The following is a 60948-nucleotide window of genomic DNA, read 5'->3' as shown; positions in this document are numbered from 1 at the left end:
TTTGGATCTCACTGCTGTCCAGAATCAGGAGCAATGAGATTGTAGGGTACAATTCAGTGGTGAACTGGAAAAAAGAGGCATGTAAATTCATCCTCAGTATTCACAGTACAGTGAACAGCTCTCCCCATGCAATTCCATCCACTAGTTTTGTTCTCTATCTCTCTCTGGCCTGCTGGCCTACTTCTGCTGTCCCTCCTCCCTCACCGCCCTCACCCCCTGCCTAGGGCCACCACAGGCCTCTCTCACCCCCCCCCCCCCCCCCCCCCCCCCCCCCCCCAACACACCACACACACACACCACCACACCACACACACACACAACCTGCATCCACTCTCCCTCTCTCTGTCTGCTGTTATTACACCCTCTCTTTATCACTTTTTTCTTTTATTTCCAATTTCCACCCCTCATTCTTTCCATGTAATCATGTCCAAATCACACCCTGCCTTGCAGAATCAAAATCTGCCCATCATTACTCCTCTGATGGCCTAGTTCTCCTTCATCTATGTACTGTCCTCCTCTCTAGTCTCTGGCCATTTACTTAATTACTTTTCTCTGAACTAAATCTCTTGTTGGAGTTACTGCCTTACCTTCCATCCTATAGCCTCCCTGTTACAATCTCTCCCCTTAATCAGGTCTTTTTTTCCCCCTGAGGTTATTGAAGAGTCAACAAGAGGGGTTAGTTTTACAAGGATTCCCTTTCACTATAAGATACCACAGAATAATTGCCTCGTGTTTATTTTGGTTCAGTCTGCTTTGATCTTAGCCAGCCTCCATTTTGTGACAAGGCAGAGACTGAGCAGGGAAACAGAGACATCTAATGGACGCCTGTGATACGATGGCCGGGCTTACATAACACATGAGGCCGGCTTGACAGGAGTGCTGCAGACTAGAGGCCACATCCAAATGACTCTTGTAGTCACAGTGCTTTCTACAGAACAAAGACAATTAGTATTCATGACAGCTTTTGTATGCAGCAATGCCATGTGACTGTAGAACCGCCACTGACTACATGTAAAGATCAGTGGGCTCTCTGATAGCCATGTCTGCCCTTTGGACTCAGTGAAAGGCATGAGAAATACATTTATAGAAAAACTAGCAGGAGGCAGTGGAGCCTCATATGGTTATGTTTTTCTGTGCTGTGAGTCTGCTCTGTCCCTTTGTGAAAAACACCAGCCAAAATCAGCAGAACTCCAGAAGTCAGATTATGTAACAATTATGTAATATATGCCTCAGCCACAGAGAATGAACTCCAAGGAAAACAGATTGTATTTCTCTATATGCATTAAGCATAGCAGACTACATAGATACAATTTTTTCCCCTAGATCTAACAAGGTGCAAGGAATGAACAAATGTTGAATGACATTTGGGATGAGAACATATCTCAGTCTTTTTTTTTTTTAATGAGAAATTGAAAAAACCATCTGTGCTTGTGGTGAAGAACACTGAAGGATGAAATATTAGGCTGAACTGATATTACACAGTGAAAGACTGCATTGCGTCAAAACATGTGGGTACAGACTATGTCCCCTGTGTGCGTGCGTATGCAAGAAAGGTCGAGAGACCAAGAGACTGAGAGACATGAAAGAGAGGAGCAGGCGGAGGGAGGTCGAGACTGAGGGGTGTGTCCCCACTGACCTACATACAGCACCGTGTCAAACGCTATACTGAACACACATCTCATCCCCCTGCCTCACACACACACACACACACAGATACAGAGAGAGATACACAGAGATGTCCCACAGACACTCTCTCACACACACACACACTCACACAAACACACATGTGCACACAGTGTTCACAAAGATCTTAAACAAATTCACTATTATGTCATGGTGTAATGACACAAGAGATACAACTTTGATTTGCATAAACCTTCTTTTATTAAATCTAAATATCAAAACCCCATCTATACTTAAAAAGGCATCATTTCAGGTAACATAAATTGCATACATGGAAACAGCTTGACCAAAGATGCTTTGGAGTTGTCACCTCAAACCCTTTCATGGCTCCTCCAACATTGACCTGCGCATGGTGACCTGTCCAAAAGCCTCACGGAGCATTCCTTCACGGAGGAAAGTACAAAAGGAAACCAAGAGGTCAGCTAATCCAAAACAGCTTGCCTAAAATTCTTGTGTGCGCAGTGCAAACAACCTAAACGGACATGTTCATACCTGACTTTTTGGTTGAATACAGTAACCCTTGAGCTTACTGACTCTTCTACTAGAAAGGACTGGAAACTGTGTCAGTTCTAATTTATATATATTACAAACAAATAACATATCACTGGTGGAACATTTTGAAAACAGACATATTATAAAAAAAGAGAAAAAATCCATACATAAATTGCCACAAATCCATATATGTCCAATGTAATGGCTCATCAACAAATATCCACTTAAATATGACATTAAACCTTAACAAACCAGTCTCTTAAGAAACATACAAACAAACAAACTAGAAACAAAACACAGCCACAGCGCATGTATATTGAATATGATTGCTGCTGATCCACACATTGTCAGACACAGGGACAGCAGGTGTGCTGCTGACAGATTTAGAACTACTACAGTGTGACTGAGGTAAGAGGTAATCCTGTGTCAGTCAGACTATCCCGTGTTTACATCAGGAAGTAAAAGCACAGGAAAGACTTATGTTGTAATTCAATTACTTTATCTTATAATCATGTGAATCCAGCCATTTGGGCTTCCAGTGTTCCTTTTGTTACAAACTCTGTATTCACAATGCTTTCCAAAAAGTACTAATCTTCAATCTTGGCATTGAGATGTGTTCCTAAGACCAACAGTCTGCAATTTTTCCACATATGTGAATGGAATGAAAAAAAAAAAAAATCAGCTTAAACTCAGTACAACACCAAACTCATTGTACAGTTTTAAATGTTGTATGTTTCATGAAAGTTGTTTTTATGTGTGGAGGGTGGGTGTATAGATGTGTGTGTGTATGAGTGACAGAGTGAAGGAAAGAGCGCGAGAGAGAGAGAGAGAGAGAGCGAGAGATAGAGAGTGGAAGAGAGGGCTGGATAATTCCCTGTGGAGCAGCAGAGGGCAACACTGAGCTATTGCATCACTTCACTATGAACACTGGTAATTAAGTTTACAATTAATTTCCCCACAGAATTTGTGGAGCATTACATCATTTATACAGAATTCTGTGTACGATTACAGCAGTTCTAATACATATCAGCTTCACTCCAGTTAGAAACTCCAATGAAAGGGCAGAATTATCTGTTTCTTTCTTTTGCTCTTTTTCAGATTTTTATTCAACGACTTGGAATTAGAGTCACACAAGCAATTGGCCCTCCAATAATTTGTTGCACATAAATGAGAATTGAAAAAGACTCATTTCTTTAATTTGGTTTTTCATTTCTCAGTTGTTTGTGTTAGAACGGTAATGTTGAATCTGATTGTCAGTAAGCCTTTTATAATTCAGCTTCTCCAAACAGAAACACACAGGAGGTCATTTTCACAAACACACCAACACTGAGATCTGAAATTGAGTGGTCTTCAAATTTTCAAAAGCAGACCAAAATGACAGTTATTTTAACTTGCTTCAAACATATAACAGCTCCAGAGAGAGCTCCTAATAAACAGTGATGGAAAAACTCACAATAGCTTTCCATTATTCAAAGGCTCATTTGCAGACAACAGAGATGTCCACCTCTTTTTTCTGCCTTCAATGACAGGCACTGACACACTGACACACTTACTGAATGACCTCCTGAAAACCCAATTTCAGCAGCTCGGAGTCGTGGTCAGTTGTTATGTCTCCAGTAGCTTAGAATACACCTAAGCTTTCGGTGTTTCTCTCCCTCTCTCTCTTTACCAGTGACCTACTTACCTGCAGAAGAACAGTGATGTTTACTCAACATAATTCCAAGTGGTACAATTGGTCCTTCAGGTTCTATTCCGGTTTACCTTTCTGTCACCCATCTAGCCCATGGACCGTGACCTCTGTCAACATTATGATTCTTGTCTTCGTGGATCCGGAAGCGTTTGGTCAGAAAAAAAACCCTTTGTCTTGTAAGAGGAAGAAGGAAAGGTTTCATTGGAAAAACACAAGCATCGAGTCTCCGTTCCCACTTTCTGGATTCAACTTGATAGATGAATGAGGGCCTTGGCACTGGTTACGAGGTACTGAAACTAGAAATGGTGAGAAAACAGACAAAAAAAACCGTATCATTTTCCGCACCTATTTCAAGGTACAGAGAGATTTTGAAACCAGTCAAGGTGTCCTTAACTGAACCCAGCATTCACAATAAACCAAACAAAACCAAACCAAGCCAGCACTCTCAATTCAGAGCTTTTCAACACGGACATTTTTCGTATATCGCTTGCCATAGTCAGTGAACATCAAATGAGTATGTGAAAGTGTGATACTGCCTACTGAGCGTATGCATACATTTCTCAGACACCATGGTTTCAGTGACAAAGAATTATGTCTGGAGCAGTGTCTAGTGAAAGACACTGTGTTAGTGCTATTCAGCCATTTCAATCAGTACTGAAATTATTATCGTAATGATTATTATCAGTCATCATAATCATTACATAACAATGTCTCTTATTAGCCTTTGTATCAACCGTAATTTCATGTATCAACCATAGACATATTTATTATGGTGGTAATGGTATAGTGGAGATGGAATTGGGTTGAAGCAAATACATCCTCAAACCAAGTTAAACCCCAAGCATGACAATAAGCTGTGAGACTTTATGAAAAATATAAATAACATATCATTACTCTTCTGTTCAAATCTTGTTTTACATCTAGTTCGTAAAACTAATCTTGTATTAGTGAAGCAAAAACTCAATTGCAACTGACTGGTTGAGGCTTCCACTACGTTCTAAAAATTAGACTAGTGTCCGTCTTGAAAGGCTAAAGGCTGGAGGCCTTTATAAGTTGTAACTTGTTTTCAGGTGGCTGAATGTCGTTATATTTTGAAATGCATTGCTTGCATTTGGTAATGGTTTGCATTTGAAGGACTCTTACCAGTTAACATGCTAGGTCATTATTTTAAAGGGTTTGTTTCCATAGCTATGGGTCTGCGTAAAATAGAAGCGGTTTCTCTTGGTGTCAGGTTCATCACGTCATGAACAGCAAAACCCTTTCCGTTCACGCACTGTGACTCAAATTAAGCAGAACGCAGACAACTGCATCCTTTCCACCACATCCTGGGACCACAGATATGAACAAATGCTAAAAAGGTCATGGATATAAAAGTCGGTCATCTTTGGTGAACTCTCACCACAAAGAAACTTACTCAATTGGTTCTGTCAGACCTGCTCTCTCTAAGGAAAAGTCACAATACGTGATGATGTGATTGAATGCAGTGCAAGTGAGAGCCGAAAACATTTACTCTATAACACACACAACTCATAACCACAGACGACAGTATCGATAACGGAAGCATAGTTTCGATACGTGACAAAGTCTGAGGTGATATCTGCAGCGCAGTCTGAACTTGTGTTCAACAAGACACATTTCTACAACTGAGGCACCCATAAGTCTGGGACATTAACTCAGGTATGGTTTTTTTTTTTTCATTAATGTTTATCATACATGCTTGATACAGAAAAACTTGAGAACCAGAGGGACACTTAAAAAAACCCTTGCAAACTGACAAATACAGATGTGGAAAGAGAGCACAAAGGAGAAAACCAGTTTGAAATAGGCAAAAAAGATTGAAAGAAAGGGAACGAAAGAAAAACGACAATTTTACTCAGACTCAGTGATCTCAGTGATGGTTGGAAGTAAAAATATATAAGGCCTTTTGTTATTCAAGTACGTTAAAATATATAAGGCCTATTGTTAATCAACACACGTAATGTTTTATAAATAAAGGCGGTAATAATGCAATTGGTCCACGAAACTATAAATAACTGATAATTATATAAGTTGTCCTGATGAACAATGGAGTGTAGGGAAAACAGTGCATAGAGTGACTAATTTTTATCAATAATCTAAGTATTTGAGTTGGTACCTGTTCCTGTCCAGACCGAGACATACTTTCACAACCTGTTTGTTTGTCAAGTTTACAAACATGTCCTTATATTTCATTTGTGCATCGACTTTAGGAGTTCCAAATGAGAAATATCAATGTTTTACTGAAACTGCATTGGTTTAAACATGTTACACTATCGGCTGCCATGTGCTGCTATGGATTTTATAACATATTTTCAGTCACTCAAATACTTTCATCTTCAGGCTGATCGTCATCAGGAGATGTTATTCAATTGCAGTGAGGAGCCGTCTAACAGTGTAGGTCAACGTGAGATGCAGATATTCCACAAAATCGTCTACATACCTGTGTTTTGCCTGGGATTCATACTCAACCTTTCAGCGCTAGTTGTGTTCATACGTCGGGGGAGATGGACGAACATGCACATCTACATGATGAACCTCCTAGTCGCCGACAGCGCCCTTATTTTCTTCCTACCCTTTAGAATATTAGACGCATACTGTCCCCTGAAAGAAACGATTTTATGTACCTTTCTACTGTCAGTGCATTACGTCAATATGTATGCTAGTGTCTACACAGTTACCGCCATTAGTGTTCACCGCTTCGTGTCCGTGAAGTTCCCGTTCAAAACACGAGCCAACCGCTCGAACAAGAGTGTGGCTTGCATCGTGTGCATTTTTATTTGGATAGCAATTGTTTCTGTATGCTCAGCATTTAATGGTGAGCTCCAACCAGACGAGCTCCAAACCTGTTACGAAAGGAGACAGAAGCCCCTAAAAATAGAATTTTTCCTGATCTTGCAGGTTGTTGGCTTCCTCATTCCTCTCTCCATTATCGTAATTTGTTCGATCCAAACAATATGTGTTATTTTAGGGTCGAATGATGATATAACCGAAAAGGAGGCTAAGACTGAGAGGAAAAGGATTGTGGCCGTTATAACAGCCAATCTGGTGGTTTTTATTGTCTGCTTCACCCCAGTTCATGTTGCATTCCTACTCAAGTACATTCACTCTCAAGACGCAACAAGTTGTAACTTCGCTGACGACCACCCCTATTTACATATTTTTCACGAAGTCTCGGAATGGGTTGCAACAACAAGCTGCTGCCTGGACTTTTTTGGCTATTACTTTTTACTGAGAAGAGTTTTCAGAGTCCAAAACTAAACAGTTTATTGCTATTATTATGATTTTTATTTTTTGAAACTTAAACGTTTTAAACATTATCACCTTTGTCAAAAAAGTACATGAAATGTTATTGAAACATTACTAGATAGTCCACTGTTGATGCGCTCACAGGTCTGTTATGTTGAGACCTGTGAGATTATAAAGCACATATTGTGTTTATTGGACACTGTCGCTCTCCTTTGCACTAAATTCTATCAACTTAATACAAACAAATAACAAGAGAACCCCGAAACAAACATAATACAACCATTTTTTCCTTATATTCTAACAATGAAACTTGTGTTTAGCGTTCTTATAGACCTTTCTAGGCGTATAGCCATGGCCAAAAATTAATTTAATGTTATGCTGCCTCCATGTGGTTATGTCTTGAAATGCGCTGTATGTATGAGGTCGTGCGATGTCATCATTGACAACTGTGTGAAACAGGCTACTATATATTCAACAATATGCTCAGCCCTTTGCCATTGTAAGACAGAAAACTGTTTCAAGTGCTGTGAGCATCGCATCTGATCACTTACGTGATCAAATCTGACCAAAGCTCACATTAAGCAATAAGAGCATAATCATCAATCTTACTTCTTTTTTAAGTAAGTTTTTTGATTTGGTTGACCGCTGACTGCCTCTCGTTCATTTCACCTGTCTTCCGGAAACACAAATTTGAATGGGTTGTGCTGGCAAACGCATTAGGCTACACTTCAACATCTTAGACAACGTGTTAACTGGAAATGTCAAACGAGCTGACACTAGTGAACAAAGATGGAATGTGATAAGCCTATTAAATACACCCTACTGTAAACTATAGGCTATAGCCATGAACATCGTACCAATGTGGTCATCATCTCCATGGGGACACTTTCACTCAGTATATCCGCTGTAACGTCAAGGTATGTCGTGTGGTAACTATTCTGGACTGGACACAAGTGCACTAGGCACTGACATCACCATGATGTCCCAGTATTGATGAACCAGTGTTGTGCAGAGCTTCACTGTGGTCCCTCGTTTCCAATTGTGTTGCAACTGAGTTATCAACTTTATAGAGTAACAGTGAACAAGGTTGTTTAATTACCTCATTTTGGATTAGCCTTAATTTTTAAACCATTCTATAGATTTATAAACAGATCATCTAATCTAATAAATCATGATTAATTGCTTAAGTGAAACATTTGCCAATCATTTATGAATACTATGATTTCTGGAAATGATAGGCTATGTAATTATTTGTACATTTGTCAGGTCAGAGTTTACAAATAATTTCTACATTATTTAAATAACTATTATAATCCATCATTGAATTTACCATGATTGACCTAACCATTAATAAGTTTTCTTTTAAATGACCACTAAATTATCATTGATATTATTTAAGGATAATAAGCTTCTATTCATATATCAGTCTCAGTTGTGCCTATGAGAACAAAATATCAGAAAGCAAATAATGAAATGATTATATTCGCCAAATAAATCACAGTCATAGAGAAAATAACACAGAGTGTTATTGCTTTAACTCCATCTTTGTAGATTTGTATTGGCATAGTTTGGTTTCCATTAAACCAAAAGTGTGGTCTTCTCTCTCTCTTCCCAAGGACAAGGTTCCATAAAAGTCATCTTTTCAGAAATAGTTGTATGTTTAGAATTGGGTGTATCTATCTGCATATAAATGGGTGTGTAGCTGTCTGAGAAAACAAGCATGACAATTGTTCACAAATCTAGGACCAGATTAACAAAGGTCTCAAAGACTCCACTGAACAGATCCGTATTGGTTTGGTGATCAAAATCTCCACAGCAAGTGTAGAATCGCCAAGACAGTGGGACTTTAGTGCCCTCTACTGGGCTGAGGGAAACTGCCAGCCTTAACAAATTTGTGTTTGCAGTCATGCATAGAAATGTACATATACACAGACTCATTAAAACAAAAAATAAGTATGACAATGTTTTATTAGAATGATAAAGATTCCATGTTGATCAATGTGCCAAAATAAGTCTGTGAATTCAGACAATTTTGTGTTTAGTTGTGTGTGTGTGTGTGTGTGTATGTGTGTGTATGTGTGTGTGTGTGTGTGTGTGTCTGTCTGTCTGACTGTCTATCTGTCTGTCTATCTGTCTGTCTCTGTATATATGAGAATAAATTTTGTACATTTTAAACAAGAAAAAAATGCACTTATGAACACGTGTGATCATTTCTTAAAAACCCTCCCATATAGTACAAGTCTGACATTTTCTGTGCAGGAGAACTGTACATCAAAGTCTCTCAGTGTGACACAACACCTCCTCAGTCTCTCAGTGTGACACAACACATTTAAATTATGTCCAGTTACAGTGAGATAATTCTGGACAGTTATGGAAGGCCTTGACTTTTGTCCAATCAAGGCATAGTCTGAAAGTAAAACAACAGTGCACTGGATCCCATGTGTACTCTTCATTTTGAAAGGCGAGTTTGAAAGGCCAAATTCCTCACAACTTTCTTATACTTGTTCTTATTCTTATTCTTTTATATTTATTTATTTATTTATTTATTTATTTATTTATTTTTTTAGAAATAATATTCACAAACCATCAACTCAGTCATGGGGTTAACACTTGCCATTTGAATTACAGTCTTTGAGAACAAACTGGTGGCCTGAACTGACTGAGAACATGAAATTCAAACGAAAATTAAATAATTAATATTTGATAATGAGGCCCCACCCGGTGCAATGCCCATCCCCTCTTTTCAAGGAAAAAGAACCCACTTGTGCTTTTCATGTCATGACACCGTGAGATGCAATGTGATTAGAAAATGACTGTTTCTTGACTAAGACTCAGACATGGCAGTTCTGTCAAAAATAGACTGACGATAGATGACAACATTAACTCAGTTACAACATGAACACTCACAACACAGTGCGGTCATAGAAATTTAACATTCAGAAATATGAAAGGCAAAGTCCTGTAATGAGGCAGAAACGGCCTATTTCTGCTGAGATAAGTCAGTCTGAGGGTTTTTTTTTTTCTATAATGCTACTTATTGAAAATGTATGTGGATTCAATCAAAATGTATGTACAGTTAAGTCATTTGGCACAATGAGCGCATAAGAAATATCGTCATAATTAGGTGTCGGATATAACTGCAGTTATTGTCATTTGTTAGCTGTTTATGTGTAGTTCACATGAGTAGTTTTGTCTGTTATTGCTTTGGCAATACGATATCAGACGCAATTCTGTCATTAAGCAAACCATATATGGCCCATTTTACCATCATTACTTAATTGCCGATGCAATTTCCTGAATTTGATTGCACCCCTGACACTCCTGACCTCTGGGTGAAGGGTCACATCACTACATTTCCTGTCTCCTGGAATGTATTTCCTCCAGAGAACATCCAGTCGTCTACGGCAAGGACACTAGCCTTGTGTAATCAAGCACCACCTCTGGTCTGACTGGATTTACCACCCAATCATCGCTCACCCAGACATGATCTCCAGCTCTGTGTGTGTGTGCGTGTGTGTGTGTGTGTGCGCATGAGTGTCCATGTGACCGGCTATGGGATACTGTGGGATTCAATGTGTTTGCGCGGTGCTACGTGGACTGTGCGATTGTGTATATATATGAGTTTTTGAAGAGTAGTGTGTATTAGCGTGATATTGCATTGCACTGTACTGTGCATTGCCCTGCGATGGAATGGCAATCTGTCCAGGGTGTTTCCCCGCCTTTCATCCGGTGGATACCGGGATGGGCTCTGCCCCCCCCCCCCCCCCCCCACGACCCTAACTGGGATGAGCAGCTTGGCTAATGAGTGAGTGAGAGAGAGTGAGTGTACTGTGCATGTGTCTCTTGTTCTCTCAATGACTGTAGTGGGTGTCATCTGTTTTCCATAAGTCACAGCTTTATCCTATTCCATCAGTGAAATCAGTGAAAAATCCCACACACAGAGAGAGTGAATCTTCCCAGGTCACATGTGGGAGGGGAATTGTGTGTGGTCGCGTGCGTGCGTGTGCATATTTTTGTGGGATATAGATTACTCTTTCAGGTTGCCATACTTTGAGCAGGCAAAAACAGACAACATGGCTTCAATCAAAGGCCCATTCAACCTTATGTAATTTAGTATAATAGCACGTAACCATAATCAAAATACATATCACTTCACCTTCAGCAAAGGTGGGGTTTATCTCACAGCAGAGACAATCAACGTAGTACAAATAAAACATTAAAAGACTCATCCTTCATATCCTTAAATCATTAATGATGATGTCAGTGGAGAAAAAATACACATATGTCTGAACAGAATGAATGCATTTACATTTTGCAGCTGTTTTTCTCTTATTGGAGGACAGGGAAACAGCTAACTTATAGTATATCATTACTACAACATCTGTTAATTCAGTTAATGAGATCTTCCTCTAAAACATTTACTAAAACGACCAAAGCAAACAAACAACAACAAAAAAAAACATAATAAAGATAAATGTTTTTTTTCACATTGTACAAAAGTATGAGCAATTCTTTCTTTCCTCTGTTGTTGCATGCCCCATTGTTCCCCGATCTCTCTTTTTCTCATTCCAGTCTCTCTGTCCTCTCCTCCGCCATGGTTCAGTGTCTGTGTGTGTGTGTGTGTGTGTGGCTCGTCTGTGTCCCCAGCACAGAGATTTATATGTGTCTACATAAACTACATACAGAGTTTCCATATGTGTGAGCACAGATTCTCTCTATGCAGAGAGGTCTATGGCAATGTTCATGAGAGGTAGGTCAACACTGTCCTCAGCATTTAAAGTCCTATAGCTGAATAATACTTGTCTTTCCTTAAGTGTAACTTTGTAACTTTCTTTTTCCACGATGAGTGCATTTCACACTGAGAAAATGCAATTTAGAACTTTGTACAATTTAAAGCATATAAAACCCCAATTTACAATTTATCTGACAGATAAAAATGGGAGGAAGAAGAAGAAGAAGAAGAAGAAGAGGAAGGAGAAAGAAGAAAATGAAACAGGGCAGGTTAATTCTTAGTGAAGTCTCATTCTGGTAAAGGTTTCGGCAGACGGCAGCTGAAGTAAACCACTGGAGCCCCTCCCCAGGTCCCCGCACTGCACAACAACGCTGGGAAACTCTTCGTCATTCATAAGAAAAAAAAGGTTTGTTGAGTATAGGAGATGCATTGCCACCAACACACCATTAAATTCTCACAGAGTGAAAATTGTGCTGACAAGTCAGTATGGTTCTCCATTAAAAAACTCAGGCATTGGTGAGTTATGCGTCTATCGTTACACGGGGACAAGTTTGCAGGTATCTCATCCCTATACGGTTGTTAGTCCGAGAGAATCAATGCCCTCGCGGAGTCCCTGGCATCCCTAAAATCTCCAACTGAAATATGTTTATTACAATCTACTTACAAATCTGCTGAGCAGAGAGTGTTGTGGCACTGTTTTGAATATTACATACATCAACTGTCTGATAAGGAGTGGTAAGTGATACACGTTTCAAACAGGAGCCTCTCTCACCAAAAACTCCATTTTCTCCAACTCCTGTCATTGGAAAAAAAAAAAAAAATCGGATATTTTGTGGTCTTCCAGCTTTAAGTGTGTGAAGCGAAGGTGTGTCTGATATCATTATGTCTGTTTGGTGTGAGAGAGAGGCTGTGTGCTCTTGGCTCATTCACACAGTCTACTCTCACACACTCATCAACACTACCTGTGTCTCTGCCGAGGGCAGATAAACAGTGACAGAGAGGAAGAGACAGGTTAGATGTTAGATAGAGTTGGGGACATTAGGCAATGGAGGAGAAGGAGGAGAGGGGGCAATGGCCAACAGGGAACAGCTGTGGCAAGCAAGATCCTGCTGTCAGTTAGACTGAGGGAACTCATTCTAATTCCAGTGGGTGGGGGTCTGTCTTCACTGGCCTGTAGGGGTGCGCTCACCCATGCCCTTGCTGAGCAGGTGGTTGAGGTCGGCCAAGTCTACCAGTCCACGGGAACCATGCAGGACGGAACGACTGAGGCTGGACGCGGGGTGCTGCTGAGGGGGATAATGGTGCCCGACGGGCGGCAGGGCGTGACTGCTGAATATGTACCCGTCGTGGGTCCAGCGCAAGGGCTCCCCAAATTCCATTTGTGTGCTGGGAGCTGAAACGACCCTCCTGCGGTCAGGTGAGTCCTGAGGGGTCATGGGGTAGTTGTACTCTCCTGCCGACTTGCGAAGCAGGGTCCCCGGTCGGATGCCCTGTTCGCGATACTTGGTGAGAGAGACGTATCGTTGGCGATCGCCCACCTCCATACCGTCTTCGTGACGCCGTCCAGCTGCCTGTAGCAGCTTGGAACTGAGGAAGATGGCGGAGGGTGGAGGGGGGCACTGTGTTCCCACTGAGTTGAGGAAGGTCTGGCTTTGGTTCCACATGGAGTCAGACAGGCGTAGACCCGGTGGAGGGCGTTTTTGCTGCTGAGGTGTCTGCTCTGGAGTGGGCAGTAGGCCTGGGTCCAGGTCCCCTGCTTTGACCCAGCCGTTTGGCATGACAAACAACGTCTCACCCTGAGAGCGCGGCCTGTCGCTGCCGCTGTTCCGAGAGACGCTCATCACGGACCCGCTGCCGCTAGGACCTAGCATTCCTCGCTCTTTCTCGCACTTACGTTGGCTGCCTGAGGTGGACGTGTTGCTACGGGAACGGTGGCGGTGCTTCTGCCCCATGATCCAGCACACGGCCAGTCCGGACAGCGCCGCCCCAGTGGAGAAAGCTGACACTGCAGCCACCACTAGCAGGTTCAGAGTAACCAGACTCTCTGGTTCATCCATGAAACTCTCACGTAAAAGACCTATGGACAGTAAAAGTGGACAAAAGGGGACGGTTAAATCACAGTGCAGCAGTCACACACACACACACACACACACACACACACACTATCTCTCTCTATTTCTCTCTCTCACACCCACGCACAATGTTACAAAGTTACAGCATATAATGTAATATACAGAACATACATTTACATTGTTACTATCCACGAGGCGTATGAATTAAGTGTACAGCCACAGGAAGTATGGGGGCACAGTATAAATGATATATGCATTATAATAACATGCTAGGCTTTACATGATAATTGACACAGACAATGTGATCCATCACAGGTAGCAGAAGACAGTGCAGTAGATTGCACTAGGCAATGTCCATGTGTAGCAGAATGACTGGACTAGGCAAGGTATACTTTATTTAAGTGGTCATCGCAGGGTTAGTTTAAAATTGTCCAATTATTCCCTTGAGAATTCCCTACTGGAGCGGAAAACTGCTGGGGTAAAGTACAGGCACCATAATAAAAGCACTTTACATTTATGGAGGAAGCAGCGTTCTCATAAACGTGAATTGATCTATTGAACTTCAGTAAACTTTTGCTCCAGTGATTCATTATAACTTGGAAAGCAGTTCAGTCTCTTTTCACTTTTCTGAGCAAACACAGTCCAGCTGTACATGGAGACAGTAGCAAGTTGCAATTAACTGTCTTGCTCAAAGACATGCCTACAAGTCCTGTATCCATAACCACTGGGCTGTTTGGCAACCCAAATTTAACACTCATAAAAGAAAAAACAGTACACAGAGGCAGCTACTGTGTTAAGATGACAAAGCAAAAAATAGTAAGGAATGATTTATGGGTCTCCCGTTGGGGGCAGCAGAATGCCCTTGTTTCCCAGGATACAAGGACTGCTACACAGCAACTGTGTCCATGACAACAGTTAAAATAATATGCAGATAAGAGGCTTGAGTGTGGTCAGTTCCCCATGAGGCAAGGGGGTTACTAGTAGAGGAGATATTTTTATGTGATTACAGTGAATTTGAAACTGATGTTTAATACACTCAAAACATTTTAAACATTTGTCAGCCAGTTGCCAGGTAATGTATGCACCCATGTCACTCGATTCAGCATGTGCTAACTTTCAGTGTTCTGTCACTGTCTTACATTCAACACACACCAGCAATCTCTCATTTTGAACTTTAACTCAGCCTCTCTCTCTCTCTCTCTCTTTCTCACTCTCTTTCCCCTGCCCCCTCTCTCTCTGCTCTTCTCACCTTTTTTCTTAATTTGTTCTTTCTGTTATTCTCTCCTTTATGACATTTCTTGTAATCTCCTCTCTCCTTCATCTTTTATATCCTTGAATTTGACCACTTTATCATTTTCTCATTCTGTCTCTCTCTCTCTCTCTCTCTCTCTCTCTCTCTCTCTGTGAGTGTGTGTGTGTGATAGAGAGAGAGAGAGAGAGGAAGAGACAGAGAAAGAGACAGAGAAAGAGCAAATGAGAGAGACAGAGTTAGAGAGAATGCAGGAGGCACAGCACACAGGTAATGGTTCGTTAAATGCTCTCATTAATCTGGTCAGTCTGTTTCTCTGCTGAGGCTCTTCATATCATCTTGCTTCTAATATCAAGCCTACTGTTACTGCAGCATTCAGATACCCTGGAAATCTTTCTTACCTGCTCTCTCTCTCTCTCTCTCTCTCTCTCTTTCTCTCTTTTACACACACTCCCCACTCTCTCTCTGCCCTCTCTCTCTCTCTCTCTGGCACTGAGGTTGAGGGGTTATTATGAGCACTGAAGCACCTCTAATCATCATCACATTCATCACCATTTCTCTCAGGTACTTCACAACATATTTTATGTAATTTGAGGAGAAAATGAAATGCACAAAGAGCTTATGCATAAATTTTCTCTGAATTCTGTTACTAGCCCCCCCCCCCCCCCCCCCCCCCTCTGTTCCTTCTCACACCGTACAGCTCTTTCTCCTTTTATTCTTAAAATGGTTTGGCTGCTGAAGACATGACAGATAAGAAAGACAACGGCACATCACAAAAACGAATCCACAGCCTTTACAAAAAACAAAGACACATATTATCTAAAAAAAATTCTCCATAAATGAAAAAAAAATGCTTCGCCAATAACTATCAGAAAATATTGCCCTGTAAAAATAGCTTTTCATTCAACCGCCCACTCACGCCACAAGATTTAGTTACATTTTTCAAACGGTGTTAAAAATATCCTTGACATTGATGTGTCAGAAACTGAGCTGAGGCAGAATAATGTATTGCTTTTCATTAAGCCCATTAATGGCTGATCTTGTTCATGCTTGTTAATATAACTTATCCAGCCGTGTTGTTTAATGCACTTGTAAACACCTCAAATTCTTGTTGTAGTCTTGTTGTGACATAAAAGACTACATACAAGGGAAATCTAGTCAATAGCAACTTGTAACAACTACTACGGACAACTAAACAATTAACCACAGGACACTTAACCTCACTGCTTTGTGTTGAGATATCTTCATGTTGAAATAATGTCAGCTTAATTTGTGAGAGGATTATAAAATGGCAGCTGGCAGAGGTTAACCGTTTGATTTCTACTGACTACAAAAGACTGCAGGGCCCTCACAGTCAGAGTAGATAAGTGAAGGTCCCCAAACTGTTATGCTATCAGAGTATCAGCTATTTCGGGGTCTTTCATCGAGTCAAGAGTCCTGTGGCCAGGCGATGGGATTACTCTGCATATTGCCAGGGTTTGGTCAATTTCTAGATTCTTCCTTGGGTTGTGCTCTTTGTTGTGATGTTAGGCACAGGCCCAACCACATATTATATCAGATTTTTTTCTCCTGACGGGCTTTGAACTTGATTAAACTCCTGCCATCTTTGTCAAAGTTGATTCCAGACTTTTTTTTTTTTTACATTTAACTGTAAGTGAGAGATGTTTTAGACTGGCCGGTGATTTTGGATTAGATGTTTAAAACTGCTTCGTCTGAGACAAGAGCAAGATGCCTCTCTCTCCCTTTCTCATCACCTTCAAGTCATAAAGTCTCTTCAGGATTTAACAACCTCATTGTGCCCTTGTGGTCCTTTCACTGTAAACACCAGCTCCAAACTTGGGGATGATGTACATTTGATCTAAAACAAATTGACTAAAGCAAATTCCTTTTTCACTCCTGTCAGCCTCTGAGGACGCCCCCCTGGGCATTGCGTTTCATTATGCCGACAGTAAAGTGGGAAAGACGTGAAGTAGAACGCTCTCCTGAGACTTTGTCACTGTGTGATGTGGCTGAAGCAGTAAATCGCCCGGCTGAAAACCCATCATCCAAACCCATCAACCCCAAACATTTTTCTAAATATTTCCGCCACTACATCCTGTAATTGGTTCAATCTGCTCTTACATGGCATGCAGTTAATGCTATTATACCCAAGTGTTTCCAAAGCGCTATCGATAAACTGTGGTTCAATCTAAGTTCTGAAACGTCTGATGGAATGAGGGGGGGATAAATCCACTTTGGAACGGATTTGTGATCCGTTCTTTTGGAACCATAACAATTCCTAAAACAAAGACACTGTCCTATGAAGTGCCAGCTTGCCCTCTTTGTTTATACAGCTTTGCATTACAGTCTTTATATGCAAAATATGCAAAAAAAAAAAAAAAAAGAAAAAAGAAAAAAAAATCCCATTTTGTATTTTTCTTTGTTGTAGTCCGTAGCTCCCATTTGATCTGATCAGTTCATGCCAGCATTCATACCTTTAGCTGTTGGGTTACTCTTGAATTAAGAATTTGACAACATTTAAGGGTTTAGAAACCACTGAAAACTTTACACATACCATTCTTAATGAGCATTCATGATGAAATGACTCATGTTTGTTTTGGGTGTGTGTTGAAAATCTTTGTTTTAAACCAACTATAATGTTATTAAGAAAATTCTCATAAATATTGTTAATCCTTTGTGAACAGTTTTATTGCATAACACCGTGTAATGGAAAGCCAAAAGAATAAACATGTCACATACTAAATAATTTCACAAAATGGTTGCCAAACAAGCAGGCAGTTAATGATGGCCGGATGTGTCCGCCGATATGCTCTGCAGGCCGGTAGATTAGAAGGCTGTACTGCATTCAACTGCATTACATCAGCTTCTGTCAGGGGCGAAGGAGTCAAAACCCACAGAAACAGCACGGTGCCGGTATACTTTTGTTTTAAAACCAGACTTCTCACAAGACCCGAAGCATAACGGGCGAAATGGCTTCTCTCAGTGGCTTCATTCCGCAGAACCAATCTCATATCCTAGAGAACATCCCTAAAGCTGCACTCCAGACTCTTTCTCTCTCTCCCACTAACTCAAGTGCTATTGAGCTGCGACAAACTGAATAATCCATTCGATGCTGTTTGGTGCCAGGCTGTGTTTCTGGTAGGGGAAAGGGAGCTAAAATGGCTGTTGATCCAACCTCCTGTGTGTTACCGACTCACATTTACTTACTGTAGTAGAAATGTCTCATGCTACAGCTTCCTTTTATGCAAAGGAACAAAGAGACAGATGTCACTGAACTTAAGTTTGTATGTGGATGTGTATGTGTATGTGAATGTGTATGTGTATGTGTATGTGTATGTGTATGTGTATGTGAATGTGTATGTGTATGTGAATGTGTATGTGTATGAGTATGTGAATGTGTATGTGTATGTGTATGTGTATGTGTCTAAGTGTATGTGCAAGTTTATGTTTATGTTTATGTGAATGTGATTGTGAACGTGAATGTTGTGTGCGTGCGTGGGTGCGTATCTTTGTCTGTGTCTCTGTGTGTTTGTTTCCGTCTGTGTAAGGGTAATGAATAAATGTTTGTATTGCAATCAGCATAAATTACATTTTCAGAAAAGAATCTACTTACCATCACAGTCTCCAAGGTGTGAAGTGTTGCCATACTCGACATCCTGAACAAAAGGAAGTCTGCAAATACATGTTAACACATGGATTTTCACTGCATCATAATCTAGTCCAGGAACAACAACAGGATACATTTTTGATAACAAAACTTAAGAGTGCATTTTGGATTATATGGGACTGTATGTCACCTTGTTCCAGGTCTGAGGAGTGAGCAGGTGCTTCCTCTGATCCAGCCACAGTACGGATCTCTGGAGGAAATGCAGTTTCTACACACACACACACACACACACACACACACACACACACACACACACACACACACACAGTCATCTCAGTGAAATTACAGCATAAAAACACTTCAGAAAAGACATGAGCACAATTCCTTTGACTGGGACATCTTATTGAATTAAGAAAAAAGAGAGTTAACAGTCTCTGTAAATGACTCTAGATAAATAGGCTATAATGAAGTTAGAGACGAAGAGATGATGAAATCTTTGCATAGTGATGAGGCTTCACAGACCAAAGCGAACTGTTCATTATTTGAAGGACTATTCTGTTTTAAAGGACGACAGAAAAAGATGGTGTAATGGATTGTACAGTGACACCAGTCATTAAAAGAGAATGAAGACTTCGCTAAAATCAACACAATTAACTTTTAAGGTTGCGGTTGATGGTTGATTTGAGGTTGGGGACCACTGCTAATGAGGGGTGTGTGTGTGCCAAATGTTTGTGGGCAGAGGCGATTGAATGTGCCATCACGAGCGTGTGTGTGTGTGTGTGGTTGTGTGTATGTGTGTGTGTGTGTGTGTGTGTGTGTGAGACTTACTTCATGCATCGGGAATGGAGCTGACAGCGCGCAACAGGCAAGCGCACCACACAGGAGTGGAAGGCCATTAAAAGAGTGTGACTAGACCTGTCCAGAATCAGAGAGAGCGGCTGTCTTGCCTGGGGGGAGTCACCCCCACACCTGAAAACACACACACAGACACACACACACACAGGGACCATCAACATCTGTGACACACATCTTATAATTGTTCTAAGATGTGGAAATAAACAGCATATATGAAAAATACTCAAACATGAATCTCAAACGTGCAAACTGGAAACAAGAAAAAGTTTCAGACAACTAAAATATTTGGGCCAACTGATTGCACGGAAAAATAAACAAGAAAATTTACATACGTGTCACTTTGAGAAGGTTCTTATTTAAAATTTGTTGAATTTTGTTACATTTTTTTTTGTGTGTGTGTTTGTATTTGTGTATGAGGCAATTCATTTGATTGAAATGATTCTGAATGTCTTGGGTTTAGAGTCTGATTAAACATTTTGAATTCTATGCTTTTCCTCTTTTCCTTTTTTTTTTTTTCGGCTCTGCCCTGCTGAGGAATTTATCTAAATTGTAACAAGCCCCGCTACGCTCACACGGAGCTTGCCTGTGTGAAGCTCAGCGCCTTCCGTTAGACAGGTGGGCTCTTTGATGTTCAAAACACCAGTCATATTTTCATCTCGACTCTCATGCCTATTTGTGAATAATCTGCAAAAAAACATCCTTTTAAATTTGTTTATTTCCTGTTTTTTTTTTTTAACATTTTAATTTGCTCTGCCGATTGATTGTCTTCTGAATCAAGGACTTTGACTTCAAACAACGAGCGACAAACCCATGGGAAGATTACCCCTCGTCTCTAATCAAACACGTCTCATGCTTTTCATTCCGAACTGAGTGTGACTGCATACTGACATGTCTTTGACATTAGATATGCTTATCAATGCAAAATTCTCTATGTTTATCTCTGACAATACCGTTCAACAAATTAAAAATGAAAAGTATTTTAACTAAAACCAAAAAAAGTTCACAATAGAAAAAACAGGGTCTCTATGTTCTCCTGTTTATAGACATGTAAATCCCTGTGTTGTGGAATGAAGGAAAGAAATTTTATTTGTATTCACAGATATTAGTAAGCCTACAGACTGATTGAGAATCTACAGCAGGCTAAATCGAGATTACTGGACGTTCCCAACAAGACAGTTTTCATCCACAGCAGAGATTGCTTGCTTTTGACAGTTTTTGAAGTATACTTTTTGATATACCATTTCCATGAACACCCCAGCCAAGTATATTTGTGCAGGTAAAGCTGAGTGCATTTCATGGTTTACAGCAGGGCAAGACTCTTACCGCTCTGGATTAAAGCCTTCAAGCTCCTCTAGAAAGATGTTTCCACTGGAGTCCACTGGGTTTTCTTTGTTAGAAGTGATGAGGAATTTCAGGACTGTGCCTCGCGTGGAGCCCAGGAACACAACGGTGCGGTTGCGGTATGGGCCGGCCTCTGTATCCACCACCATTGTGTTCAGCTGGTACCTGGGGTGTCACAATGTAATCTCATGATTTGAGTTGATCTTATGTTTTTATTCTGAGCGCCTCGGTATAATTAAAGAATGTTTTCTCTCTCTCTCTCTCACTCTCTCTCTCTCTCTCTCTCTCTCTCTCTCTCTCTCACTCTCTCTCTCTCTCTCTCTCCCTTTGTGTGTGTGTGTGTGTGTGTGTGTGTCTACGTATGAGAGCTTGTCCTGTTATATTAAGGAGCCTTTTTAATTTCACCCTTTGAAAGTTATGATGCTTTTTGTGGAAATGATCTTGTCATCTTCACCTCGATGGCAATAAAATTAAGCTAGCATGATCTCCTTTTATCGGCTCCCCTTGGTGAAACCAAGATTTTAATAAAGAAAAGGAAAACTAACCAAACACAAACTGTGATTATGAGCGTCAGCTGAGCTTAGTCTGCATAAGACGACAGAAAAACATGCTGTGACCTTCACAAAACTCTACATTATTGAATTGGAGCTGAGTGCAACCATTTTGACTGAAGGGACCAAAGAGGATCTCTGTATCCACTTCAGATGATTTAGACATCTGGCCTGCGGCCTATTAAACTGGAATGAAGTTGATGTGGCTTTTTCAGATTAGGCTTACAAATTTTTATTCACTTTTCCCATACAACAGAAAAGCTACAAAAAAAAAAAAAGAGTTCTTCAAGCTAAATATGTTGGGTTTGTTAAGTCTTCAGTATTATTTACTGTTCTAGAAAATTCTCCTCAATCATGTTCTGAGCCTCTGCTTTCTTCTGTTTTCTTTCACAGTAACCTGTAAGGAAGAATTTTATCACATGTCGGGAAACCTGTAGCAAGCATCGGATATGAATCTTTGTGTGAGGGAGAGGTAACAGAAAGATGTGACCTGCCTTTTGGGTTGACTGTTTATTTACAGATAACTGAGTGAGACACTCCATAAACAGACAGTCTCTGAGGTCTTAACCAAATGTTGTTTTTTCTACTAAACTCCTCGGTGACTTGTAAGTTTTACAGTGTTCTCAACTAAAAGCATGATTTCACAGCAAAAATGCTAATATTAGCATGCTTGTATAGTCTGCGCTGATGAATATGGATCATACTTAACACTTTATCAATATTAAGATTAATCATCACTCATAGCAGTAAACGTCATTATGAAAGCAGTCATGAAAAGGAAACTTCTCACAAAGAGTTGCAACCATGTAGGTATTAACCGTCGTAAATAACTGTAACATAAACTTTTTGCACCTTTGGGAAATTTTACCCTGAAGTTCAGCACTAGCAAGTTTGTTATATGTAATGCAATCTGATAATCTGGTGATAAAAAGAAAATTGTTTTATGTCTTACCTAACCATGGTCTTCACAATCCAGGGTCTGTGCCCTAACAGGGGGACAGCCTCATCCATTAAAGGATGGGTCTTCACAAAGTTCAAAACCTCGTCTGGAAACGTATTTGAAGAACTGAATCTAGAGCCCTGCACAGCACATCCCCCTGGTCTGAAGGATAAAAAAAATATCCTAAGAAAACTCAACATTAAACACAAAACCAACAGTGAGTAATTCAGTGTAACATCTTTTATATAGATGAAGTGACACTTTAATTTCCCATTTCATTCCAAAACATTTGTAATAAGGCAATTTTTGCTCAATATAGATGATATTATCACAGAGCATGAGACAAACTTGTCTCAGCCTACTTCATCATGGTACTAAAAAAAATCAAAATGATGCAGGAACTCATGTCTAAAAATATAATCCACAAGTAATGACAGGCAATTATTTTTCAATCAACACAGAGTTCATTAATTAATACTGAGTGTAAGATTAATTAGTGTAAAAAACTGAGTGTGAAAAACCGAGTGAAGATTTGTAATGTCACATGGACCATTCTGAAAAGATCGCAAGTGACTCGACATCAAAGGTTTTGCCTCGGGGTACCTGGGTTTAGGCACTAGTTCATCAGGTACGGGCGTCCAGATGGATTCTGGCGACTTTTGCTCCTTAAACCTGCCCTCAAACACTCTGGCCAACTGCTGCATGTCGAAGGCACACACCGCCGAGCCAGGGATGCTGTAGGATACCGCAGACAGAACAGCTGGAGTCAGAACATACAACTGATTAAATCAACACCTTACACAACATCAGGCAGCTGGGAGCAATCATTCATCATATCAGCCTTGTGTTTTCGCTTCTCAGTGGAAGTGACAAGACTGTTTGCGCTTTGAACATCCACACACTGTTTCCACCGTGTGTCCATTTTACTTCAACAGAGATGATCAATGCTTAGTTTTAAATTTGCAAATGAATAACTTGAATAAACATGTTTTGTATTTTCCATCAATATACACTGGTAATATTTTGTCCCTGTGCAAATACTGAAAATACAAGAACATATAATTTTGTTAATAGTTTTTGTCATTCTTTATTTACAAGAAAAACAGAGATCTTTCAGAAAAGTACAAGAATGGGAAAAAGGCAGACTAATGTAATTTGTAAGTCTTACATATGGTATATGCTAAACTCTCCAGAGTTAATCTACTGTTTCTACAATTAGCTCAAACCCTGCATGTAAGAACAGCTGCTTTATGTCCTTTCTGAACCATAGGCCTTATATTTCGTGTTATACAAAAATAGAGTGGTTCATATTAATAACTATTAAATTACAGTTTACTTTGATTATGATACTGTCACCACCAATAGAAAATACTGTTTTGTAATGAAATACATATACGTTTTTTTATTCCTGTAATTTCATTTGATTCAAGTCCCAATTTGAATAGTTTTTTTAGCTGGTATTTTGGAGTTAACGATTGCATGCAGTCCTATATTTCGTCTTATTGGGACTAATTCAAGAACACATGAAAATGACATATGATTATTGACATGAAACACGGAGGATCAGACAGCAGTCATCCCCATAAAAGCTTAGAGTGGCAGGGCCAAATGCCCTTTTGAAGAGAACAGCAGTGGATACTGGGCAAACACATTTACAAGCTGTGAGGTCTGGGGAAGAGTATGTCCAATGGCTTATGGTGTAATCTGGGGCAGGTCCAGGTGCTGACCATGTGTGCCACACTACCCTGGTTCAAGGACAGATATCTCATGAAAATACTTTCTCTGTATCTTTGATGTTGATCCAGATAAGCATCAAAGAAGGACGTATATGATATTTCTGTTGACTTACTTTGTCACTAAATAGTCATAGAGCGCTTATATAACTAAACAGTTGGCCAATAATGATTGAACAAGTTCTTAATTCGCTCATAATTTCACAGACTGTGAGCCATGGTCTTACTGGAGCTTCTGTATGCGACAGAGTGCAGCCAGTGGGTAGCATCACCCTCTGAGACTGTGTGTCATATCACCCTGATATGCCCTGAAACCATTTCACCAAGCACACAGCCAGACTTTTTTGATGTGACAGGCGCTAGTTCATTGTTTAGGCTTTTCTCCTAAGAGAGAAGTGGAGAGTGCTTTTGACAGCAGACAAGGATGCTGCCTCATTCTATAAAAAGGTCACACGCCGCCTCTGTCCGGTCTCCTGACACTCTGCTTCAGGGTGATTATGATAATAATGATGCCACAGTTGGTTATCAGTGCTGAGCTGAGGTCCAGCTGGAGCTGAAGACAGGCTTCCTCGTGCCAGTCACCTGAAACAGGACCTGCTGCTGCTCCTCTACCTCTGCGCCGGGGCACGCATGAGCCCGAACTGCCAAAGCACAACAAATCAATCTGGCCCGCTGCAGCCACGATGGCTACACTTCAAATCACTTGCTCGTTCAACGCTTTCTTTGTCAGATTGCGAGCATATTTTTTTTCTTTGTCAGATTGGGAGCTCGTTTTTTTCTTTGTCAGATTGTGAGACGTATTTTTTTTATTAGTCAGATTGCGAGCATAATTGAATTATCAGCCCTCATCTAATTTTCTTAAAAGGCTTGTCTCCTTGCGATCGTGGCTGCGTCAAGTCACATTTAGTGAAAATTTCTGTTATTAGGGGCACAGTCTGGATAGGCGTAGAGAGCAAAGAGGCTTAACTTCATAGAATTGTTTCTTTCTGTGGCTTTGAGGGATGTTTAATAGCTGATACTTAGGAAGGATAGATGTAATGTGATAACATGTCTGGATCTGCTTATGTAATGTAAGTTTTTGAGTGATCTGAGTGATCCCTAAAATCATTTTTGAACAGTAAACAAGCACTCTGACCAGTAAAGAAATCCCAAATCAGGACGGGTATTGATATGGGCTATTACAAAATCTTCACATCTGTCTTACTGAGAAAAACTAGGCTGTGTGTCAAAATGTAGTCAGTAAATGAAAGAGAACTCCTACACACTGTGCCTTTGTGATAGCTCCAAATTTTTTTTTTTTATGAAAGTGAGTGTGGCATGGGATGGAAGTTGATGCCATTTTGAAAATTCCTTTGTAATTTTTTTTTTTTTTAAATTTTAAGAGTTTTCCTTTTAAACTGTCAGAGAACTTTGTGAACGCCTGTCAAATTCAGCCAAAGAGCTGTCAAAACACTAAGCTAAAGATATTCTGCAGTAACACTACCCAGACCACCCACTGTACCTCTCTCTCCCTCTCTCTCTCTCTCTCTTTCTCTCTCTCCTCCCCCTTCTGTCTGGCTCTTTCTCCCGATCACCTGCCGTCTCTTACATTAATTGCCACCTGGCATAGTGCCCACATTATGGCACGGCCCAGTGAACACAAGGTGGCATAGCCAACAGCACGTCTTAGCAGGGGCACGGGCTCAAAGGATCTTTCAGGGTGTTGGAACAGGAGGCGACGGGTACCAGAGTGTCACAAACAGAACGTGAACCACAAACAAAACCAAAAAGCAAAAAAAAAAAAAGAAAAAGCAGCAATCTCCGCAAGAAGCTGGAGACTATAAAAACACACTGAAACACTCAAAATGCAGATGCTGAAGTTCAAGATAAAGCAGCAGTAAATAGCTTGACGGTATTAGTTTAAGCTATAAAAAAAAAACGAAAAAAAAAAAAAAACTCATTTGCGGTAGAAATTGCATTGCTATTAATTTGATATAAACGTAATAAAATGTAATATCCGTGAATATGGGACTCATCACCCTCCTGTACACCACTGTTTTTCAGCTCATAATGTCCCTCTGAATGTATAGAGCTGATATGTAAAGCCATAGAATTGTGATGTGCATTAAGGGACATTAAAGCAAGATGATCCTATGATCACAAAGCTGTTTTTTATGATCTTTGCTCCATAACCCGGCGCTACAGGAAAGCTTTATCCTCATAAACCCCAATATAGAACTTATCAGGGAAACATTTTGTGTCTGTGTAGTGTATTCATATCCCTGTAGGGCTTTCAAAGATAAGGTAGCCATTCTGTGCCCACAGAATGTAAAAGATTTATCTTTCTTTTGTGGTTTTGGGAGTTTGGATTTGGATCTATTTGTGTGCAAAGTCCATCTCATAAGGGTCTCACAATTATGCCATTTGTTGTCAGGTAAGTTGTGATTCGGCGGATTTTCGATATCAAAGCTTGTTTCGTACATCCATCTCTCTGAGGTGTTCCTTCTACCGGGATATCATTGAGTTCTGATGTCCAACATTACTCTCTGATAAGGTTCAGTTACCAAGGAGACGTTTGAAGATTACAGAAAGCATTAGTAATTCAAGGGGTTCTAAGGTACCAGGGAGCCATTTTGTGGTATTGAATGTACTACTCTCCTGCAGGGCTCTTCGTTTCCAAGGAGACTTTCAACTGAATATGTAAAAACTTCAATATCTAAGGGTTTTCAAACATTGTGGAGCCATTTTGAGCCTATCACATATATTTATATCTTTTATACCTCTCATCTTCTGTCCTTCAGCACACAGATAAGCTACGGGCTGATTATACAGGTTTAAATTCTGTGGATGTGGATTATTATTGTTGTCCTTGAATGTGGCCCTTATATAGTATATTTTCTAATCTCATCTCTCTCTCTCTCTCACACACACACACACTATACACAAGCACTCATGCACACACACACCCACACCCATACACACGTACACTCACGCACACACACACACAGTTTATTATAGTGGCATTTACCAGAGCTGACCTCTGTTGACATAAATTTTCTCTATTTCATTTGCACTGGGGCCATATTGCAATCACATTAATGTCTTATCTGCATTGGACACACACACACACACACACACACACACACACACACACACACACACACACACAAACGCTGCATCTCACAGCTCCTTCATTTAACTTCTTTGTCACCTCTTTCCACATCTATTTTCCCTTCAATAACACGTCAACTCTATCCCTCAATTTCAGTCCAATGTTCTCTATATCCATTATCTTTTCTTTAGCAGCCTGTGCTCGTACACATCACCTCAGGCAAGATTTTAGGGCATTAAGCTTCACACCTTGAAACATGGTTAACAATTTATGAGTGAGCTGCTGAAAAAAGAAACTCTAATACATACATAATTACATTACACTGTTGCCTCATCCCATTCTTTTCAAGGTCATATGGGTGTTATATATATATAGTTGGTACACTATAGTGGATAATGATATTCAACCACTAGGTCATTGATTATTCCCTTTCTGTCTTTCTTTCTCTCTCTCTCTCTCTCTCTCTCTCTCTCTCACTCTCTTTCTCTTTACCTGTTTGGAGGCGTAGAAAACACTCCCAGGATGATGTCTCTTCCATGCATGCGTAGAATAGGACTGGTGGACTGGAGAAGGTTGAAGTAGAAGTGAGAATCTCCAGGAATGGAGCAGTTTAGTCGGGCTTTCAGGAAGGATGTCCACTGCTTCTCAAGAACCCGCTGGGACCCCCCCAGATCACCTTTACAAACACGAGCCACCCGCGACACCATCACCTGAACGAACCCGCAGAGACAAACAGATAAATTTCACACAGAGGGAACACACGTACACATCCGCACTTGACAGACCTGAAGGCTATACCCCACAGATTCAAATGAAGCAATACACTACTACGATTGCATTAAAATCTAAATGTACTCTGTGTGAATAAGTTAGGATTATCAGTAGGAGATCTGGTTTATCTAGCGACACTTTGTAATGTGAAATATTTACCTTCTCCAGATAGTTAAATTCCATAGCCATTTCTCTGAAGAAGAAATATATGTGAGGACCCCACTCCACGGCACTGACAAAATACGGCTCTGAAAGATAGAAAACACAGTAAAAAGAAGTGTTGTTTCACAAACACACACACACACACACACACACACAGACACACACACAGACACATGGACAGAGACACACATGCAAAAGCATCCAAGCATGTAGTCTTAAGCTGCTGAAATAATTCTGTTGAAATCCTTGACTGAAATATTCAGTGAGCACAGAGTGAACAAAACACAGACATTCATATCAATACATGGGGATGCTTTTACCCCCCCCCCCCCCCCCCCCCCCGAAAAAAAGACAATTTACAGGTCAACTTCAGGTCAAAAATAAAAAAAACATAAATCCATGCACACTCGATCAGACGAGGGCAACCCATCTGAAATAATAATATCAATGCTTCCACAGATTTAAGAGAGCACTCATAAAACATACGGGCACTCTAAAATTAAGCATGCCAACCAGACAGACTGTGACGCTCTAATCTCTTCTTCCTTTCTAAATGGAGTAAAGACAAGGCTTCTGCATTTGGAATGTGTGTCTCGTTGACTCAACCCAGTTCAACTCAGTGAATGCATTCTTTCACAGTTCTGGCCAATCACACTGTCCTTTTCATTCTCTAGCTTTCCAGTGTTTTTCAATCACATGTACCTTCTCTATTCAATTTTTTTAAAATGAGGACTTGTTTTTAGCGTCTATCTGGAAAAATGCTATATTATAAACCTTATATATACATTACAATACACTGTAAACAACTGATGATACCAAAAGTAAAGCACCACAGCAACTGGTGGCTTTTTTGACTGAGAGCACAGTACCTCTGAACCATTTGGAGTCATGTTTGATGGTACGTAGGGCGGGGCTGTCTCCAAGGCTACGATAAATCACAGCATCGATGGCCAGGAAGTCCGTCACCGTGCCCGTGAAGAGGTTGCCCTCTGCGGTCATGGGTCAAAGGTCAAATGTCAATAGAGAGCGGCAGAACGCTCGAGCGTTCAGCTCTGGCAGAACCGAAAGCGTGATCATCTCTAATTCAATATTAAACGTCGGGAAGCACACGGTGATTGACGCTGTAGCGTAACAGTTAGGGCTGTTTATGATGAATATGAAATTGCCCTTGATTAGATCTTTAAATTGGGCTGTACTTAATAACAAATGAGATGCAATCTTTGATGATAGAATGTAATGAGTGAGAGATGCCTGCATGTATTTATTTGGACTGGAGTGTCATGTATAAATCAGTTCCTTTTTACCAGCAAAAAGGGCCACGTTGGCATGTTTAGGGTCATATGGACATCGCGCCATTCCACTGATCGGCTCACCCACCATTTCCAGCGTGTCTCTCTGGTGATACATACATACACAGGGAGAGAGAGAGAGAGAGAGAGAGAGAGAGAAATATTTTTCTGACATGCTGACATCTGTATTAAACATCATGAACCTCTTGACACATTTGCAAGTGCTTATATGGTGTGTGCGTGTGCGTGTGCGTGTGCGTGTGCGTGTGCGTGTGCGTGTGTGTGTGTGTGCGTGTGTGTGTGTGTGTGTGTGTGATGATAAATGGACAGTGAAGGGTGGAATTGAGTGGCCCTGAAATAAATCTACTCTATCTGACAGCTCATCTCAGAGCTGAAGGATATCAGACTGCTTTTTCAGAGCAGCACTAAGCAATGAGTTTCACTCTATTAGCCTCTCTATTATCTACAACTTACAACATTTACACAGAAGTATAATTCATTTTTGTTCAATTCCACATACTGAATATTTCACATTAGATTTGGCCCACTGAGGGGCACAGGGGAAAAAACGCTGAACTTAAATTTGCTCACAGTGAAGGTAATGATGTCTCTGTCTAGTGTGTAAGATAAAAACCGGTTTCTTGTCACTCTATGATAGAATGCATTTCTAATCACTAGTCCTTTAGCTTGGTCGAGTCAGATATCTTAAGATGGCCCTAAACAGAAAGTTCCCGCTAAGTGCAATCAAAGCAGTGCTTGTAGAGCAATGTACATCACTTTTAAAGTGCTTCTGGATCAAACTTCTGCTGAATATGCAAACCTCTGTTCAGTCAAACAAATTAACATAAGCGCTACAGCAAGAAAAAGTTTGGAGTACACAAGCAGAACAAACTTTTTCCATCCAAACAGGGCCCCAGCCCATGTTTTCTCTGCATCTAAAGCTGCAAGATAACAAACAGCCCCAAATCTATAAATCACTGATGTGGCCTGTTAAATCGAGAAGAGAATGACGGTTTAGAAATTAACGACAGTAGCGTGGGCAAAAAAATTTGTGTAATTAATTGCTTTATAACATTATCCTCTATGTAATATTTGCTGTGTGACAGCTCTCACTATAAAGTGATAACTAAAAGGAAGCATGGAGTTCATTTTGTGAATCCAGATCTTGAGTCAAAGCTGTACATATGAGAAATTAACCATGTAAAAATGACAAATGACATATTCATTGCTGTATGCGATATAACAACATGTTTCTGTGCTGTTGTTTTATCAGACGTATAAGAAAAAAAAAAGGGGTAGTGCTTTTCCTCAGCGGGTTGTTCTGACTGGTACTTACTGTGTAGTTGGCACACAGTGGATTGAAAGCATTTGTGCCGCACACAAACAGTCCCCCATGCTGACTCAGTAACACCTTCATGAAATTACGACACTCCTCCTGAAAAAGAAAGAAAAAAAAAAGAGAAAGAAATAGAAAACTGAAGAGTGGAGTAGAGTGAAAAAAAAAAGTAGCCCAGGGAGTGAAAGAACAGAGAGAAAAAATATTTACACTGCCTTAGATGTGGTTATTCGGGCTGTCAGAACCACCCGTTCATTCGGCATCCAGTAGGTCGTAATAACTGTTCAAACTGTGCAAATGGGTCCCAGAGCTCAATCCATAAACACACAACAACAATAATATCTGCTGCCAACGTTTGGTTTTTGTTTGTTTGTTTGTTTTTGTTTTTAATTTCAAATAAATCGACCAGTTTGCTGTCAATTGCCAACCCTACATAGCTCAGTATGGAATTCTTTGCTCACTGATTGACAAGAGTGGAACTCGGTGACCCACAGCTCCATCACAGGGTCCATAGTCCCCTCCGGTCATCTGAGTTTACCTGGGCCTCCTCACGCATCTGCGCCCAGTGGGAGCAGTCCCCGAGAGCGTGTTCTCCGAGGCGGTCAGACCGGAGCGCGGGGGGGGCCCGAGTGTTGTTCCAGATGCAGTGGAGCTGCTCCCTGCGCCCTCCCGCGGTTTCCCCAGAGAGAGATCAACTTACTCTGAGTGAGGAGGGAGAACTGTGGGGTGACTTTGACTTCGTACGGACAGAGATTTATCTTTCTTTTGACCTTAAAAATGTGTGTTTATGTGTGCGCGGGCGGGTGTCCGTTTGTCTGTTTTGACACCCCAGGAATTCAGATGTCTGCCTAGGGGAGAACTGAACTGAATGCTTTTCAGAAAATTCCACTTTGTGGATATATAGGCTTTGAACACTGGTATGCGGCACATTCGACCAGATTTTTTTTTCTCTCAGTTCACCATAACTGCAGTACAATACTACCAAGTTTTTAAACTCTATGGTGGGGTCATTAATTTTGCATTTCACAGGTAGAGAGCAAAAGCTGTATAGTGCTCTCTTGTAATTGCTGGAATTTGTGATCCTAATAGATCGCTTACTTTACCATAAGCGTTATCTGTAAAAAGTGCACGACACAGACACAGTCATAACAATACAGCCACGGCATCTGAAAACTCCACTAATACCCTTTATAGCTCATTTTGGAAATAGAGTAGAAAAACAAACGTGCACAGAGATTATGTTGGGAATAAATAAGAGGGATAAACTCACAGGATCTCACATATGCTTTGAATCTCTTTAAGCCCTAATGCAGCGTGTGTCAAGATTTACACTTCAAACTACAACCTACGGTGCGACATTTTATATGTCCTGTCTCTCTGCAACTCTCTTTTACAAAGTCTTTTTATGGTCTGATCAAAGTGTCCTTCACCATATATATCATCCTTTTGCTTCTTCTCTTTTTTTTCTTCTCTTCCTCCGCTTCTTTTTGTCATCTGCCTCATTTTCTCTCATCCTTTCTCTCCCACCCACTCTAATCTCTCCCTCTTTCATTTGGTCTAGTTACTCCCTGTGGCTGTCCTCTCTCTCTCTCTCTCTCTCTCTCTCTCTCCTCTCTCTCTCTCTCTCTCTCTCTGTCTTTCCCCTGACACATGGTTGACAAAGCACCACCTGTGCAGTCTGGCACTAGTTCATCTCAGCCTCCACTCTCCACACCACTGCCGATCCTGCTCTCTCCTTAACCCTGCACGTTTATACTATAGCACACTCTACTCAAAACATTCACACTGAGAGAGACAGAGAGAGAGAGAGAGAGAGAGAGAGAGATGATTGAGGGAAAAGAGGAAAATGATAAGAGAGACAGGAACAAAGATGGTGTTAAAGAGGATATTGGATATTGGAGATGCTTGAGATAAAGGCTTATGTTTCAGCACAGAGTTTGTTACTGATTGGACTCACATGTTCTCCATGCTGTTCAGGTTAGGGAACCCACCCACACACATAAATATACAGACACACTACAGACACCAGCATGAAGCACAGGTGGCATCATATATTCTGACTCAACTCATCTGAGACCGGATTTACTTACACTCAATTTTACAACACCGATATATCAGAATTTTTTTTTTTTTTTTTTTTGGAAAAAGCTCCGAGGTTTTAAAAAATGGTTGAAAATTAGTTTCCAACAGGTATCAAAGAACTGAGTTTTTCCAGTATTAGAATGCTTTTCAGGCAATCTCTGTACCGGAGGAGTGTGCCTTTTGCATTACATTGAATCTATTTGCATTCTACTGAGGAGAGGTTGGCAGCACGCTGCTGTGCTGTGTGCATGTAGTGATGGTAAAAGAGAGATAGAGAGAGAGAGAGAGAGAGAGAGAGAGAGAGAGAGGGGCAGAATAAGGATATTGAATTTCCTACCCCATTATGAGAATGTGTCCGCTCGGATCAAGCAGCCAGAAGCATTTAATTACGACAACAATTACTCTGAGAGCCAATAAATCACACCTGACACAGCCAGTCCAGTGGCTGAAATGGCTTGTGTGTGTGTGTGTGTGTGGTGCGTGTGTGTGTGTGTGGGTGTCTGTCTGTCTGTGTCTGTGCGTGCGTGCGTGAGTGTATGTGCATGTGTGTGTGTGTGTGTGTGTGTGTGTGTGTGTGTGCGCGTGTGTGTGTGTCTGTGTCTGTGTGTGTGTGTGTGTGTGCGAGTGTGTGTGTGTGTGTGTGTGTCTGTGTGTGTGTGTGTGTGTGTGTGTGTGTGGTGGAGTTGTGAGTAGAGAAGGATAGTAAGAAGAGGAGAAAAGCTTAAGTCTGACTGGTGGATGCCTGCTGGTAGTGCTGTGTGTGTGCATGTGTATGTGTGTGTATGTGTGTGTGTGCGTGTGCCTGTTGATAATCTCATGGCTGGATCTTCCTCATAGCGCTGCTCATGTAACTTTGGCTTAATGAAACTATTAGGAGCAAGCAGGGTCTCCTCTCTCATCTGATTAATGCAAGGTCCTGTCAGCTGGCAGGTATAACTGAACGCAGCAGTCTCTCTCTCTCTCTCTCCCTCTCTCTTTCTCCTCTCTCCCCCTCTCTATTACACACATACACACACACACACACACACACACACACACACAAACACGTTTGTACAGGAATATCCTGTCATCTGATTTCAAGAGCAATATTCCAGTATGTTCATTCTCTCTCTCTATTTATACTTCTGTTGCTGCTTTCAGTTTATAATCAGTAACCAGACATTTTCCTTGTAATCAGAAAGAGAGAGAGAGAGAGAGAGAGAGAGCGAGAGAGAGAAACTGCCTGAGGCATAAGCATGCAGGTGTGTTTCTGAAGTAGTTTAAAGTTTCTGTGAAGGAGTGTGTGTGGGCAGACATGTCTAATTTATTTGAAATGTCTTGTTGAACAATAATACGTGTCCAGGTTTGACAGCCATCCCCTTGAAAATCTACTCCCCTAAGTCAAAACCATTCAACACTCTCCTCACAGTCTGAAACTCTCAAAGAGGTATTACTGGAGCTGCTTTGGGAGGTGGGTAGTATGCAATTACCTCTGTTATTAGCCTTTGAACTAGCAGTGAGGGACAGATTAGTCACAAGCACATCAAAGCGCCTTCACAATGCTTAAGCCCTTTGGTCATACTTCACATTCTCCTGCAGCCTGCTCCTCATTTACCTCCCAGTCTCCTGTAGTCTGCTCCTCATGCTACCCGCCATTCTCCTGTAGTCTGCTCCTCATGCTACCTGCCATTCTCCTATTGTCTGCTCCTCATTCTTCCCACCATTCTCCTCTAGTCTTCTCCTCATACAACCTCCCATTCTCCTGTAGTCAGCTCCTCATGCTTCCCACCATTCTCCTCTAGTCTTCTCCTCATACTACCTCCCATTCTCCTGTAGTCAGCTCCTCGTTCTATCTGCCATTCCCCTATACAATAGAGGTTAAGACATCAGCCAGCACTGGCCCTGTGTTCCACTGGGAAAATCTACAGGAGATCTTCAATACATCCTCAGCCAAGAATACTGATACAAACAACTACAAGATTCAGCAGCCAAAAATGGATGTTTTATCGTTGTAGGTTCATCTAGTATTCTGCGTAGATACCTAGACACTGTCTGTGTTTTTCTTCTTTTTTTTTTTCCTATTAAGCTGAAACCAGTCAGTGGGCCCGCGTGTAAATATTAGTCTGATGGTGATTATAGTCTGATTCCCTTGACCTGTTAGATTTGGAGCTGTCATTTAAGGCGCTGCCCCAACTCTTCATCATGAACCCCATCTATGGACCACTGTTTGCCCTTAATCCTGCAGGAGATCACTTACCTCATGTTTGCCCTTCATCCTGCAGATACGGATGTCATTCTTATTGGATTCCCAAGTTCTCTTCTTCAGCAAAGACAACACCACACAGAACAGGACAGTGTCATCAGTGTGCATCCCAGCAGGAGCAGTTATGATACAGCAATACACACACAAAACACACGTGCACACACGCGCGCACACACACACACACACGCACACACACACACACACACAGGCACAGATGCATACACAGACATAGACACAGGCACACACACAGTGCAAATATTGATGAGTCAAACAGGGTAAATGTGTACACTGGGAAAACACAGCTCACCTTGCTGTAGAACATCTCATCTCCCGACACGTGGTCCAACTCTACACGATAAAGGTCATCTCTGAAACATACAAACCCACACACACACACACACACACACACATGCTAGAGCACACATAGACGGAGCGCAAAAGTCTGGAAGAAAAACTTAAAATAATTGAAATCTTCCTTTTACAGTTGCTGCTACCCTTGACTGAATAATAAAGACAAAGTGGCTCATAAAGAGAGGTTGTTAAGATGTAAATAATTTTATTCAAATACTGCCTCGTTGGTGAATTCTGAAAAGAAGAAAGTGTTTATTTATAACCGGGGAACACGTTTTTCATGGATTGCTTTATGGTTCAGATTTGATGAGCGGTAAAAGTGATTGCAGGCGATAAACTGAGAGTGTCCTCTGCAGTGTAAGTTGTACTGTAGCTGGACTAGTCCTGACAGTAAAAAAGGACGAGAGGAATTTCAAAGAGAAAAGAAAGGTCAAAGGTGAGGTCATTCCCTCACCCTAACTAAGATGGTTTACATTAAGCTTCTCTCTCCAGGAGCAGATGTGAACTCTCCAAGGACATTTAACCATTTCTTCTTCTACTTTGAAGAACTTTGTGAAACTATTCAACCCTAAATAAGATGACCCTTGTCTAAATAAACTGCATGTCTGACTTCATTAAAAACAGTATTACTGATGTCAGAAATTTGTTTAAAAAACAAAACAAAACAAAAGAAGAAGAAAACCCCCATAATCATTGTCATCAAGGCACTATTATCATTGAATCGGCATTTTCAGTCCCGGCTGCCAATTGTTGTGTTTCCTAGGTAACACAAGTGTAATTTTTTGTATCATCCATCAAGTAGGAGTCAGGAGAGCATGTTTTTGAGACAGTAAAGGAGAACATAATTGAGATCTCAGGCTACGACCCCTCATTCAGACTTTCTTCTCTAACACAGAGACAGAATGACGGTGGTCACCGACGGTAGAAGACAGGAGGTGAACGATACCTCGCTCCAATATAAAGCGTGCGGTTGACTTTGAGGACGGTCTGAATGTGCAGCGGCTCCTGCCGCATATATGACCGATGAGCCCGACCCAGAAACACAGGATAATGTCTGGCCACTGCAAGAGAGATAGAGACAGAGAAAGAAGGAGAGAGAGGGGGTGGGGGGTAGGGATGTCCAGGGAGAGAATCAGAGAGAAGGAGAGGACATTTAGAAAGGGGTGACTGGGGAGGACAAAGCAATACATCAATGGGAGAACACCACACGGAGATTGAATGGGATTCCATCTTATTGTCCTTGCTACGGCTGAGTGATAGAGCTACTTTCTGTGTGACGCTAAATACTGTCCTCCTAACTCACCTTTCTCCTTTACTGTTAAAAATAGTTCCGTTTATGCGCTCTAAAAACGGCACGACACAGTGAACAGCAATTTCTCTTGAGGTCTGAGTTCTTCTCTGTCTCCTTTTATTTGTTTCAAATGACTGGTTTAATAAGATCCGTTTTTACTTCAAGGTACTTTAAACCTTACAGTTAAACCAGATGAGCTTTAGATGACAAATTGTTCTGTGAACTACAAAACCAAGGTATGAAACTGCTTAGCAGGGCTACTCTCCTTTCTCAGTAAATACATGGCATTCCATGTTTAGTGTCCCATATCTGCAACTTGTTTGTAAATTACTGTACAGGAAAACTCATTTTCTTGTCAGGACTTGTTCAGAGCTATTATGCATATTCCTCTCCAGGCTGATACAGGTTAAATAACTCTACTTTTGAAAGAGGGTCATTACACTAATACTAATACTAATACTAATACTAATACTAATACTAATACTAATACTAATACTAATACTGATACTAATACTAATACTAATACTAATAATAATACTACTAATTATAATCCTATTAAATACCTATTTTGTGATGTTTTTTTCCCCTGATTTTTAATAAATCAGAGCCAGACCTAACATTGACCTTTGACGCTGCTTCTCGAGTAATTCAGAATAGATACATGAGGGAGGCTATTTATCAGTGCCTCTGGTTCCTGCTGCACACGCCAGGCTCTCCCTCAGGGAATAACAGAGCTCAGGGGAGTCTACATCTCAGCCCGGCATGTTCAGTGCTCAGAGTGGGGGTCTGTATTTTTCAGAGGAGGAGGGTCAGGGGTGTTAGCGTGCGATGGGGGTAGCAGTGCTTTTTACCTTCAGCGGGGGTTGAGATCAGAGGGCCAGGTTCCTCTGGAAACGAGCTCCCAGCCAATCGGAGGAGCATGCACAGCATCGAGAGGGATGGGGTCAGGGTCGTCATGGCAGCAGAACACCAGCGCTACAAAGACAGAAGAACAGGAAGAGATAGTGTTTCTACATATTCAAAAAACACAAAACAAACAAAAATAGACACATATATCTGTAAACAACAGCATTTTAGACAGAGGTGAGCAAGAGCATATGTAGCATGATAAGCATCCAGAGGTTGTCAGAGGAATTGGGGGTTTGTGTATCACAGCAGACAGGTTCAGAACAGGGGTGAGATGACATGTGAGAGTGGGGAGTGAGAAAGTCTACAGTTTCATCTAAGGGTTGAACTCAATAAAATACCTATTGTGTCAGCTATTATTTAAGTATTTATCAAACATCAGGAAACCATTAAGCACTCTGTGTGTGTGTGTCTGTGTGCATGTGTGTCTGTGTCTGCGTCTGTGTGTGTCTGAGCTGTAAAATGCACCTAACAATAGATTTCATCTTCCTCTTGGGCAGTAACTAGATGAAAGTCAGAACACCTCCTCTCCTCCTCTACCCTTGTGGACATCCAATGGTTATGGTTATGGTGGTGTAAAGAGACCACACACACACACACACACACACACACACACACGCTTGCTCTTTTTCACACATTTTCCTTTGAAAAAGGAAGGTCTGCAGTTCAATGGAGGAGACCGAAGGGAGCAGTTCAAAAGGTTAAAGAGCACAATGATGCCACCATCTGTTTCTCTTCCACACGTGAAATCCTATTGTCCATTGTGTATGTGTTTAATGATTTGCAAATGACTGCTAAATGTTTCCAGTACATTACTTTTATGATACAAACCGGAGTTTGAAATTCGTTCAACAGCTAATACACAGACAACAAGTGATAGTTTCACACCATAACACAAGTCCTTGGCATGTCCTGCAACCATCTCATTGGCCATCAGAAGCAATCAATTCAATCAATATTATTGAATCATCTCTCTCATTAAGCAATTGACTAAGCTGTTTTAAGAGGCATAGGATAGAAGGTTCCACCATGGGATTTCACAAGTTAATGTATTTACTGGACAGCTCTTCAGTTCACAGAACTGGAACAATGCTATTATTATACTTACAGAGATGAAACAAAGAATAATGTCATTAAGATAGTCCTTTAAAAAGGAAACTAAGCCTCACAATATCCAAGAGAGCATGATACATACAGAGAGGGAGATAGAGAGAAAGAGAGGGAAGGAGAGAAAGAGAGAGAGAGAGAGTGATAAGAGAGACACAGAGATATGGAAAGGGAGAGAGAGAGATTGATACACAAAGTAACAAGTTCCTAAATGAATGAATGGTTATAGGGGGTTCTGACATAAAATGTGACAAACATGTGCAACATTTGGAACAATACGAGATGCAACACTGCCACCAAAAAGGGCTGAAAAATTCACTTTCAGGAATGAAAGAGTTTACGTTTGTGAGACCAGCCTCTCTCTCTCTCTCTCTCTCTCTCTCTCTCTCTCTCTCACCCTTTCTTTTGTGAGTGTGTGTGTGTGTGTGTGTGTGTGTGTGTGTGTGTGGTCCTTGACTTACTGGTACCACTAAAACCTGTATGTTGAGCTGAAAGACAAAGCTCTAATAAATCTTCTGCAAATTGAAGGGTCCAAGCCGACGCCCAGATCACCAGGTTAGAGGTCACGATGGCAATTCCTCCGCATAGCCATGCTCTGGCCAGTGAACCAGTCATTTGGACTCAGGATGTCCTAACCTGCAGCTTGCTTATTTATGTCTATGACGCTAAAGATGGTGCTAAACTAGTCTTATTTCACAAAAATACCAGTTCACTAGGGTCTGAAACACCAAACCAATTTCTCTCCCCCCCTCTCTCTCTCTCTCTCTCTCTCTCTCTCTCTCTCTCTCTTTCTCTCTCTTTCTCTTTCTCTCTCTCTCTCTCTCTCTCTCTCTCTCTGTCTGTGTCTTCTAGCTGACAGCCCTTATACCCTTAATTGTACCTCATTAAAATGCCTTTAATTACCAGTAAAGTGTGAGAAACCTAGACATAGTCCCTCCTTCCCATAAGCCTGTTTCCAACAGCTCTAAACTTTTGTCTTTAACACATAAATTGCCTTCACAAGGTCACACAAAAACAACCAAATAAGGCGCTAAGGTCACAAGACAGAGCACAGAGCTTTGTGTGTAAATGTCAAATCCCGTCATGCTCTTCTTCAGACTCTTAACTGACCTAAAACTATCACAAATGTCAAATCCCGAAAAGGTGCCATAGGGATTCATTAATCATTAACACATAAATACTTGAATCTGAAATGACATCAAAGCTGGCATACTTCCATCTATAATTAACCCTGTGACATTTTTTTAAAAGCGTAAACCATGGTACATCAATATTTTTCCTCAAAAGTTGCCCTGTGATAATTATTAAAAGGTCCATAAATATACAGCGAAATAATCTCAGCTATATCTTGTGAAGCACTCATTAGTTGACCTCCCAATGTATGTAGTGCAGGACAAAAATGAGTGCCATGGAAACAACACTATCTCTGGTTGTGATAAGAAAAGAAAAAAAAAAAAAAACGACTGAAAGGGGGATGGGAAGGTGGTGGGGGGGCGTGTAGGGGGGTGGGGGGTGAGATAGGATCAGATATAGAGCACCGTACATCTTTTAATGAGCTAATAATGAATAGAGATAGATATTAAAGATTGCACAGATAAGGGGAGATATGAGAACAATGAGGGAATAATTACAGTCTACAAATCATTTTCACCAACCTGAATCTGCCTTCCCCCATCATCAATTTACCTTTCTCTGTCTCCTTCTCTCTCTCTCTCTCTCTCTCTCTCTCTCTCTCTCTCTTTTTCTTGTTCACAGCAACTCTCCCTCCTTTTTTTTCCCCTGTTGAGTGTGTTATCATATGTGCGCAGCGTGTGGTTCTGTGTAATGAAGGTTTCGTACAGCATGGTGTGTACTACACACAGTCATACAATAAACTCATTAAAAAGACTACAGGATACATTCAAGCCAAGCCAACATGTCAAATGTCAACACTATCTTATTAAGCAGAGTGCTTAGTTACTGCTTGATGAAATGAGAAAATAATGTGTATTTATACACACACCAACACACACAGACACACAGACACATGGACAGAGAGACAGACACACACACACACACACACACACATTCAAACATACATACACACAGAGATTGGGGGGGACAGGACACAGGATCAAGATCAAAATGATGTGATGCTGTAATTAATCATAAACATGTACTGCAGCAGAGATCACCTCTGCTCTTCTAGAGACAATATCCTCCCAGTGCAGTGAGAGATCCTCTGAAAACCTCATTGTCAGGTGGGAAAGGAAATTCTAGGACTCATACTGACCTATTCATCAATAGACAGAGAGGAATCAAAAGGATGAGTGGGTTGAGGGGGATGGGAAGAGGAACAGGGTACGAGCAGAGGGGGAGCTGACAAATCCACTGGGGAGAAAGGCAAAGACACAGACCTGTGTGAATGGGGGGTGGGGAGGTAGGAGGGGTGGGAGTGGAGAATTGTGAACAAACAAATGTTCACTATGACTGGTCCCCCCCTTCACTATGACGTCTAAGTCCACTGATGTATATACACTTTCATAAACACATGCACGCACACACACACACACACACACACACACACCCCAAACAGAGAAAGAAGGGAGGAAAGGCATTCAGCGATACATTTTCAGCTACTGATGTCTAAAAATGTTTTTGGAAAAAAAAATTCACACATCAACACAAATGAAAATATGGGGCTCCTTTTTCCCAGGCTTGCGTGTGGTAAAATGCTCCACAGTCTACTGATCAGTATTCACTTGACACACACACCAACATACAGCTTCACCTTTAGGTCTTAATTGGTATAGTAATGTATAAGCAGCACTGTAAAGCAGTGACCTTCACACGGGCAAACACACACACACACACACACACATAAAACAAACACACACATCACACACATGCCTATATATCCATTCCATATTGACTCTCAAAAACAACACACCTAATCAGTTAACTCTTCATGGAGCCCTTGGCGTCATTTCAGGATGCTTTAGGCTAGACCTGAATTTCTGCGTCCTGATCCAGGATCAGGCTTTACTGGAAAAGGCTAGGAGGGGCCAGAAGCTAGAAAGGGCAAGAAACCTTACAGTAGCGTGACCTTGTACAAAAAGTGCAGCATCACCTCAGTTAATAAACAGATGGCTTAGATGCACAAAGACAGTTTAATATGCAAAGTCTACTGCCAGCTTTGAAGACACAAAGATATCGAAAAGACGCGCAATGCAAAGATAGCGCACGTACTCACTGGTCCTCTACTGTATCCTAATTAGGAGTGGGCTTCTCTGCTTGGCCTACTAAACCCCATTGATTGAATATTCTCATTAGTCTGTTTATTGACTGCTCTGTGAGATTAAACTTGCACTGAGCTCCTCAGGCATTTTGTAGCATGGCTGCGGCTCTTAAATAGAGCTCTGGGTTTGTAATCCCACTAGGGTTCTGCCTTTGATCTTATCTCAGTCATTCCTCCCCCGCCAATCACACAGAGGTGCATAATGTTATTAACGGAAAAAATGAGAGCGAGAGAGAAAGAGTGAGAGACAGACAGACAGAGACGGAGAGAGGGATGAACAGAGAGAGAGAGAGAGAGAGAGAGAGAGAGAGAGAGAGAAAGAGGGAGAAGGGGGAATTGCCATCAGATTCATCATTATTTTGTATCTCTCGTTACAGGCTGATTGACACGTATGGAATGACAGCTTTCCCATGTTAACGGGGCACTTTGCAGCTTGCTCTAGTCTGTAAGGAGACAGAGAGAGAGAGAGAGCACAGCAGTGCTGAGGGCATGTCAGCGAAGTTTTTTGAGTCGTTCGGTTTCTGAGGGTGGAGAGGTCAAAAATGATTGGGATCAGAATTACAATTATTAGAATCAGAATCAGTTCCCTATCTCTTAAACAAGATATAAACACTCATGTTAAAGGCAAACGTGTGACTCTTCAAAGTGTTAACACCTCAATATCAGCACGTTGAACACAATTAGCCTGAGCAGGATTCAAACCCCTGCCCCCTGAATAGGGAATCAGACGCCCCTTGCAAATAAGCCAAAGGCATGAACTTCTTGCCCAATTGCTCCTGTGTTGGTTGAGGTTCACGGGAGACTTAGGTTCATCTCCACCACTGCTCTCAATTGGTTTAGCCTCTTACAGGAGCAGAGTCTGCAGTGACATGCTTTGTTGTGGAGGCTGAGCTGATAAATTCCTTTATGAGACTGTTTTATGTGAGGGATGCTTTATGAGGACATGGCTGCTGGATAGCCTGGAAATCTGGATCTGTCAGTATGAGCCTTCCTAGCGATCTGTTTCACTTTCTCATATGGGCAAATAACTAGCATACACACTCATTTTAAATGCACAATTTGATTTAGTGTCCAAATGGCAGTCATCTTCAAAACTACGAAAAGGTTTATGGCCAGTAAGTTCATTTTACTTGTGCAGGCTACAGTGTGAGTCAGTGTGATAAGGTAAAGGTAGCAGAGAGAGAGAGAGAGAGAGAGAGAGAGAGAGAGAAACTGTTTCTGTACTTCACACTATATGCATACTACTGTTTGAAGTGCTCAATGCAATACTTACTTTTAATGAGAGAGCAGTTTGTGTGCGTGTGTTTGTGTGGGCGGATCTGTGTTTGTTTATTCATTCACTATCCAAGAGCTTTGTTACATTACAACAAGGAGCAAAGCAGTGGCAGAGCACAAAAAAAACCCCTCATTGTTCCTATAATGAAAAGTTAATCACACAAAAAAGGTCATTTTTAATTGTGTGTACGTGCGGGTGTGTGTGTGTGTGGGTGGTTGGATGTGTGTGTGTGTGCGGCGCACGTGTTTGTGTGTCTGTATGTGTGACTGTGTGTCTGTATGTGTATGTATGTATATGCCAGTGTGTGTTCATATGTGCCTACATGTATGTGGGTGCATGTGTGTTTGTGGATGTGCATTCATATGTTTCCCTTTACATGCCCCTCTGCTCTAGAGTTCTTGAAATTTTAAGTCCTGCAGTAAAAGAAATATGAAAATATCAGCTTGTGCTCTGGGTGTTATGGCAACAAGAAACACTTATCTGTTAGTAAACACAAAGCTTTCTATGAGGTGTGTGAGTGTGTGTGTGTGTGTGTGTGTGAGAGAGAGAGAGAGAGAGAGAGAGAGAAAGAGAGACAGACAGACAGAGGCAGAGAGGGAGAGAGAGAGAGAGCATCTGATATGCTCTCCTTTTGGCCAGAACATTTCTTGATGTTTCTCAACCACATTTTAATGACAGTTTAACAATTTAAAGCTTTGTATATAACAACCCAAAGCCACTGGACATGGCTCTTGACCAAAATATGGTCAACTATGCTTAAAAATACTGTTTATATAGCAAGCTCAGATGGCTGCTGCATTTCAGTAAAATTAAAGGCTATGTTCCAGAAAGGCAGAATCCTTGACAATAAGTACAGTAACCTGATATGACAAATCTCCCATCACCAAGGAGACAGCTAGTCTATTTGCTAAAGACTTCATATTTCAGCAAGGCAGGCACAATTTCATACACTCTCCATATATTAGCAGAACTGTAACCGTGACAATGGAGAGAGAACACACACGGCTGATGCACCTTCACATACAATTACACGCAAACAAACTGACGAGAATTAATAGACAGTCACACATGTAAAATCATGAAAAAGGATTTGAAACAAAACAAATGCAACAGACACACACAGACAACGTGCACATTTGTACACATAAGCAGTTGGAAATACGGCTGCCAGCTTCTATTTTAGATTCCTCCATTTCCTATAGATCTGTCATCACAAAGTGTCAGTAAAAGTGTGATGTTTAATTAATGACAAACTGCACGGGTTTCACTCACAGGTTCAGAATTGTGACTCTGGTTAATAATTAATGACTGAGAGCTAATTAGTTCATAACATGCTGTGTCTGGGAACAGATGAAGACAGGAAAGAAGTCAACAGAAGAGTTTTCACACGTTTATTTGTTGGAGATATGAGAAACTCACTAGCCGCCAAGGGCGGGGACTTCAAACAACTTTTGTAAAGAATTCAAGTTTTTCCACAACATTGCTCCGAGAGAGTTCAGATGAAAGGAAAAAGAATAGTCCTTATTCTGTTAAAAAAAAAAAAATTCTTCCCTGAGAAGAACGAATGGCCTTTTAACCACATCTCTGTCATCAAATTCTCTCTGATCTGTGTTAAGACAGAAGAGGCTACTGTACTGAGATAGACTTGAAATGTCATCTAGGGAAAGAACATAGAGCCATAAGACTCTTATGACTCACACATAATGCACTCTTTCCTATGGCAGAGCAGTTTTCTCAAACATAAAAGAGGATCATGTAAACCAGGGACCTGCTCTGAGCCTCTCTGGACCCTCTTCGCTGTCTGCCCAAAACTGGTTCGAGTCTGAGTTTGTTTTAATTCCGAGAAGTTTTTTTTTTTTTAGGAACATTTTGTCATTCCACATCTATTAAAATGGGAACTAAACAATAAACTTGAAGATTCATCATGTCTCAGAGACAGTGAAATGCTGCAGTGTGACAATATGATAAAAGCAGAGGCTTGTGTCTCTGTGAGAGTCTTTATACTGAAAAACTCCAGCAGCACAAGTTTCTCAGAGTCTCTCCTAATGTAATAAATATCGGGAAAAGGGAGGAATGCAGATGCATTGGCTTTACTAAAACACACAGACACACACACACAGACACGCACATATGCATGCACGCGCGCACACACACACACACACACGAGTCTGTCTGCCATGGTCTAATGTCTGTTGATTTATGGTTCCAGTCGTGTGGGACTGCAGCAACAGTAATGCTGTAATCTTGTAGCCTGAAACAGCACAGGCTGGCAAGTGAGTTTAAAGCAAGATACACGACCAAAACGTGAAAAGACCAAAATCTCCAACAGATGCTTGAAAACCTTCGGTTCACGCATTCCTATTCAGCGGTTTAATGTAACCCTTCCCGGATAATGTGATTCAGCCAGGCAGGTTTTCAGAGGCTGCATCATCTCTTTGAATTTGTCTTCAATTTCAAAAATGAAGTCAAAGGGCGGCCCGACACTGATCTGACACCGTCAGAATCACAGAAACAAGGACAAATGATGTTTCTTTTTCCATGAATTGACAAGCAGCTAAAAAATGACCTGCAATCCGTTGCAGAGGTAACACTGATGTGGAAACATGCGTGTGCCAAAGGCAAAGCTATATATTCTGCTGTGGGATTGGATTGACCTGTAGTGTCACTTGCCCTAAGGGCAGATAAATAGCATGATGAGATGTCTGTGTGAGTGACAGTGTGTGACTCTGTTTGTGTGTGTGTGTGTGTATATGTGTATGTGTGTGTGTGTGTGTGTGTGTGCATACACATGTGAAAAGTTGTGCATGTGTCCATTGTTATGTGTGTGAGCGTATGCGTGTGTGTGTTTGTGCATCCGTATATACGCATGTGTGAGCATATGTACGTGTGTGTGTATGTGTGTGTGTGCGTGTGTGAGCATATGTACATGTGTGTTTGTGTGTTTGTGTGTGTGTGTGTGTGTGTGTGTGTGTGCGTGTCTGTGTTTGCACTAACAGCCCAGACCTGAGGGTTCATGCTCTGAACAGGCTGATTTAGTCAGAGCTGGTTACTGTCACTCAGTCAGAGTTTGACCGGACCTGGTCAGATGCCTGTGGTCAGTCACCTCTCTGCCGCAGAATGTCATCACACACAGAGACACACTTCATTCAGTCTGAGGTTGGCCAAAGGGGCTGTCATATTATCCTGTCACAATTTCATTGTCTCCACACATATGTCATGCTCACAAAGCAGATTTTTATCAGCTGACAGTATTCAAAGTCCGTTTATAGTGGATGCTGAAACAATGCTAATACATTCAGCACAACCTGTAAATGAAGTCTAATACTGAGGTGGCTCTGATGTTAAGATAGTTTAACTGAAGAAGGGTTTTGGTAAACTGAGCTCACTGTCCATTGCAAGGTGTTTTCTGTAGACAGATAGAAAGATATATAGATTGAATGTGTGTGTGTGTGAGTGTGTGACTGTGTGAGTGTGTGTGTGTGTGCGTGCGTGCGGGCGTATGTGTGTGTGTGTGTGTGTGCTTGATTCCAGAGTGGTTTCACAAGCATCAGCATGAAGGCAAACAACATCTCTCATAACTAAACTTCTGAGGGAAGTTGTAGAGCACACAGTGTGGAATAGAGTCCAATATCTCACCACTAGCTCAGAACAAACAGAATTAACAGCATCAGAAAAAAAAAAACGACTTCAACTGCTCTAAGAGCAACGGGTGTCACCAACAACCAGTGTTGTAACCAATGTCAGGCAAGTTATGTCCCTTTTATTTGTGAAGCCTACAAACAACATTTAAATGAATCAATCTTACATTCAAACTACTGTAATGTACAATCAAGTCTTCTACTTCAGTCTCATTGTGGTGAAACCAACACCCACTACCTTTAATGACTAGTTCTCAGGAGTATTATATTAATGAATTGAAACGTAGAATGCCCACTGCAATCAAACAGCAACGCTTTAAAGAAGAAGAAGAAGAAAAAAAGAAGGAGCTATGAACATTTTCAACACAGCACACTGCTATCCGTTGCTTTTTTTTCTTTCCTTCCCTCTGACTCTGTTGCCGTGGAAACAGTAAGTGATGTTCAACAGAGCCATTCTCTGACAGCAGATGTAAGGAAAGCAGGGAGAGCATAAGCTCTCTCAGTCAACAAGCATATAAACCCAACTCAACACAGAACGAGTGTGAGTAGTCAGTGGGGCCCCTTAGTGTATCTAATCAAATATTATGACATGTAATTGCATGGCTTGTTGTACAGTATGATTTGTTTGTTTGTGTGTATGTGTGTGTGTGTGTTGTGTGTGTGTTGTGTGTGTGTGTGTGTGTGTGTGTGTGTTATATTTGCTGGACAGTGGAAAATTGTGTAGAAACTCCAGAACAATACTAAGGAGATTGAGTAAAGAACAGCTAGGCAACACAAGATCAGTTTTATTAGTGAGATGTACACTCTACAAAGCTTAGTAAAAGAGAGAAAACTACACGGGAAAAGACCTTTGAATCAATATAGGATGCAATAAAGAATTTTATTCCCATAAAAACGTAGGTGTGTGAATACCACGTGATTTAATACTATACTTTACGACATATGTCAATTAAATTGGAAACTTCGGAGAAAGATGATATCTACAAAAGATGTAAAAAAAAAACAAACAGACAAACAAAAAAACCCCTAACAAAACAAAAATGGTAACTAGAAAAGAAAACATGTATATGATGTGAGGGAGGGTGTCAGACTAGAGATATTTTTAGGGTTGAGCTATGGGACATATCATGACTTATAATTGCATTCTCAATAATGCAGCAGGTATAATGTATTGTATAAGCCTCCTCCGGGTACAGATATTGTGATTCCCACAATGGAGGACTTTTTTTTTTTTCACTGTTCTCCCAAGACGACGAACCCGCCAAGAATCTAAATGTGATATGACGTGAGGCGCTGAATCAAATCTCCCTTTGCCATCACAGTTCCAGATTTAGATAAACCATTGCTTTTATAGGCAAAGTTTCAAGTATGAAAGATAAGCACATTTATTTCCTAATCTTTTCACAGTGTATCTCTCAGTCAGACAATTAAGATGAAAGTTGGTTCTTTAGACAATTGTTCTTCTTTTGAGATGACACATTACTGTTTTTTTTTGTCCGTTGTTCCAGTAACACGGCAAAGATGAATCAAATGAAACTATTTCAAACGCCTCTACAAACTGTGACAGCCGTCAGTTAAATGAGCAGGTCTTGTAGAGGAAGCAGGAAATTTTAATAAAACAATTTCATTAATCCCGACAGGCAGGATCTCTAAATCATGTCACAGAACGTGTGTATCGGTGTGTGTGTGTGTGTTAAGTATAAACATCTAAACAGATCTTTTTTTTCTTTTCATTTTGTCGTTCCATCTGTTGCACGATGGCAATTAAACCGGCAGATTCTGATGACAGCGTAACAACGGCGGTTTAGTGACAAATTACACGTCCATTTCAGTCCTTGACTTATCTCGCATTGCAACCTCATACCTCATACTTATATTGTCCTGCCTCATACAACCTCAATATTTATGTAAATGAATTGTGAGACATGTAGAATGGCGGGGCCACTTGAGGAGACTGAGATAGCTGAATTTAATTCAAACGAGCATCTGCTACATATCACTTTCCTTCCCTCCATCTGCCAATGTTGTACCTATCTGGGTAATGACCATGGTAGATAAACATTCCACTCTGACTGAGAAAGAACTTTACATATTGTTGTCAGCTGACACATTATTGTGCATCAGTTTAAAGACACGGTTAATGCATTCAAAGAAGAAAATGACTCTGTCTGGAGTATTTTCTTCCGTGATGCAGAACGTGGAAGAGAGAGGCATTCAGACAGAGATAACGCCCAAATCCATTTTTTCTCTTTTTTTTTACGAGCGTCCAAACCACAATGTAGGTACAGCCATACGAAGAAAGACCTTCAGCTCTGTTTACACGTCTTTAACACGCTAGCAAGATTTCAGAATGAGTTCCCAAACTCTGAGCAATCAGCATACATTTTAAATAGCGTGACTACAGACTGCGTAAAGCTGAGAAAGACTGTTATTTGACAGCTGCGAGGTCTAACTCTTATGCTGATTGGCTAATCCAAGTTTTGAAGTAAGTGTCCCACTGAACACTTGAAAAATTTGGGGTCATTTTAAGCGCTATGGCAGTAATTTGTCTGTTGTTTTTGAAATGCAGTAATCAGTGAGCTATGCAGGTAGCGTGTGAAGAAAATGTCAGAAAAAGAGAGGGGGGGGGGACAAGAAAGAGGGAGAGAGAGCGAGAGAGAGAGAGAGAGAGAGAGGGAGAGAGAGAGAGAGAGAGAGAGAGAGAGAGAGAGAGAGAGTGTTGAGGGACGGCTGAATCGGTAATACAGGAATGTGAAAGTAGGCTGGAATCAGTATGCAGTACAGTGAGGATCAAAGCCCTCACCTTTAGGCTGTGACAGCTAAGGACTCTGCAATAGCATCATTCTCAACTCTCTCTTACTAACACATGTAGACACACACACACACACACACACACGCACACACACACGCACACACACACACACGCCAAAAAAAAAAAAAGCAGTCTACACATCACATAAGCACATGCACACACCTGGGTCAGAAAACACTGAATAAAATAAGAGGGCTAAGAGCTTCTGAACAAACCAGGTCACCTTCATTCATACTGAAGAGTAACTGCATGGGAGCATAACGTTAGTACTTCCTACTGATCTACATTTAACAAATCTGAATGTATCAAATATTCTACACATAATACAACTAATTTCTGAGAGCAGAGGAATGACAATTCAAATGTGACTGTGTACAGTGAAAGACAGATGGCAGACAGCTGAATGCATGAGGATAAGTTTTTCCTTTCTTTTCTTTTCTTTTTTTTTTTTTTAATCTTATCAAGCAGACAGCTTCATTGGCTAATATGCCCTTTACTTAACAATCTATCTCTAAAGGTGTGCTCCCCAGTGAGTGTTAAGGCAATATTGCAATTTTTGGGGGCTGAATGTCATAATGCACTTTTCAATTTTCTGAGCAATTTATATGCTAATGCCTGAGCTACATCTACATTAAATTTCCTCTCAGGCCTCTGGGTTATCAGGTGACAAACGGAGAGAATTTTCTCTTGTGTTTCTTCCACCATGTAATTAAAGGGGTTGACCACATGCAGTTACATGGCCAGCACCTCTCCCTCCCTCTCTCTCTCTCTCTCTCTCTCTCTCTCTCTCTCGCTCTCCCTCTCTCTTTCTCTCTCTCTCTTGCGTTTCCCAAGAGACATGGCTTTGGGGAAGGAATGTAATGTGTTGAGTTAAGAGGTCTGGACACAGTTTAGGGCCAGTCCTAATGGAATTGCCATGCAGGGTGAGATTTTTCAGCATCTGCACTAAGCTGCAGCTCAACGTTCAGCTCCTCATCTCAGTGCTGGTCCATGCCTGTCAATGTAGCCACCACTATCATCATCATCATCATCATCATCATCATCCTCATCATCGTCATCGTCATCATCATCATTTTCATCCACTGTGTTGCCGTGGAGAATGCAGAGTGGGGCTTGTCATTCTCACTGATACCTACAATATGACATCAGCTCTTACCCCTGACAGATTGCGTCCTCGTGTCATTGGAAAACACTGAAAATGCAGCGTAAAGAATTCATCCCAACTGCAAGGCAACAAGCTCTGCAAATTAAATCTATGATGCAAATCTGTGAGACAATAGCACTGTGCGTAGATTACATCACAGACGACTCTTAATATTGAGCCTCTCCGCTTGTGAAACAATAGAATCGTAATAATGTTGCCCAAATGCAATAAGCCTGCTAGTTTTAGGAACTGCCTTGGAGGGAGTGGGCAGATGAAGCTGACAGATATCCATGTGTTTACAGAGTGCTTATACCCATAGGGCTTGGGAAGCAGAGATTGCCACAGATGCCCTGTTGTCATAACAGCAGGAATATCAGAGAGAATTTCTCTGTCATAGCAGGGACAGTCACGCACTACACAAGGCAAGGTGGTAAAAACAAAGGTCAGGCAGACAAAGAAGAAAGCGTTAATCTGAGAGCTCAATTCTCTAAACTGTCGCTTGAAAAGAAAAGTGTATCGTATAAGGCTTTATTAGACTTTTAACTACTCAATCCAAGCAACAAATGACACCATTTTAAATACTGTCTACGCATCTACACATCAAAACCCTTACTGCAAATATATACAGACATAGCTCTGTGCCAATATCAAAGTTAATAACATAGTTTTACCAACTGAGAACATACCAGCTGCATTAACTTGAAGCAGAACTGTAGTGTGTTAGTTCAGACCTAACCTTGATGGTGAGAAAGAGGGTCCTCTGGGGGATGTAAAATCAGATGATGTAGGGACCACTTTCCTCTTACGAACATAACGTTTAGGCTTTTAATTGCCTTATTAGCATATTCAACTGCTGTCTTCTTCCTCTCTGTTACTGCACACACTCCCTGGCTTACCCTTTTGCTTGTCTAATGGTAACCGTTTATGGGTATCCTTGGCTTGTCTTTGAGCTTTGTGTGGAAATTTCCCCTTGAGAGGCACAGGAAGGCAGCAACAAGGACTAAAACACACACACACACACACACACACACACACACACACACGCAAACACACACATGCAAACACACACAAAACACACAGTTCCCAGTGCTTTCTCTATTCACTCACACCCTGCACCAGTGGGCCGTGGAACTAGCCGTGGCACACAGTGGTACACTGCAGCTGTCTCAGCGCTGGGAACACACTCGTGAACAAAGACCCTCCCCAATACACATACACAAGAGTGCCAAGAGGACAAACGCTTTGAGCTGTCCAGATAACAACAATTCTCAGCACTTGAGCACTAATTCACCTTGCTTTTGTCTCTCTGAGTGTTGTAAGCACATGGGGGAAAAGTACCATCTTCTGAATCTTTCCCAAAGAAAAAAAAAAAAAAAGAAAAAAAAAGAACAACAATACAAGTCACCCTCACCTGAGCTACATGCTGCTCCAGGCGAGCTATGATCCACACCTCCAGACACTTCCCTAATCCAAACCATTAGAGTTAGAGCCTCAGAACTAGGAGCTACAACATGTCTGCTTAACGTCAACAAAAGCCTTCCTGAACTGATCCGTGTCTTCGCCCACAGACAGCACCTATTAGAGATAAGATGAGCAGGGGAGAAGCCGGAGCTTTTTTCTTTCTTTCTTTTTTTTTTTTCTGGCAGATGTTGGTTTTACTAGCAATGTCATCATTATTCTTTAAAGTCCCTTCTGCCTATTACGAATCATCGAAGCATTTTTCCCCACGAATACCTCGTCAGTAAAAGAGAACAGCGCGGGGGACAGAAGCAAGGTCAATGCAGTATTAAACATGGGCTGTGGATACTGCGATCACATGAGCACTCTGTATTACAATATCCACCCTTAAATCAGCCACACGGCACACACAGTCTTAGTTATAAGGGGGGGTTTATATCATTTTGGAGCAGTGTCATTAGATTGCATGTGATACACAACACTTGTCCACTGTGGGGAAACACTGAAGTAGATATACTTTCAGAAGCAAATGTGTTTTTCAGACATGCCATCCAACTGATAAAATATGTGCCACATTGTTCAAGGCTTTTTATCAAAATAATAGATTCGGTACATAAAATATATTTACAGATAATATATAGTATAATATACAATGAATACTGTCCCAATTACTAGTCACTACATAACACTTTGCAATACCCCTGCTGAAACCTAATACTTCAACCTAATACTAGCACATGCATATTTTATATGAGGACATGCCATGCAAGTGGTAAATAATAGTATGATGTGAAGTGGTAGAACCACAGACTATGGTTTCCATTTCTATACAGGATGTTTAGCATGGTGACACAACAAAAATATGTTTTCTTTTTTCATACTTAGTACGTTGAGTACAGTCTTTAACTGATCAAAATGGGTGAGCCGACTTTTATTCATCGTTTCATAATCTCGCCTCTCCGCGCTTGTTGATTTAGATAAGCACCTGTTCATCTTAACTCTACTGACAGGCAGGAGTAATAATCGTGGAGCTGACTCAAGGTTCTTAGGCTCCACAATGCATGAGAAATTAGTGATTCGTGTCTGAGCTGAGTCACTGATGGGAGTTTTACAGTTTTAAATCACTTCATCGTCTGCCAGTTTTTCAGATATCAAAATTTCAAATTTAGGAGGGTCAAAAACATGACTTGCTATCTCACAGTCTAAAACACAGTATGGCAAATCAGTCTAAAATAAAAAGCATTTCAAAAGATACATACATACATACATACATACATACATACATACATACATACAGTTTCACTGTAGATTACATTCTTTACAGTGAACATACCAAGGACAAACAGTACTAACGGTTCCACTGCCAGAACAATAGCCAATAAACTCTGAGAACTCAACCATAAAATGTTAAAGAGTGAAGGAGTTATTAATACATTACTTACAGTGTTATAAAATGCAATTATAATTCTGTATGTCATATAACGGTCATAAAGATCATATGATGTGAAATATTACACACACAAATATTGCATTCTCTGTACTTACATCTCTTCTACTGACCAATTTAACTGCATCTACAGTGTTGTACTATGAGCTGATATGTAGTTACTGATCTAAAGCCAAATTTTCCTGCATCCCTGCCCCCTACCTAATATTTCCACAGTTACCTGGCAACTACCCTAAGCACCATAACTTTTTTCTTTTGTCTAGGGGCTAGTCCTCCTGAAACCATGTTCACTAACTGCTCCTCTGAGCTGTCATAATTGCTAGCCGCCCTTGATAGCCATTCTATTTTCAGCATATCAGGCAACAGGCTGTGCATGGGTGTTGTGGCTGCTACCCAATCAAAACATGTTGGCAATAACATTTTAAAACAAAGCAGTAGAACCCCCTGCTAAACGCAAGTCACTCAGAGCTCTGTGTGGAGCATAAATGCATTTTAGTCCTTGTCTGACACATTCCCTTCTGATTTCCACAAGAGAACTACAACCCAAAGGCTTTTCCAGGCTATTTACTGTTCTCATACACTGTATAGGGCTTCTATATTAAGTACAGTAGTTGATGTCCAAAGTGTACTCCTGCACTGTGTTAAGGCTGTTTGCTCAAATGCTCCCGGAGGTAGTATTCAGAGGAGAACCGACCCAAATTTCATAGGCTGTTTCAATGTGAGAGAGAAAACAAATTTCCAGAATGAACAGGGTTTAAGAGACAGACAACTTATACGTTTAGTTTCCATATATAACAGAATGTTTTGTAAGAATCGGGTTGCCTGTTTTCCAGCAGAAACAATTTTCTTCCAAATGGCTTTTATGAAAAAAACAAAAACAAAAACAAAAACAAAACAAACAAACAAAAAAACCTGGCACACGCATTGTCACTTTGCCAGTTTTAAAGGCAGCAAAACACATACGGTGTGAAGGCTTCACAGAATCGTTTGAAGCGTTAAGACTTAATACTTGATTAAATTTTCTGCTTGAAAAAAATCAGGCCAGCTATGATTAGTGTGATGTATTTTAATGAAGAATGGACATGATCCCCTGAGGAAGACTTCAACAGATCAAGACCAAACTCTGTATTGCCCTGTTACACTGTACTCAAACAACTATTCACCTGTGAGACTAATATGAGAAACATCTTAGCCAGGAAACCAGACTTCAAACAATTCAATGCCATCTTATGAAACTACATTTAGCCTGTGTGTTGGATGTTGAAGGTGACTGTGCCTCAAGGTCTGTAAAGAGATATGTCAGATACAATCTTTGCCACTGAAATCTTTGCCACTTATTTTTCCTAATACTTTCCCTTCATATATTATTTTTAATGATGTGGAAACAGACACATCCAGACACAGAAATACCATACATGCAATACTCATTGTTAAAGAACAACCAGGTTTGGCAAGGTGGCTTTGTAACAGGTTACATGTCCTCTCCACAATATAGTAGAAACATAATTTGAAGAATTCAGCTTTGCTAAGTCAATCAGTTGATGAATCAGTTGATGGATCAGTGAATCAGTGAATCAATCAATCAGACAGCCAGTCAGTCAGTCAGTCAGTCAGTCATTCAGTCAGTCAGCCAGTCAGTCAGTCAGTCAGTCAGTCAATCAGTCAATGAATGAATAAATGAATGAACAAATGAATGGATGAATGAATGAATGAACGAATGAATGAATCAATCAATCAATCACATGGTACAACCCTCAACAGACATTCCTGTAAGATACAAAGATGCACCACTACAAGGAGAAAATCAGTTGTGATACCCCAGAGTAACCAGCGAAGGCGAGCGTCTCCGGCGGTGTGCCTGGACAGAGCCAAGCGGCAGCAGAGGCTCCAGCAGTATCAGCGGCGGCAGAGGCTCCAGCAGTATCAGCGGCGGCTCTCCTGTGGAGGTTCACATCGCAGAGTGTGTGCTCTGCGGCAGGTACACATTGCAGCTGTATTCTCTGGCTCACACTGATGATAGCTCTGTGGAGAGGCTGGGACACAACGCCAGCCTCATTACCGCAAGTGCTTTAATGAAGCGTGATGTGTGCCAGACTGACTAGTCCTGATTATCACTTCTTTAAGTCATGCTTTGTTCACTCACACTGCTGTAACCACCACTCTTTCAGAGTCATTCACCTCTAAAAGACAAAACTGGAGTGTTTATGATTTCACGGATAATGAACATGAACTAAAAGCAAAACAAATAAGAAAAAAAAAAAATCTATCATAGGCAAGATAAATCCCGTGGAACCCTGTTTAAAATGTAAATCATTCATGAGATGAAAAATGTGCTAGAAAATGTCTTGAAGCTTGATGGAGAGAAATTCAATTCTTTTGTCAGACAGAAACTATTCAAGACATATAAAGGTTCGACTTCAAAAGCATTCAAAAATCCAGCTGAGACAAAGTGACTTCTAAATGGTTTGGCAGAGCTGGTCTGGAAGAATGAAAAACATGAAGAGGGCTTAAATGTTGACACAGAAGATTGAATGCAAATAAAAGTGAGACTGACTTCCCCTTTATCATGTTCTCTCCTTCAGTACAGTCCGGGTAAATATATCCATCATATCCAACTTAAAGAGTAGTGATCTGATATATGCTTTCAAAGGTGATGAGAAAATGGTAGTTTTGTTGTTTTGTTTTCCTATATGTATGCTTCTCCTATAATGGACTAGAAACCCTTACTGAAGCCACATGTTCTGCTAATACTGAGTGGCATAACTATCATCCTGCTGGCAGAAAAACTGACATATATGCGATTCACTTTCTGGTGGTTAGAGATAAAAAATTGTTAACTTACCACTATGTCAAAATAAATTGGCAGTAAAAGTGCTTTTAAGCATTGACACTAAAATGCTTTAGTGTGGAGTGGATCCAATTAGACCTATAGAAGTTGTCTCTCCATTACTACTAACGATCATACATTTACTAACGATCATACATTTACAAAAGTGAGGTTTTACAATTCAATCTAAATTATTTTCATTACATTTACAAAATGTACCACAATCAGTTCATAGCTAGGGCATAGAGAAAGGAGAGAAAGAGAGAGAAAGCTTCACTGATTTATTTAACGGCGATTCAATAAGTTTCATTTTCAGTGCACAAATAGAGGGAGAGAGAGAGAGAGAGGGCGAGAGAGAGAGAGAGAGAGAGAGAGAGAGAGCAGTGTCTCTTTAAAGGTTAAACTGAAAGCAGAGTAATCAGCCCAAAAAGAGCCAAGGAAAGCAGCGAGGCCTCGCGGAGGTCAGACGCACAGATGCTCCTACTGCATTATCAACATGCAGAGCAGCAAAGCCATTCAGAGAGCGTCCAGAGAGAGCCAGGGGTTAAACTGCTATTTTAGCAGTTCTACCACTGCTTTCAGACAGACACAGTCTCTTGGCAAGTCTTTTCACACTCTCCATTCAACAGCTGGACGCCATTATACAGCCTGCATCAGGACGGTCTAGACAGGGTTAAAGACTAACCGCATACCCCCGGTGCCTATTCCCAATGTGGCACTCTGCAAAGTAAAATGGGAACCGGAGGACTGGTGATTTAACTCCCACTGCTGTTGCGTCCCTCGGCTAGACAAATAAACCAAACTTGCCCACAGGGCATAAGCAGGAGGTGGCTGGGAGAAGAGGGTGAACTCATTATAAACACCAATATCACACAGGATGCCACCTGCACCAAAACTCCCATCTTGTTAGATCAATAGATGGATGAATGAATACATAGCAAATAGTTTATGAGATAAATGAAGAATGCCAGTGGATACCATATGTCGCCAGGGAGCAGACACATGCGCTGACGTAGTCTCTTTGTTGTCCGGTGCCACATGTTTGGAATTGGCTTTGTTGCTGATTGAAGTATTTATGGGGAGATAAATAAATATATAATGAGTATATCTATGACAGGAGACTGTAAAACAAAGTGTAATCACCGAGCCATGCAGCTTTAAGAGTTGTGGCAGAAACAATATACCATCTGAATCCTTTCTGTCAGAACTTTACAAGGCAGAGAGAATTCAAAAAGCTCTATTTAAACGATATGAAAGCACGGTACTTCTGTTAAAATACACTGCATTCCACATGTCTCTCAGTTTGTTATTAGGCTCACGCGCTTTGTTATCACATCCATGCAGACGCATGGTTTGTGTGTCATACTGTGTGTGAACTGTAGTTACTCATCGTGTATTTTAAATTACCTCTGGCCAATATACTGGAGTTTAATAAATGCTTTGAAATGAAAACCCAGGTGGGGTAGCACAGGCAGACATTTTGCCATACTTGTGCAATAGGATAATGTATTACCACTGAGGAAAATGAGTCTAAGTTCAGAACTGTTTCTTTGCGGTAGACAACTGGCACCAGATAATGTTCCCTTCAGCCACCATAGAAAGAGAACTGACAGCAGCCCCAAGGACCAGCAAAGCATTAATACCAGAGGAATGTGTATGAATATTCACGTGCTGCATTAGGGACGCTCACTGAAAAGCAAATCAAGGGGAGAAATCCACAGAGACTTAGCTAAATATGTGTGTGTGTGTGTGGGGGGGGGTAAGCTATGTGTGTGTATCATAGCAACTATGAGGCAGCACTGAGCTCATTCACCTCACGCATTTCAAAAACAATTGTTGAAGAAATGACAGTTTAAAGTGGGGGCATTTTCTTTAAAATCAATTCAACTTAAAACTCTCATTAATCAAATCCTAGATTCAGTCTGACATCAGAATCAAAGCGTCCTATGTTGTCCTTCCCCCAAACCCTTCGCCCAACCTCATTTGGTGAATACACGGCCTGCAGTTAGAGTGACTCGGGTCACGGTGATCGGGTCAGTGTGGCAACGGCCTCTCCAGCAGGGCCTCTGTGATCCCACTCTCAGTAGGTACACGCCTTTAAGACATGCCACTCACGGGATCGTTTACTGCTTTCACAAGGGTCCTCAATAGCACAGTAGGGTCTCTGGCATTCCAAGCGTCTTTAATGTATTAACAGCCCAAGCATAGCTATGATAACCAAATATGACAGTCAACAGACCTCCTACACAACATGGAAAAAAAAATAAATTGTGTGTGGTCAAACTTAGTCTTGGCACTCACCATAGCAGTGCTTTGAGTCAATATTTTCATACTCTCAGGAGGGTGTTACTAATCTATCCTATCTGCAATAAACTATTTTAAAACAAACCGATGTGAAATACATCAAATACAAAGCTTACCGTTCCAAATACAAACCATTTCTAAACAGGAGTTTAATGAACTGACCTTTATAAATTTCTGTTTTGTAAAGCTGTATGACAACTCTTCCTCACAACGCATTTAAACTAAGCCCAATATATATATATATATATATATATATATATTTATATATATATATATATATATATTTTTTTTTTTTTATTTTTTTTTTTACCTTAAATAAAAAGAAAAATACATCAGTTAAAGGCAGTTACTTTGAAAAGGCAGTTACTTTGTGATTAATATTCTGCGCTCCACTGTCACATGCGCAAGCTGGGAGTGTATGTGTTGTCTTGATCTAGGATCTATAAAGGCTGAGGCCAATGACAGACTTCTAGCTGACACCTCTAAAGTCTGTTCTGACAGTAAAGTGGATGTTAGTGGTGTTGGAACATCCCAGACTAATGATAACATCACCTGGTTTCATTCCATAGCCTTTTATTACCTAAGTCAGTGACAGCTGGTCACATGACATGTTTATCCACAGATATAAGGAAATTGAGCACAGCAAGCAGTGGACGACGGTTTATTGCTTTACTGCTGTGATTCTGTGAATTTCATATTTACTTGTACATTACTAGTGTCTCAGATAATCATAAACATTATCAATTTGAATTTAATTCAGTGTAAATAGCCAGTCTACACCTTTTTAAGACTGGGATTGTTTTTGCTGTCTATTCTTTTAACTTTTGCTGTCTTTCTTTTAACGTTTCGTATCACCCAAGCCTGATTACAAATGTGCTTGAGACCAAAAGCTATACTTGCGCCCAAACCATCAACAAAATGAAGGAAAGAGAGCTAAAAGCAGATGAAAGAGTGCCAAGGGAGAGGTAGGTAGGGGTTTGAGGAAAGATTAAAAATGACGGAGTGTACCCCTGGAGGGCGGGAAATTTACTGCGTTGCCGTGGTGAAGGATGGCGTGCTCCCTAAGCTGTGACAGGACTGCCAGAGATGTGCAAACCTCCCCCTAGGCAGCCACTGCGTCTCTAAATCTCTCACCAGGACTGGTGAGTTAACCCTTGTACAGCAATACATGCAAATCTCCAAAGGAGGTATGAAAGAGCCAACGCCCTCACTTTTTGACGGGAACCTCAGCATGGCACTCTAAGACCTATCGTGAGTGTTGGATATTGTACGTCGCATGTCTAAACCTTTCAACCACTCTAAACCTTTCAACCAGTATTCAAATTCTGACCAATCAAATGAAAGTTGCCTGACCAAGTTATCTATACTTAAATGTTAAGGTTTTCCTTCCTCTAATATGAGTAGTTTAATATGTTCCTTAGCTGTTTTACTCTCTTTTACTTATCATCCTCTCCATATTCACTGCTTCCATACATACTTTCTGCCACTTACTGGGTTCACATCCCTTATTTTGTATCATGCTAGAAATGTGTCATGCTCATATCAAACCCTTAAACAACCTCAGGTGTTCATGTGACTGCATACGATAAATGATATGTTATGATTTAAGGGCATTCTCTTGTTCCCTTGAACAAATGGGAAGAAGGAGTAAATAGCTTACCAGCCCCTAGAAGAACACTTGTATAAACTGAGTGTTGAAACTGACAAAGGTTTCACCAAAAAAAAGAAAGAAAGAAAGAAAGAAAGAAAGAAAGAAAGAAAGAAAGAAAGAAAGAAAGAAAGAAAAAAAGAAAGAAAGAAAGAAAGAAAGAAAAAGTTACAGTCTTTTAGATGGAAAAACTCTTCTCATGCACAACAGAGCCCAGACAACAGCTTTGGAGTCATACTTGGTCACTTGAGTCTCTGGAGGAGGTCCCCTTGGTAGCTCA

General features: G+C 40.9%; 2 protein-coding genes across 2 annotated transcripts; one reads left to right on the top strand and one right to left on the bottom strand.

Annotated features, from left to right (window-relative positions):
• Positions 1-6292: 6292 nt before the first annotated feature.
• On the top strand, positions 6293-7141 carry LOC115811136 (G-protein coupled receptor 55). The gene has a single exon (XM_030773219.1). The coding sequence runs from the start codon at positions 6293-6295 to the stop codon at positions 7139-7141; it is 849 nt and encodes a 282-aa protein (XP_030629079.1).
• A 5883-nt stretch (positions 7142-13024) lies between these two features.
• On the bottom strand, positions 13025-37781 carry sema6ba (sema domain, transmembrane domain (TM), and cytoplasmic domain, (semaphorin) 6Ba). The gene is made up of 16 exons (XM_030774121.1): positions 37676-37781; positions 36480-36594; positions 35490-35550; positions 35177-35239; positions 30859-30957; positions 29538-29628; positions 29103-29222; positions 28231-28319; positions 27793-28010; positions 23080-23211; positions 22489-22638; positions 20968-21150; positions 19618-19758; positions 18980-19057; positions 18796-18854; positions 13025-13938 (listed from the first exon to the last, which is right to left on the bottom strand). The coding sequence occupies exons 1-16, from the start codon at positions 37779-37781 to the stop codon at positions 13025-13027; spliced, it is 2619 nt and encodes an 872-aa protein (XP_030629981.1).
• Positions 37782-60948: the final 23167 nt, after the last annotated feature.

Source organism: Chanos chanos, chromosome 5, assembly GCF_902362185.1.
Source record: "Chanos chanos chromosome 5, fChaCha1.1, whole genome shotgun sequence".
Classification (NCBI taxonomy): domain Eukaryota; kingdom Metazoa; phylum Chordata; class Actinopteri; order Gonorynchiformes; family Chanidae; genus Chanos; species Chanos chanos.
The sequence above is the reverse complement of the archived record's forward strand: the minus strand, read 5'-3'. Positions and strand labels throughout refer to the sequence as shown.

What these genes read in the sequence shown, in the direction of transcription:
- sema6ba (XM_030774121.1), bottom strand. Translation starts at nt 37,781, where the DNA reads ATGACGACCCTGACCCCATCCCTCTCGATGCTGTGCATGCTCCTCCGA. An exon ending in ATGAGATGTTCTACAGCAAG is followed by an intron (nt 35,240 to 35,489) that starts GTGAGCTGTGTT and finishes TCTTTGCTGAAG; the next exon opens with AAGAGAACTTGGGAATCCAA. An exon ending in AATTTAACTATCTGGAGAAG is followed by an intron (nt 28,011 to 28,230) that starts GTAAATATTTCA and finishes GGGTTCGTTCAG; the next exon opens with GTGATGGTGTCGCGGGTGGC.
- LOC115811136 (XM_030773219.1), top strand. Translation starts at nt 6,293, where the DNA reads ATGCAGATATTCCACAAAATCGTCTACATACCTGTGTTTTGCCTGGGA.